At 44.1% G+C, this 72,089-nt stretch overlaps 1 protein-coding gene across 1 annotated transcript; it reads right to left on the reverse strand.

Moving 5' to 3' along the window:
* Positions 1 to 22,721: 22,721 nt before the first annotated feature.
* LOC141140962 (serine/threonine-protein phosphatase PGAM5, mitochondrial-like) lies at positions 22,722 to 51,765 on the reverse strand. The gene is made up of 6 exons (XM_073628533.1): positions 51,623 to 51,765; positions 44,708 to 44,883; positions 33,417 to 33,542; positions 31,210 to 31,298; positions 23,747 to 23,877; positions 22,722 to 23,205 (listed from the first exon to the last, which is right to left on the reverse strand). Exons 1-6 carry the CDS (start codon positions 51,763 to 51,765, stop codon positions 23,058 to 23,060), a joined length of 813 nt encoding a protein of 270 aa, XP_073484634.1. The 3' UTR covers positions 22,722 to 23,057.
* Positions 51,766 to 72,089: the final 20,324 nt, after the last annotated feature.

A 72,089-nucleotide genomic window follows, 5' to 3' on the forward strand; every position in this document is an offset into this window, starting at 1 on the left:
TAAATGTTTTTTTTGGGAAATTATACTCTCCTATGTGTGTTTTCATCCAAAAAGGACAGTTTGTTGGTGATGATTCAGGTACATTTCTAAAGAACAGTGTGAAATTAACAAGAGACAACAACACCAAACAATCTTCTACAGATTAAATAGAACAACATATCAATGGTGTTGTGGTAACACAAAAAACACACACAAAAATTTTCGGGAGTAAAAATAAAATTCCAAAAAAAAATCAGCCTTGAAAAAAATACAAACCAAAAATAACTAATCTGCCTTAAAACCAAAAAAAATAAAAAAAACACAACACCAAAATTATGTTGTCAGATGTGACTAATCAAAATATATTGAGGGAATCCCGATAAATAATAAAGAAATAAGTTTGTGAGAAGTCTGTGTGAATATGAGCAGCAAAACTATTTCATTCTTCTCACATTATAAAGAAGAAGAGTGCGCTGTATTAAACCATTTTTGACATTGCAACGTGACGAAAGTGCTGTATCCATTGCGAACGCTAAGTTTACCAGACCGAGCTGTTCTGTGTCGGAATTTCTTCTGAGCATGCGTGGTACTTTGTGCGTCGGAACAGGCCACACATGGTCGGAATTGACGCGATCGGATTTTGTTGTCGGAAAATTTTATATCCTGCTCTCAAACTTTGTGTGTCGGAAAATCCGATGGAAAATGTCCGATGAAGCCCACACACGGTCGGAATTTCCGACAACACGCTCCGATCGGACATTTTCCATCAGAAAATCCGACCGTGTGTACGGGGCATTAGACTTCACACAGGTGGACATAATTTCACTAATTATGTGACTTCTGAAGGTAATTGGTTGCACCAGAGCTTTTTATGGGCTTCATAACAAAGGGGGTGAATACGTACGCACATGCCAATTATAATTTTTTTTATTTCTGAAGAATAGTTTTATGTAGATATTTTTCTATTTTTACTTCACCAACTTAGACTATTGTGTTCTGATCCATCACATATAATTCAGATTAAAAAAAACATTGAACTAAAGGCTGTAATGTAACAAAATAGGTAAAAAGCCAAGGGGGGGTGAATACTTTTGGAAGACACTGTACATGTCTGCACCACATGTGAATGGGCCCTAAAGAACTCAGGTACATGGAGGCTTATTGAGCTCCCCAGGCATAAGAAAACAACAAGGATTTTACGCATGCAGGAGCTAATAAAACTGGCTAAAGATGGATGGAAATTCAATTGGTCCAGCAAGTTTCACTTCATCTATGGCCATTCTTGCTAAAGGTGAAGTCCATTTTTAAAGCGTTGTTCCAGCTGAAAAAGAAAAAAACACTGTAGCTGCTGACTTTTAATAAGGACACTTACCTGTCGAGGGAGCCCGCGACGTTGGCCCCCAGAGGCCGATCCATCCATCGGATGTCGCCGCCGCCATTCTATCTAAAGGAAACAGGCAGTGGAGCCTTGCGGCTTCACTGCCCGTTTCCTACTGCGCATGCGAGAGTTGCGCGGTGCTTTGTGAATGGGCGGCTGTCTTCTGGGACACACACAGGTCCCAGAAGACAGCGCGCCCAATTTCCCAGAACACCACGTGAGGGATAAAGAGAACGAACAGCTCTGCGGAGAAGGAAGTGGCAGATTACAAAGACTGCCTAGCAACAGGCGTTTCGGGTAAGTAAAAAAAAATTTTTTTTCAAATGTTTTTTAAAAAAATCTAAAGAGCCTGTTTATGTAATTTTTTTTTTTTTAGGGTGGACCTCCGCTTTAACGATCAACTTCTCTCAAACCAGCAGAAAGGTTTCCTTCTATCTACAGCACTGAAATATATGTCTCAGTGGAAAGGATTCCCTCATGCACCTTAGTTGTGTGGATGGGGGGGATCTGCTCAGTTTTTTTTGATCGGACATGGACTGAAAAAAAAAAAAAAAAAAAAAACTGATCCATCTATGGGCAGCCTCCAGCTTACCATACACTATACAATCTGATTGTACAATAGCTTTTGGATCTACCACCAACTATGTAGTACAAAGACCTGCCTAATTGGATACTACGTAAATTGTTCAGGCTTATATTACAAAGTTTTGGTAAATCTAAAGGAGATTGTGCAGTAATTGTAAAATCAGATTTAGTGTATGCTCATCTACAGCATAGCATTCTTGTGCATACAAATAACAATGACAAATGTTTTACCTGTTATCTTTATAACACCTATATATCTTTAACACCCTGACACATTGTCTATGCTGGGTAAACACTTGGGTTGCGCCAATGCCTGTTTTGTACTGGCAATTACAAGTACCGATACTTGTGCTCACTGATACCAGTTATTGAAACCTTTGTAGTTAGATATGAGCTCATACAAATTAACGGGCTCATATCACTCACCTCATGTGATTTGAACAGGAATGTGTCGCATTTTGGCATCCTTGCCCTGGACACTGAAATACCTTGTCCCGCCACTGCTACTGGGGGTAGGGATGGCTGACATATATTCTCAGGGTGCAGGTTTGTGGGTATGGTGGGTGATGAACCAGAAAGAACATTGGGCGCCAGTCACTTTTATCAGAGTGAAGTTTATTTCTATAAACAGGAAAAATGTGGGAGGGGATCGGGCACAGGACGCCCTTAATAACGATCAGCAACAGGCAGATTGGCAGACTCCTTAAACAAAAATAGGTGAGGTAATGTAGACAGCAGTACAAGAATAAGAGCCTTTAACCACTTGACCACTGGGCACTTAAACCCCCTTAATAACCAGACCAATTTTCAGCTTTCGGTGCTCTCACATTTTGAATGACAATTACTCAGTCATGCAAAACTGTACCCAAATGAAATTTTTGTCCTTTTTTTCACACAAATAGAGCTTTCTTTTAGTGGTATTTAATCACTGCTGGGTTCTTTATTTTTTGCGCTATAAAAGAAAAAAGACCGAAAAATCTGTAAAAAAAAGTGCATTTTTCTTTGTTTCTGTTATAAAATTTTTCAAATTAGTAATTTTTTTCTTCATATATTTTGGCCAAAATTTATCCTGCCACATATCTTTGGTAAAAATAACCCAAATCGGTGGATATTATTTGGTCTTTGTGAAAATTATAGAGTCTAGCTATGGTGCCAATCTCTGAAAATTGATCACACCTGAAGTAGTGACGGCCTATCTAAATTCTTGAGACCCTAACATGCCAGAAAAGTACAAATCCCCCCCAAATGACCCCTTTTTGGAAATTCCAAGGTATTTAGAAAGATGCATGATGAAGTTGTCATTTTTTCCCACATTCTTTGCAAAATCAAGATTTTTTTTTTTCTTTTTTTTCTTTTTTTCACAAAATAGTCATATTAGCAGGTTATTTCTCACACACAGCATATGCATACCACAAATTACACCCCAAAACACATTCTATTATTATTTCCGAGTACGGTGATACCACATGTGTCAGTCTTTTACACAGCATGGCCACATACAGAGGCCCAACATGCAGGGAGCACCGTCAGGCATTCTGGGAGCACCCAGGCCAATTCTGACATTTCTCTCGTACATGTAAAAACCATAATTTATTTGCTAGAAAATTACAAAGAACCCCAAAACATTATATATATTTTTTTTAGCAAAGACCCTAGAGAATACAATGGCGTTCGTTGCAACTTTTTATCTCGCATTGTATTTGCGTAACAATTTTTTGAACGCGTTTTAAAAAAAAAAAAAACAAAACAGTAAAGTTAGCCCAATGTTTTTGTATAATGTGATTGATGAAGTTAGGCCGAGTAAATAGATACCTAACACTAACATGTCACCCTTTAAAATTGCACATGCTTGTGGAATGGCGCCAAACTTCGCTACTTAAAAATCCCCATAGGAGACGCTTTAAAAATTTTTACTGGTTACATGTTGTGAGTTACAGAGGAGGTCTAGGGCCAAAATTATTGCTCTTGCTCTAACCGTACGCAGCGATACCTCACATGTGTGGTTTGAACACCATTTTCATACGTGGGCCCAACTTACGTATGTGTTCACTTCTGCATGCGAGCACACGGGGAAATTTTTTTTTTTTTTTTTTTATTGTTCATTTCACTTTATTTATTTTAGTTTGAGGCTTTTTTCCAAAAAATAATTTTTTTGATCACTTTAATTTCTATTACAAGGAATGTAAACATCCCCTGTAATAGGAATATGGCATGACAGGTCCTCTTTACAGTGAGATATGGGGTCAATAAGACCCCACATCTCACCTCTAGGCTGGGAAACCTAAATTAAAAAAAAAAAAAGATCCTGGCTTCGATCGTAGCGGTGAGTCGGTAGAAGCACCTGAGGGCGGCGAGAGGGGGGGGTAACGTCCCCACACAAAGTCAAGGACATCGTATGACGGCCGGCGGGCGGGAAGTGGTTAAAACACATTTTTTTTAACACAAAGTTGTCCATTTATACAATATTTATAACACATAGCATGTACATACCAAAAATGACACCCCAAAATAGATTCTCCTACTCCTCCGGAGTACGGCGATACCACATGTGTGAGACTTCCACAGCCTGGCCACATAGAGGCTGAGTATGGCTGAGTATGGCTGGGTATGGCTGGGCATGGCAAAGTATGGCTGGGTATCACGAGTATTGCAGAGTATTGCGGAGCATTGCAGCATTGCGGAGCATTGCGGGGCATTGCGGGGCATTGCAGAGCATTGCGGGGCATTGCAGAGCATTGCGGGGCATTGCAGAGCATTGCAGAGCATTGCGGGGCATTGCAGAGCATTGCGGGGCATTGCAGAGCATTGCGGGGCATTGCAGAGCATTGCGGGGCATTGCAGAGCATTGCGGGGCATTGCAGAGCATTGCGGGGCATTGCAGAGCATTGCGGGGCATTGCAGAGCATTGCGGGGCATTGCAGAGCATTGCGGGGCATTGCAGAGCATTGCGGGGTATTGCAGAGCATTGCGGGGTATTGCAGAGCATTGCGGGGTATTGCACAGGGAATTGCAGAGCATGGGGGGGATGGCTGAGCATGGAGGGATGGATGGATGTGACTGTACATGTCACTGAGCAGCGCTGTGGGCACTACACATCCAGCCCACAGCGCGGCTCCCATTCGATCTCTCCCCCTCTGTACCGATCGATACAGAGAGGGGAGGGAGGAACCTGCGTCATGACATTACGCCGGTTTGTTTACATGTGATCGCTCCGTCATTTGACGGAGCGATCACATGGTAAACGGCCACGATCAGCAGCCGTTTACCGTGATGCGCCGGGTCCTCTGGTCACGGATGTTCCCGTGTGCAGTTTTCTGGAATCACGTCATATGACGTGATCCCAGAGTAATCCAACCGGCCTGCAGCCATCATTTGCCTATGGGCCGGTTGGCAACTGGTTAAAGTGGTTGTATACCTTTTTTTTTAAACTTTTACCTACAGGTAAGTCTATAATAAGGCTTACCTGTAGGTAAAAAAAAAATATCTCCTAAACCTGTACGGTTTAGGAGATATTCCCCTCGCAATGAGCCGCTAAATGCAGTGGCGCATGCGTACAGGGGATTCTCGGCTGACAGCCCGGCAAACTCCAGAGCTTGCCGGACAGAAGTCTCCCGCGCGCATGCTCCGGCCACTCACAGCACCGGAGCTGCGATACCCGGAAGAAACGCCGAGGGGAAATGTCAGCTCCCTCGGCGTGGACAGGATGAGATGCCGGCGCCTCGTTCTAAGGTAAGTATCTCATAATGAGCTAGTATGCAGTGCATACTAGCTCATTATGCCTTTTCCCTCACAGGTGTAGGAGAAAAAAAATAAAAAACAGCGGGTATACAACCGCTTTAAGCTGAACCAGCACATCTGTACTTTGTAGGACAGGCTGTCTCCTCTAGTAACTTGACCAGTGTGGATCAAATGTTCCCAACCTTCTTATGTCTGCCCGAACATAGTACTCAACCTACCCCTTAATATTATTTCCAATTATTGAGACCACACCTGAAAATGGAGTACAAATGGCCATAGCAGCCTTCTTTATTAACACTTATTAAAATTAACATTAATTTCACATCAACATCTGAAACATAACAATTTTTAGCCTGTTGGTCTTTTGACGGCACCCAAAACTTCAATACTATTCCACTTCTGCACTGCGGGCCCTTTTACCATAATAGGCCTCCAGCCATGAACACCAGCTCAGACCTCAGACAACCGTCACTACCCGCGGTGCAACCATTACCATATTCCAGTTAACCTATTTAACTGGAATACACCAGAGGGGCACATACCACCAATGAGTCCCCCACACTTCCATCTCTAAAGTCTTTTCTACACCGTCAAAAGACCAACCACGCCACCTGATCAGCTGCCATGAATTCCCCCGCACATCCTGCACCTGCAACGAAAGAAAAACAGACAATAAATAATAAATTGGAATAAATTGCCCTGGTTACCTTTTTTCCTGCTTGATGAAAAGGTTTTGAAAAGCTTTTGTGACAGGCCTATGCGTCTTAGCAGGTCCTCCACAGAAAACAGGCCATCAGGTTGAGATATGCTGGGTCCGGGTATGGATCCTTGACTCGGTAAGTCCCTTCTGACTGGTAATCACCAGGGGGCTTCGCTGATAAGTTCAGCAGGGCTAAAAACCAAGGTCTTTTTGCCAAAAGGGTGTGATTAAAATCAGATCCGTGGATTCCACTATGAACTTCGCTAGCATCTGTGGGATCAGTTAGACGGGGGGGGGATACACAAGACAGGGAGAAGTCCCATTTGTGAGCCAAGGCATCTAATCCCATAGCCTAACCCACTCTGTGCACTTGTAACGCAAAGTGGATTTGCCTTTCGTAAATAACCCCCTGTGTGTGCTCTTCAAGTGCACTGCTGACAGCGAAGCTAGATTTTGATTTTGCCCAGGATAGGATCTGATGTGCCAGCTCCATCAGTCGCCTTGCCCTGTTTTGTCAGTAATAAAACTGCTGACATGTCTGACAGAACCTGAACATGCTGATTTTCTAAAGACTGCCAGAAGAACAAAAGATTTAGTTGAATCGCCCTTCGTTCTCTCTCATTGAAAGATTTTCCTTTTTTAATTTAGGGATGTCCCTAAGTTAGGAGTTATATTTAACAACATAGAAAGAACAGAACAGGCGCATTTGCCCACATTTCCTATTTTTTTTCTTGCAGAAGGAAAAATCTGTGTCGAGTCCCTCTCATGACCCGGGAATCTTGCTTGCTGTGCCATCTCAAATTGTTTAGGGGCAGAGTCATCTGCAGATTGTCTGCTAACTGAATTTTTGGACTCTGCAAATAATAGCAGATCGGCCAAATAGGGTACTATGGCGACCCCTCTCTTACGTGTTCTAATGCCGCGTACACACGAGCAGACTTTACGGCAGACTTTGCCCGGCGGACGGGATTTGGTCGGACAATTCGATCGTGTGTGGGCTCCAGCGGACTTTGTTTTCTCAAAAGTTGGACGGACTTAGATTTGAAACATGTTTTAAATTAATCCGTCGAAATCGAGTCCGGTCGAAAAGTCCGCCGTCTGTATGCTAGTTCGATGGACATAAAGCCACGCTAGGGCAGCTATTGGCTACTGGCTATGAACTTCCTTGTTTTAGTCCGGTCGTACGTCATCACGTAGGAATTCGACGGACTTTGGTGGATTGTGTGTAGGCAAGTCCGTTCATTCAGAAAGTCCGTCGTAAAGTCCTCTCGTGGGTACGCGGCATAAGGCTTCCGCCATTCTTTGGTAAAACTCTGGGTGAGGAGAAAAGACCAAGAGATACAGCCCCGTTCTGCCCTATTTTGTTTCCCAGATTGACTGCCAGCCACTGAAACTCTTGAGATGAGCTTGCAATTGGGATATGTAGATATGTGTCTGACAGGTCTATTGACGCCATGAAACAATTGGAATGAGCAGATTCCTTAGAGAAAAGATCTTGTCCACCCGAAACCTTTTGTACTTGATGGATCTGTTTAGGATCTTCAAATTCAGGATCAGCCAAAATTTTCCTGAAGGTTTTTTGGCTAGAAAGATATGGAAATAGAAGCCTTCCGCCTCCTGCTCCCTTGGGACCCATGTTGAATCAGTTCCCTTAAAAGGAACGTCATGGCCAGGGCTTTCTCTTGATCCTTGAGACTGATTATATAAAACCTGTTTGGGGAAGTCCGGAAAAATTCTGGATTGCCTCCTCACCTCCTCTTCTCCCTCATTCTCCTCTTCAGTGTAGGAGGAGGGATACTTTCTTTTTCTTCCTCCGATTCACTCTCACCTTTTTGAGGTGGGTGGCAGAGGGTTGAAGCGGAAGCTCTGTTGCCGATTTGACTCCTGACCTGAATTCCTCTTCAACCGAGAGCGTACAGACCCCACGGTTTCCACATGCTCCTCCTTACTGAGGAGAAGAGTTCTATGCATTGCTGTGCGGATTCCCTCACTAGTCCTGCAAGACCTCACAGAGTGGATTAGGCCAGGAGTCCCTCAGCTCATTCTTACAGGAGGGGCTTTTTTTTCCCCCCCAGAAGGACCACTCTCTGATTTGGCAGTGGTTTCAACCTCCCGGTCCAACCAGGTGCAACAGAGCCTTTAATGAAGGCAAAGAGAGAGCGATGTACCTAGGAAACACCCCTTTCCTGTAACACATAGCTACCCCATTCTGCTGTACTGCTAAAAGAACATTAAACCTCTAGCAGAAGGCACAGGCTTCAGTGGAAGGACAACAAAGCAAACAACCAGTAAGATTAGGAGGCACCTCTGTACCTCTCTTACCTGGTGCACCGGGCACCTGTATCCACCCCAACCACTGTGGAATTGCCTCCAATGCAGGGTATGCAGTGGTTGCTGCTGCCATTCCTGCTCTTTAAAAAGTATCCTTCCAGCGTCCTCTCCTTCCTTACTGCTCAAGGGTCGGAAGGACGCACCAGCCGATGACCTGCCTCTTCCTCCTGCGTTCCAACGGCCGGAATTACTTGCCAAGTGCCCACCTTGGAAGTCCCCCTACCGGAATGACATCACCCACCCTCCGGGACTCGGATCCGACATGCCGAGAGCTCTGGGCTCTCTTAGCATGCACATCTGCAGCCTCCGAGCGCACAGGCGGGTTCCCCCTGGGTGGCCATCACTCCCATGAGCCGAAGAAGGCACTAGAACACCCCTTTCCCATGCACGGGGGTGCTGGGCTGGTCACTGATGATTCCTGGGAGGTACTGCCAACCCCTCTCCCTAAGAATATTTATTGGAGAGAGCACAGCCCCCATCAGTTCTTCTACCATGGCGGAGGAAACACTAATGCCACGTACACACGATCGGAACTCTCGTCTGAAAAAAGCTATGATGGTTTTTCGACGGAATTACGCTCAAGTTTGCATACACACGGTCACACCAAAGTCAGACTGTCCAGAACGCGGTGACGTACGACAGGTCCAGAAAAGGGAAGTTCAATAGCCAGCGCGCCACCCTTTGGGCTCCTTCTGCTAATCTCGTGTTTATCTCGCGTTAGTAGAAGTTTGGTGAGAGACGATTCGCGCTTTTCAGACTCCTGCTTTTTCAGTTCGTTTTACTGCTATTCAGTTTGTGCTTGTGGGTTTGTATCTGGTTTTCAGTGCGTGAAGTCAGTTTGTGTCTGTTTTTCAGTGCGTTCTTGTCCTCTAGTTACTGATTTTAAGCTCGCTCTTCACAGGCCTTGCTGTTTGTTCTTCAGTACGTTCTGTTTAGTTCATTCTGACCAGCCGACCGTTTTAAAGCCATGTTGCGGGTACGTGCTCATCGTAGAGTTCCTGCTGTGTGGGGGCTTGGTGTAATAATCCTAATTATGTTGCCTCAGTTGGGCCTGAGGCCGGACTTTCAGAAACTCCAATGATGGCTCTGGAAGCTGTCTGTCCTGTCTTGCCCCCACAAAGCGTCCGTGAAGTGCGAGAAAAATATGTAGAATATTTTACGGGTAGGGGGGCCATTGCTATGCCAGCACATTTTGAATTAATTCTCTCTTTTATCAGATCAAATCTTGATTTTCATTTACTGCTTGGGTTTCTTGTAGCTGTCTCCTAGTGTCTCCTAGTGGCGGTAAAAAAAACACATTTTTTTTTCAAAGTTTTACCTTGAAATTTCTGAAAAAATATAGAAACAGGCATGTTTACAAACATAACATACACTTAACTTACAATGTTCAACATTGCAAAAAAGAAGGCAATATCAGACATTTTATAGTGTGAAAAAGGTCTTGACATTGCCTTCATCAGATGGGGTGAAGTCACCCCTGTAAAAGCCAAATTTAGAAGATACACACAAATTGTGAGCCAAAATGGGAATTTCCTTTATAATCCCATACCTAAGGTCAACATGTGCTATCTCCCATCATGGGGGCTCAATGGACATGTTTTGGGGGTGCAACCACTTCCTCTCACCTACTAGAGTTGGGAGGGAGGGGTTGCACCCACAAAAGGCGTACACTGTCTGCATCTTCCAAATTTGGCTTTTAAACTGTATTAAAACTTTAGATAGAATTTTTGTAAAAAAAAAAAAATTCTAGGAATCTTTTTAGGATTTAAATTCTCCCTAGTGGAGGGAGATGGGCGGAGCCTAGCGGAGCAGACATGCATTGTTAGAGCTCCGCACCGCTGAGGAGAGAAGAGAAGGACAAAGCGGAGCCTGCAGGCTCAAAAGGTATCCATTTGAACCTTTTTGCCCCAGGGAACAAACTGTGAAAGTTTGGGCAGGAAATATGGTACTGTGAGGAAACCGTGGCAGAAATAAAAATCACCTCACAAAGAGCTCACAGGCACTCACTGCAACTAAAGCAGCTCCAGTCACCTCACAAGATACAGCATCAGGGCGCTCTCACAGACAGAAAATGTCACAGCAAGACTCTCCATTTGAGTCAGATACAGAACAAATCCTCTCACAAACTTCTCCACAAGCCTCCTCAGCATCCCCAGTAATATTATTACAATTTGAAAAGATGCTTCATAAGGCTTTAAAACAAACCTCAGACCAAATAACAAAAAGCCTAACCAAAGAAATAAGAGCTGGGAAACCGCACCGCAGCCCTAGAAATAAAAATGGATGAAATTGAAATTACAACCCAAGTAAATATAACAGAATTGGAACAATTAAAAGAAGAGAATTTAATACTTCAAACTAAGCTCGAAGATTATGAAAATAGAGCCAGACGTTCAAACTTGCGCATAAGGGGAATACCTGAAACTGTGACAGACCTGCAATCTACTATTACTGCTCTATTACAAGAACTAAAGCCAGATATCCCTATTGAACGTTTAGAACTGGACAGAGTACACAGAGCCCTCACAGCCAAAAAGAAAGATGGACCCCCACGTGATATAATCACAAAATTTCATTATTACAGAACGAAAGAACAAATACTAATTGCTGCAAGAGAAAAAAAAGGAACTTAATTTTCAAGGACACAATTATCAAATTTTTGCTGACCTATCCCAACTTACTATTACTAAAAGACGATCCATGAAACCCCAACTAATGGAACTGCAACGCTACAACATTATGTATCAATGGGGCTTCCCCTTTTCAGTCAGATTTAACTACCAAGGTACAATTTACAGAAGCAGATCAGCAGATGAACTACAACAAACCCTTTTAAAATTAAATCTGACAGAACCCACAAGCAGCAACCCTCCCACACGCAGAAGAATGGCATCATCTTCACCTTCAGGCAGCACTCAGAAAATTTCAGAACAAAATGGGAATCATCATTCTCACAAAAGAGGCCGTTATGCCACATCATCCATGGACCAAGAAGATTCAATGGACTGACATCCTAATTCCTGATATCTCTTCATTTATTATACTGAGAGATGGTTCTCTATAAAAAACCTGTATTTATAACTGAATGTAACTGCATTCTGATAGTCACACACTGTGTGGGATCATGTTACATTCCAGTTATATTTCTTATTACTTCGGATTCATATAGCCTTAGAATATATAAGTGAAATAAGGAAATTCTTGTTAAGTTATATATTATCAGGTAATAACAATAGATTTATTACTTTTTAGGACAAATATGTTCAATAATCCAGAAGTAATGTAAGCTTTTTCTTTCTTTTCTTAAAACAAATATATTATTACCTAACTAGTTTCTAGAATTATGTTTTTGTTTATTCTAATCTGAAGCAATACAACCTCAATTTTATGAGTTAACATATCTAAACAGTTACATATGAATAAAATATGTAATTGTTTACTCTAAAAGGGTTAAATTCCCAAAATAATTCAAACTATCTTCATCAATACCAAAGTTATTAACAGTACCTTTCTAACTGAATTATTTAGCCTAGGGCAAGACTAACCATATACAACCACCCTGGAATAAATAATTTCAACAAAAACTATATTCTGCACTCCAATTAATGAAACATCATTTTGATGTCTTTTGACATAGCACTTCTCTCCTGTAAGCGGAAGATCCGTGTACCCCCATTAGCCCTCCTCATTCTCCCAACCATATTATGTGGGAGTGTGACGAAGGCACTTATTCCCCTGAGAGAGATATTTATTCTCTTTCACGGGTAAATTGTGATTACTTGCAAAAAGTAATTTATACAATGTATCATCTAATCTCATATGTTTTTTGTTTACTCTTTACTCCAGAATTCACTGGTTTCTTTTCTATCTATTCATCTCTTCAGTCCACACAGGTTGATCTGCGCAGTCAGCTCTGTATAACAAAAAGTAAGTCAAAACTATTTGATCTGTTGCCATGGCACCACTGAATATACTTTCCCTGAATGTTCAGGGAATAAATGTCCCTCAAAAAAGGACCAAAGCCTTCCGTACTTTCCATAACAAGAAGGCTCACATAGTATGCCTCCAAGAAACACACTTCACCAAAGATTCTACTCCAAAATATATTTCTCCTTTTTATCAACAAATTTACATGGCTTCTGCCTGTACCAAGCAAAGGGGAACTCTAATTGCATTTCACCGATCCACACCATTCACCTTATCATCAGAAATTAAAGACCCAGAAGGTAGATACCTGATACTCATGGGTTATATAATGGATACAGCAATCACGGTGATTTCCTACTACGCTCCTAACAAACAACCTACACCATTCCTCTCACATATATTACAAGTGATTAATACACAAAAAATAGGAACAGTGATAATGTGTGGGGATTCGAACCAGGTCTTCCTCCCATTTCTAGATAAATCACCTTTTACACCATCCAAAATAACCTCTAGATTACCTTTTTCTCAACTTATTTCCAAATACAATCTGGTAGATTCGTGGAGAGAAAATAACCCAATGAAAAAGAAATTCACTTATTTCTCGCACCCTCATCAAACCTTCACCAGAATAGATCATATTTTTCTAACAATAGGAATGATACCAGAAATTATTGCATCAGATATAATTCCGATTCCGTGGTCTGACCATAATGCAGTATACACTACTATAGCCTCAGCCATACCAAAAGCGCATGACCCAACGTGGTACTTACCGGACATAATGCTCAAACACCCACTACATCAGATGGCCATTGAACAAGCTTTAAAGGAATACATATCAATTAATAATACAACAGACATCTCCCCAATAACACTGTGGGAAGCTCATAAGCCTGTCTTGCGTGGTACAATACAAAGACAAATGGCACTATTTAAACGGGAAAGCAAAAATCTAGCAAAAAAACTAGAACTCAATTTTAATGCAGCCTACATATCATTTCAAGATAATCCATCTCAGAGTAGAAAATCTCATCTGGAAAAATCTAGATTGGAATACGATCTATTTCTCACTGAGTCAGTTGATAAATCCCTCAAACGCTCCAAACACAATTTCTACATGAATACAAACAAACCAGGTACATATTTGGCTCGGGCATTAAATTCAACTAACAAATCTTTCAAACCAATACGTTTGAAATTATCAAAAAATGTTTACACTTGTAATCCAGTTAAAATAGTCCATAAATTTCACTCACATCTCGCAACTTTATACAAGACAAACAATGAATTTAATCCTACAGAGGCTGAATCCTTCTTCTCAAAAATAACCTTACCTGAGTTATCTCAGAATCAAAAAAGCAGTTTGGATGACCCTCTAACTATAGATGAAGTTGCTAACGCCATAAAAGACCTAAAACTTAACAAAAGACCAGGCCCAGACGGCTACTCGGCTTTATACTATAAAACATTCTCAGAAATACTCTCTCCCATTCTCACTGAAACTTTTAACAAACTTCTAGATGGACATTCTTTTCGGCAAGAAACACTAATGGCAATTGTTTGTATGATCCCAAAACCCCTTTCTGATGATACTTCCTGTGTGAATTATCGGCCTCTGTTAAACCTCGATATTAAATTATTAGCAAAAATAATAGCAAAACGCCTCGATAGCATTATAGGAAAATTAATACATAGAGATCAAGTAGGCTTCATGCCAAATAGACAGGCAGGCGATAATATACGCAGGGCAGTGTTATTGGCACATATTGCTAAAAAACGGAAAATCCCTTTATGTTTTCTATCTCTCTCGATATTAAGAGGGCATTTGACACAGTATCCTGGCAATATATGCAATATTCATTACAAAAATGGGGTTTTGGACCCCACTTTTTAACATGGATCAAAGCATTATATAATAAACCCAAAGCCTATATAAAATATGCTGGATACAAATCTGAAGCCTTTAATATCAAAAGAGGTACCCAACAGGGTTGCTCATTATCTCCCTTATTATTTGCCCTTATACTCGAACCCATGGCCCAATACATCTGAACAAACCAAACTATAACTGGCATTGAAGTAGGAGGTATTACACACAAATTATGTATATTTGCAGACGATATATTACTTTTTCTATCATCACCACAGGTCTCTGGTCCTAACTTAATACCAGCTCTTGATGGATTTGCAGCCCTATCCGGCCTTATGATTAATCCTAAGAAATGCCTAGTGCTTAATATTTCACTCACAAACATGGAATTGATCCCGGCTAGGGCTGCACTCCCATTCACATGGGCAGAAAAATCAATCCCATATCTTGGAATTCATTTAACAGCATCTCATTCTGACTTATTCTCAACCAATTATCCTCCTGTATTAAGACAGATCACAAATCTAATAAAACAATGGTTGCAACTTCCTTTATCCTGGATAGGGAAGATTAATGCAATCAAAATGACTATTCTACCCAAATTGCTTTATCTATTCAGAGTCCTCCCTATTCCAATTCCTTCCTATTTTTTGAGAATAGTACAAAAAAGAGCAACTTCGTTTATATGGGGCTCTTCTAAACCACGTATACCTATACACACACTACATCTTCCCAAAAATAAAGGAGGCCTGGGATACCCTAATTTTACTAACTACTACAGAGCAGCACATTTGGCCAGTCTGTCCAAATACCATGCAAAACAGGAAATCCCATTATGGGTATTTATAGAGGCTTCAGAAAATGACCCTCTATTAATATCAAATTTATTATGGCTTGATCCTAAAGACCGCTTTAAAATTCATAATCCCATAACTAAACACTTCTTATCTCTCTGGGATAAACTAAAAACCAAATATCAGTTACAATCTCCACACAATCCTCTCCTTTCTTTTATCAGAAATCCGGCCTTTTATCCGGCATGGATCTACCCAAATTCTTTTAAAGCTTGGACAACATCAGGCATTCAGACACTAAATGACTTCATAGCATCTAAATCATTCCTTTCATTCCCATTGCTTAGAGAAAAATATGATCTACCAAACTCTGAGATATTTAGATATCTCCAAATCAAAAATTTCTATACACCATTCCTAAAGGGGGATACACCATTATCCCAATTATCCATTTTTGAATCAATCTGTACAAAAGATCCATTTGCTAAAGGTACAATTTCATCACTTTATAATCAATTATATGGAGTAGCAAATCTTAATAGACCCTCTTACGTTCAGAGGTGGGAGGAGGACCTGGGACGAACTTTAGAAGACACGGACTGGTCTAACATATGGCTCACATCTAAGTCATCTTCACCCAACATCTTAGCACTGGAGACAAATTATAAAGTCCTAACTCGCTGGTACCTTGTACCCGCTAGAGTGGCAAAATATTCACCTAATACCTCAGCTCTTTGTTTTCGAGGATGCCCAGAAATAGGCACATATTTACACATATGGTGGACGTGCCCAGTAATCCAAACCTTCTGGAAGGAAGTCTTCGTGATTGCATCTAAAATATTTAAAAAAATAATACAACCAGATCCATATTTAACTTTACTTAATCTAAAACCGGAATGGTTAACACTCTCTCAATTCAAACTTATGATCCAACTAATAACGGCTGCAAAACAAACAGTGGCCAAGGCATGGAAATCTCCTACATTGGTACTAGCAGAAACAATTCACAGAATGAATAATACAATGTCCCATGCTAAGATGGTAGCCATCGATCAAAATCAAATTCCAAAATTTGAAAAACTTTGGCATCCTTGGATAAAACAACAGTTCCTGTCAAACTTCAATGACTCTGTCCTGTTGCCATGGTAACAGATTAAATGACTTACAGAGACACCCATTCTAAGGCTTCAAAGAGAACTAAAAAGAATAATAAACTGACGAGCGGGACAACCTTGTGGACCATACCTCTACCTTTCAACCCTTTTTCTTCTTCTTTCTCTTTCCTTTTCTCCACCTTACGATTAAAGCTCATTATCAGAATTTATTTGACCTATATACACTCTACTTGTAAACAATATGTATAGTAGGTATAAATCATTTAAATACCTACAAAAGTAACTAAGGAAATTATATATATCTTTAATTTAGGTTTACGTGAACCCAATGTTTAATATTTGAAATTTCATGATATTTACCTATATAAACCCTACTGTAAAACAATGAGCTTACTTTATAGAACCTTGTAAACTTACTTTATGTATCTTTATAACATTGTATACTCAATAAACTTCTTTTGACAAGGTAAATTCTCCCTAGTACATCAATCATGTTCTTCAGTCTTTGTTCAATCCCCTTGGTTTTTTCTTTGATAATGTCCAAAATCTGACTATAAAACATGATTTCCTGAATCATCCGTTGGGCACTGTCACTGGTGAAATGACTGGATTTTGGTACCACAACCTGAACATCACCTAAAATAAAAATACACACCATGTATTATAAATATGCAGGCATACATCTATTACCTGAATCTGTGGTGTCCGACACTGACCTGTTGTGGTGACAGTCTCTACCACCTCTCCTTCCTCCACATCCTCAGTTTGTGACCTTTATTTCCCTTCTTCAGGAATGTGTGTGTGTGTGTGTGGGTTCCTGGTGTCCTCATATTTTCCAAGTCTTTGCTCCCCTATGACAATGAAACAAAAGGTATACTTAGCACACAGATATTTGAGTCCAGAAATAGGAATATGAAACATTGCTTGGAAGTGGGGTAAAATTGCTTGGCAGAGTTCAAAGCTGAAGACATGATTTTTTTTCCCTTTTGAAAGCTGGAATACTTACCTTTTTTGGACAATTTTCACACATGTAGACACCCCAAGTATCCACTGGAGTACCTGTGTGGGACACCCTAAAAAGTTTGTTCTCGTGTCCCACACTAGTGCTCCAGAGTCCAGATGTGTAAACAGCTGCTGAGTGTCCTCTCCTTACATTACACTGAATCAAGTTTGCAATTCCTTCTAGTTTGAAACACATCTAGACAACAATGTAATACAAACTTTTTAGGGTGTCCCACACAGGTACTCCAGTGAATACTTGGGGTGTCTACATGTGTGAAAATTGTCCAAAAAAGGTAAGTATTCCAGCTTTGGTAAGGGAAAAAATCATGTCTTCAGCTCTGAACCCTGCCAAAACAGACAATTGTACCCCACTTCAAAGCAATGTATCTTTGAATACAAATTATCATGACCAAATGTAGTTAACCCTGTATCTGGCAAAAACAGCGTATTTATTTGCAAACGATGTTTACTATGACCGATTACGGTGCCCACGAACATGAAAGTAGCCATTTTAAACTGTCCAACAGTAAAGAAAAGCACATGGCGCAGCATGCAATTAATAATAAGAATAGGAACACACGACAACTACTTACTTTTTAGGAGCACTTTCTTGATCCTTCTGAACTGATCCTGCTACCTTAATTTGAGATCCAACCAGTGTTTCCTCAATTGCTCCTTGGATCGTCGTACCCCAAAATTCCGGCGCATACTCTTCACAACTTTAGTCATGATCTTGGCCTCTCACATTTGGGTTTAGATACGGTCTATACTTCCCATCATAGTCGGCCCTCTTCAATATGTCGACCATCTCCACCATCTCTTCAAAGGACATATTTTAGGCCTTAAATCTCCTCCTCCTGGATCGGGACGTTTCTTGTTCCGGGCTTTCATCCGCCATGTCGTCTCCCACTGTGACGAAAGAGACGGGGTGGGGAATATTCTAGAAAGAACAGGGGCGGGCGGAGTTTCAGGCATGCGCAGTATATATAAAGCATAACATGCGTGCATTGTACATACGATCTGTGAGCGGAGGAAGGTGTAGCGGAAGCGCCGAACGTTATAATGAAGGTACAATTTTAAGTTGGTGCATCAGTGGCCCTATACTGCTTATAGATTGAGGCCTATATTGGGTCAAGATTAGGAGAGTTTAGCCTGACATTAGGGTTTTTCTTGTGTTGTGTCGTGCAGAGAAAATGGATCTATTCAATGACAAGGACTTTATGCCCATATTCATTGATATGTACAGGGAGCTGCTCTGTTTGTGGCAGGTAAACCACCCCTATTATAAACAATCAAACAAAGAGGAAGGCAGCGCTGGGCAGACATCCCCTATTTGAAGGCCCTAATTGGTGGCATGAGGAGCACTTATAATAGGGAGCTCAAAAAGGTCCAGGATTTCCTAAGATCAGGAGCTGCAGCAGATAACATTTATGTCCCCAGGCTGTGGTACTATGAGACTGCATTTTCTGGCAGGCCAGACTGAACCCAGCACTCTCCAATCTTCCTTCCCCCCTAGCTGAGGCTTCTGATGTCCAACCTGGACCTTCCAGGTAGCAACATGTGGAGGAGCCCAGCTTGAGCCAGGTATAGCATTCTTCAAAATATTTCTGGTTGTCAAATATATGCTAATTTTGATCACTAATTTCACAAAGTGGTTTACATATCAATAGACAGTAGTGACCACAAATGATTGGGACAAGAATGAAAAATGCTGGGGTCAGAATGATAGTCTTTTCTATTTATGAACATTAAATTTGCAACAGTCATGAGTTGAAAATTGTGTGTGATTGATGAACCCAAAACTAAGTCCCTTTTTCATACACAGGAAAGCCTCAGCCAGGCCGTGAAAAGTGGCAGCCAGGAGGTGGCCTGGCCCAGTAGCCTGCCAGAATCGCAGGTCCCTCCCCTCCGCCTTCCACCAAAAAGTGGCAGGAAGAGGAGTAACCTGAAGGAGGCAGCAATTGGGCTATTTATGAAGGCTACTGCAGCCCTCAGACCCCCCACAGTGTTAAAGAGGACCTTGCATACATAATGCTGGAAATGGAGGAGGGCCAACACCTCTTATGTGAGGAAGTGATGTTACAAGCCCTAAATAAGGGGTTGAGGGACCAACTCAAAAGTCAAAGCCACATTTGTGAGTTGAACCATGGTCCTCCTCCACCACAGCCTGGAAGGAAGCATCTAAGGAAGACCAGAGAGTGATGGCCTAGGTTCAGTCTGGTCTGGCAAAAGATGCAGGCTGTAGTATGACCACAGCCTGGGGAAAGATATGTCATCTGCTGCTGTTCCTGATCCCTTGTAGTCATGGACCGGATTGTGCTCACTATTATAAGGACTCCTCAGGCCACCAATTTTGGCTGTAAGATTATTGATGTCTGCTCTGGGATACAAACGCTTTGCAAATTTCACCAGTTTCTCCAGTGATGCCTTCCTCTTTAATTTGTTATGACCCAGAATAAATGGGATTTTTTTTTCCCCCAGAAATACTTACCTATGTGTTGTACTTCAAAAAGGACAGTTTTTATTTGGAGTGGGCAGGTACATTTAAAAAATACAATGTCAAATTAACAAGGGCCACCAACCAACCTCATTGAGATTTACAAAGACAAGATAATAATGGTGTTGTGGAAATGTTACAAAAAAAAAAAAAAAAATCTTAATTCCCAAAAAATAACTATAAAAAATTATAAACATTAGGGAGATCTGGCTTTAAAAACCAAAAAGATTCAGGAAATCACAAGAAATAAGTTTGTGAGAAGTCTGAATATGAGCAGCAAAACAACTTCATTCTTCTAGCATTATAAAGAAGAAAAATGCACTGCGTTGAAAGATTTAAAAATTTGCAGTGTGACAAATGTGCCATCTCCATTACGAATGATTGTTTTACCAGACTGAGCGGCTCCATCTCGTACTTGATTCTGAGCATGCGTGTTTTTTTTTTGCACATCGGATTTGCATACACACAAACGGAATTTCCGATAGAAACTTTTTCCGTCTGGAAAATTGAGAACATGTTCTCAATCTTTTGCTGGCGGAAATTCGGCCAGCAAAAGTCCAATGGAGCATACACATGGTCGCATTTTCCGCCCAAAAGCTCTCATCGATCTTTTGCTGGCCAAATTTCTGATTGTGTGTACGCAGCATAAGACTGATGGCATGGTGGAAGCAGCTGCATTTAAAGGGCATTGTCACGGCAGCCTGTGAAGGGTGGAGCTACTCTCTCTCCAAAAGGTGCTGTCCTGAAAGGCATGGGGGAAAAAAAAAAAAAAAGTTAAATTCAAAATAAATTCCACATTATCCAAGTGGTATATGGCTATGGGCAGCACAGTGGTGTAGTGGGTAGCACTCTCACCTAGCAGCAATAGGGTCGCTGGTTCAAATCCCAACCATGACACCATCTGCCTGGAGTTTGCATGTTCTCCCTGTGCCTGTGTGGGTTTCCTCTGGGTACTCCGGTTTCCTCCCAGTCCACAAACATGCTGGTAGGTTAATTAGATCCTGTCCCTAAATTGGCCCTAGTATGTGTTTGTAAGCATGTCAGAACCCTACGGGGTAAAGGACCATGCTATATCTAGATGCAACGCAACGAATAACTAAAGTGTCTATAGTGTAAAATGATACTACAGTGCATAAAAAAATTTACATTGTCCCTGGTTTTTTTGAGGCTGGCAACCCTGATGGGGGCCCCTTAGTGGCATGGGGCCCTTGGGCAGTGCCCGAATGGTCAGTCCACCCCTGCCTACCAGGCATGAACATCCCCTTCCTGCCCAGGCCATTTTTCAGCACTGTTGCACTTTGAATGACAATTGCAGTCATACTAAACTGTACCCAAACAAATTTTTTTTATAATTTTCTTCACAGATCGAGCTTTTTGCTGGTATGTAATCACTGCTGGGTTTATTAAAAAAACTTGGGGGGGGGGGGGGGGGGGAATTTCCTATTTTCTGTCAGTAAATTTTGTAACCAAGTAATTTTCGCCTTCACTGATGTGCGCTGATGAGGCGGCACTGATAGGTTGAACTGGTGGGCACTGATGAAGTGGCACTAATCTGCCACACTTATGGGCACTAATGGGCGACAATGATGGGCAATGGGCAGCACTAATTGCCAGCGCTGACTGGCATGGCTAATGGGCACTTGTGGGCAGTGATTGCTGCCACTGGTGGGCTCTGATCACTGGCATTGGTGGGCATGGTATTTTTACACTTTATATATTGTAATCAGGGCAATGTGATCAGTGCCCTGATTACTTCCCTAGCTGTCCCCCTGTGAGGAGATGCTGCTGATCGGCTCTCGCCTCACACTGTCAGTGTGAGGCAAGGAGAGCCGATAACTGGCATCTCCGTGTTTACATGTGACCGGCTGTGATTGGACACAGATTGGTGTTGCACCGTGTCCTAGCATCACGGTGCAGCCACGATTGCCACGCTGCAGTTCTGTGCCACAGTCATATGACGGCAGCCCAGAACAAGAGCTGCAGTGCCCCGCCGTCATTTGACAGTGGGCGGGCGGCAACTGGTTAAGGGATAAATGCACCCACCCATAAGGGAATCATGTCCCATTTGGGAGTATACTATGAGGGGGTGCCACCTTTTATATCACATGATACCCAATCATGTGTCAACATGGAAATTAAAATGTTGAATATCACACTGACTAATAGTGTTGTGTGGTATTTTCTGTGCAGTATCTCGGGGCAAATTGAACAGAAGGCAAGTGGTTAACCTGAGAATATAGATAAAATGTATATTAGAAGTATTTTATGGGTTTTAATAGGTTAGACTTCCTATTAACCAGTCTGTGTGGCAGCATGGTAGTGGGCTTCAATGCCGAGCTGCCACATGCTTACCGGTGTTCTATTGTTTGTGGCGCGAGTGTGCACCAGCACAGCAACTAGGGCACTACAGTTCGTCTGTTTACAGTCAAACCTGGTGGGTAGGATTCCTTTTCTGACAGTATCGCATTATTGGGTAACCTATGCAAGGTCTGGCATTAATTTTAAACAGTTAGTTCTTATTTGTAAAAGGGACAGTCTCCAAGAAACCATTAGCATCTAGAGTCCTGGGACATGCTTCCATATAAACCTACTGGGGACCCTGTCACTAGGAAGACTTTTAACCTGATAGTTAGAACTGCTTAATTTTGAAAATTCATTAAAATGCCAGAGATAGTGAGCTTAAGCTAAGGAGCCAGTGCCACAGAAGCATACATTGCTTTCAATTAAGAAGATCAGCCTTTAAATGTCAGTATGGTTGTACAAACAAACTTCATGATGAATTCTTGAACAAAGCTAGTTTTGAACTGCATTTATTTAAATTTGCCATGTACAAATCTCACCAAGCATAGAACACAAGATCAATACACAAGTATACATGAGACAAGTACAAAATTCCTGAAGTGTACAGAAAATATTTAGTCAATAGTGCAGCTTTACCATGTGTTAGGAATTGTGTTCCCTATAATTAGCAGTAACCAGACATGCTTTATTGCAGTTATACATAGTGCCAGCTAAAGCCAAAAAAAGTTTAATCCACCACTATATATGTCAAGACAGTATCTTGCATCAAGTATCTTGTTTGGAGGCAGTAGTAGTGATCCTGAACTGACTTTGCATAAATTGTCAGCATCATCCAGTTTAGTAGCTGAGCTTTGGAACAGGCATATGCCCAGCATCACCGAGCATTGTTAGAGTTACATGACCATTGGGGTGAATCACAAGTTCAGTAATGCTCCCATGATTTAGTTCCATGCGTAGCCAAGCTTCAGGAGGCAGCTGAAGAGCCCTAGGGAGGAAGACACCAGTTTAGATGTTTTTTTAAAGACAGACCAAATTGGAATCTCAACACATCTTGTATTTGTTCAAATGAAAGGGCTGCTGTGCCCAAGCAAGTGTGGCCTACGCACATATAGGTGTGAAGAGAGTTTAGAGTGTAGGTACAGTGGCATACCCCGCCCTGGAACCAGCACCTCCAGTGTGAGAAACAAAGGCAAACTTCGGCTGCACAGAAGTTACCTGCCAGTATTGTTACCCAAATTATTACACAATGCTGTCCCCCAGCAGTTCGTGGCTTACAGGCTGTATAAGCAATAGCTTAGTCATGCCACACAAAAAAAGGTTACAACCTTATTGCACAATCCTCTTTAAATCTAACTAGGTAGTGCAAGGGCATTGACTGCATACAAACAATGCATGTCTTAGGATATTCTATTACATTATTTTGGTAAATCTAAGGATGTATAACACCAGATTTAGTCTGGTGTGAACAGCACTCCAAGTTTACCATCTATTTTACAATCTTGCATAAACTCAGCAGATTTTCTTACCTGCATACAATATAGCGGATAACATTGTCATGGCAAACTATGATCTCATAGCTTTCATCTTTCTGTTCATAGTCAGCACGGTGAATGAAGCATCTAAAAGCAGATTCTATGCGTGGTCCAGCAGCAAAATACTAGAGACGAGAGATTTCCAGAACAGAAAGCATTTAACAAAATTAGGAAACAAGTCAAAACATAGCACAAGATTAGTAAAAACAGCATCACTTCTCTAGCTTGAAACCAGATTTCAATTAGGTCACAAATTACAAGGTCATCTTCAGGTCTCAGGGTCCACCATAGACCTTTTCCAACTGAAGCAGATTGCAAACAATGTATGCTGAACAAATGTGACAAAGCTAGTCACATTTTTGACCAATGGGCCATGTTGAACAGTAAAATTTTAAAACTATAGATGGAAAAAATTGACAGTTACTTAACTGTTTTTCTAGGATATCTTCCAGGACGGCACACCTGAGAGATGAGAGGCTCCTCCCTACAGGAAACACAATCAATAGCTGTTTTAAGTCCCCACCCTTCCCCTTGATCCTCAGTTTGTAGAGAAGTAACTCCTGAACCTGGTTCACAAGGGAAATCACTCCTTATAGGTACTCACCTTCTAGTGTTCTACCATTTTCCCTCCTCCAACAGGCGGGAAGTAGGCCTGCCGTCCTGGAAGATATCCTAGAAAAACAGTTACCGGTAAGTAACTGTCAATTTTCTTAGTCATCTTCCAGGACGGCACACCTGAGAGGATAATCAAGTACCTCAGGCCTACCTTAGGGTGGGACCACTGCAAGACCCTCTTGGTGGACCTTGGTTCTGCAGTGAGTTTTACCTCCACTCCATATGCTTGATGAAGGTATTATAGCTAGATCATGCAGCTGGTCTGCAGGTCTACTCCAATGTCCCTGCCTTCTCCACTTTGGATGCAGGACCTAGGTGGAGTGGGCTCTTAAAGATGGAATCAGAAAACATGTTAAACTTGTAGGTTAGCAATGTTGCCTGTCACACATCTAACAACCATGGCCTATTGTGCCTGTAGGTGCTACTTAGAACCCCTAAAGATTAATCAGAGACCTGTTTTGTAAGACAAGGACACTCATTGATCACTAAGAGGGCCTGTCTTAACACTACCCTGTTCAGGGAATAAAAACCTGCAAAAAAAGGTGGGCCCCTAACAGACAACCTTTTTTGTTCATTTTTAGCTTTACATCAGCAAAGACTAAAGGGAAGCCTACTTAAGGGTAATAGATTAACCAAGGCTTGATCCCTGGGCTTAAGGCATGCCCACTCTGTGGCTTTACTTACGCCTGAGTGCCTACTTCAGGAGAATAAAGTTCATAGAAGTATAACACTTATACTGCTACATCTAGTTCTGCTAGAAGGGTGAGATGAAGGCCATGCACCGAGCCGTAACCTATTTGGTCGGGTATACATCTTTATACTTCATCTTCAGTTCATAATACTCCTCTGAACAGAACTTCAAGTTCTTACTAAGCAGGGTGATTCTTTATCGCCTTCCTCCAGTGTCCTATAACCCTACTGGGCTTCAACCCTTACAAATGGTTCCAGCATTCCTGAATGTAAGGGGCTGAGGCTCTGACATGTGACGTCTGCAGCCAGAACTCCAGGCCCCTCCACGGAAAAGAGGGCTGAAATACAAAAGGTGATACATGCATTATTAATAATCACAAATTAAAAAAAAGATCATAGATTGTGGACCCAGCACAATAGATTTAGACAGAAAGGACACAAGTATAGACAAAAATGTGTATCTGAGTGTGGCTAGCTAAACCAACATATCAAATATGGGAGAGACCCAAATCTGAACTTCAATGTAGACAAACAGTCCTCACAGTCTGGTTTTCTGATGTGTAGCCAATATGAAAAGACATTAAGACACGCAAACCCTCAGCCTTGGTTCACACTGGGACGACTTGTCAGGCAACCTAGTCACCTGACAAGTAGCGTCCTGTGCAATGGAACCATTCTAATCGGCGCGATGCAAGTCGCTCCAACTTAGAAAAAAGGTTCCTGTATGACTTTGGGGGCGACTTGCATTGACTTCTATACAGAAGTTGTTTCGCAAGTCGCCGCTGAGTCGTGTCCTGGGTCGCCTGAGGCAGTCGCACTGTAGGTCGTGCTGCCTCAGTGTGAACCGACCCTAAATGCTGCATGTTTCTGAAGGGCAGAGAGGCAGAGAGGCATATAAAGGACGGGAGTCCTGTTTACGGTGGAGTTTTACTGATGTACAGCAAAACAGGGCCATAAATATAAGGCAGAAAGACCCAAACTTCTATGTTGCGTATTTCTGAGGAACCACCAAATACAGTTATAAGATCAATATGGCACACAAGACAATATCTTTTCTGTTATGCAGTTCTGTAGTGCAGTCACATAGAACCAACACAGAAAGGACCCAAGCAACCTGCAGCATTGTGTTTTTCTGAAGTGCAGTAAGGTAAGGGAATCTGAAACAGAAAGCACCAACAAGCTTCAATGTTGAGTATTTCTGCTGTGCAGCCACATAAAAACAGACAGCCTTTCTAGCTGCGATCTTTCTGGTGTATTGCAAAGTAAAGCAATAACTCCATGATGTCTATTCTTGTTGTGTAGCAAAACCTCAACCAGAAGGGACAGATAAAACTTAGGGCTCCCACACCTGTGCGACCCAACCTTCAACCGCAAAAAACGCAAAAGAAAAGTCACACTATGGCTTCCAATGGGAACCATGCGTGTCTGTGCAACTCCAGGTTGCAGCGCCACCAAGCAGACCCTGCTTTCTGGATCCACAGACCTCAAAATTACACAGATCGCAGGTAACTTGCAATTTTCAGGTTGAACAAGCGAGGGGTCCCCAATGCTGTATCTCCCTGGAGGCGTGCAGCCAACAACCCCCTGCTGTGTATCCTTAAGAAGCAGCAAGGTAGAACAATGAGAAACAGAAAAGACACCCCTCACTGCTGTTACTTTCTGATATGCAGCCGATAAAGGCAGTAAATATAGAACATACAGGACACAAACAATCTTCAATCTTTGTGTATGTCTGATGTGTAGTACTATACCAATACTGAGCAGAGACGCCACCACCCTCAATGTGTCTCCCTGCTGAGGCAGCAAAAACAAATCCGAAAAGGACAAGCAACCTCACTGCTGTGTCCCTTCTGATATGCAGCCAATAAGGCAGTAAATGTAAGACATAAAAGGCCAGACAACCTTCAATCTTGTATATATCTGATGTGCAACAATATAACAATCTGAATAGAGATAGCACATCCATATTGAAGGGATTTGGCATGCGACGCAACATGTCAAATCGCATGCCTAAAATCGGCAGCCTTTGCCGTTAATAGCACGGTCAGCCCGACACCACTTTGCGGGGCTGCACCGATTACCAAAGGCAGTACCAAACTACCCCTGGCACAGGTTCAATTTGTATTTCCCAACAATTCAGGACCATCAATCTTCACTACTGCCTTTCTAATAAGCAACCAATAAGGCAGTAATACAGGACACAAAAAACCCCAGACAGACCTCAATCTTGTGTATGTCTGATGTGCAGCAATATAACAAATATGAGCAGAGGTGTCACAAGACTCAATGATGTGCATTTCCGCCATGCGTCACAAGACCAGAAAGTACAGACCACCTTCCCTGTTGTATTTTTCTGATCTGTAGCCAAATAAGGCAGTACCTTTAGGATATAAACAGACAACAACCAAGCTTCAGTGCAGTGCATTTCTGATGTACAGCAATATACCCCTTATGAGCAGAAAGGTCACATATCTCAATGTGTATTTCTGCTGTGCCACAAAACATCCCAGCAAGGACAAACCTTCACTACTGAGGTCTACTGGTGTGCAACCAAGGAGGATTCATGGTGTATCCCTTTATGAAATAACCAAACAAGCAATTTGATCCCTAGGCATAGCCTGGGCTGTAGATACTAACACTTCACCCCCAGTGAAGGAACAAATCCTAAAATGGTTGGACACCTTACTATAGTAGCTGTTGTCCTACCTTACCTCCGTAGACTGAGCAAACGCTGGCTAGCTCACACACACAGGTGGGGCTGATCAGAAACTAAAGTCTCAGTGAGCCCAGCCCTAGAGACCAATTTAGGACAGCCTCTAGAAAAGGTGGTCACCAATTTAGCCTGGAGGAAAATAGCCACCTGCAGGCCTCAAACAAGCAATCATGTATCTATCTAGCTCTTGCATATGTTTGCACAGAAAATCCTTAAAGGATATAGGAAGCGATTTATGGTGAATCGCCTTTAGATCTGTCACTGAGCTGACTGTAGCCCAAACCAACAAAAAAGGTTTTTCTTACCTCCTGCACTATAATATAACCACAATGTAAAGGTGGAGTGGGAGGTTGGAGCTTATGACTTCAGATTCCTAGCAGCTAGGCTAATAGGACCATATAAGTGCACCTGCTGACCAGGAGAGCTTACTCCTGAATCCTTCAACCATTGCACAATCCATAAATTGTGGAGTGGTATACCTGGCCTGTAAGGAACTCTTTGTATCTACCAGGCCCCCCCTCCTTCGCTCTATTCATCCCTACTAATGTCCCACAACCGGACATGTAGGGAGAGGCTGGCAACCTACTGTTGTGATAACCACAGTGTCTCTGCTGTAAGAGGGAGCTGTGGCTGGTGGTTTTAGCAGTAGCTTCTGGGCTATTTTGTTATGCAGACCCCAGGTACTGCACCACTCAGTATATACAGGGGAAAGGGGAAGAAATACCTTACCTACCTCTTTCCCATCTGAGGTGGTTTAGGCACACTCGTTCCTCTGCACCACTTGTCCACCATACAGCATCTCTGCTGTAAGAGGGAGCTGTAGCTGGTGTTTTTAGCAGAAGCTTCTGGGCTATTTGAATCCAGACCCCAGGGGAGATTATCTCAAATGCCCAGAAACCATCTGGCTGGGAATGGGGATTTTGCAGCTAAATTCTCAAGGTAAAGGAAAGTACTCACTGTTGTCGTCTTCCCCTTTTTCCACAGCCACCGGGCTTGCTTTTCCATCCTTTGGTCCACACGCAAGGAGGATAGCTGCCAAAGTGCCCCCCCCAACTGCTGTCCACGTAGGGAGCTGCACGGTTGGGCTGTGTCCTGCCAGTCAGTATATACACCTGGGGGGGGGCAATGCCGTACATTCCTCATTCCATTCTGAGGTGGTTTAGGCAGACATCCACTGTCGTGAACTGGTGCCTCCTCGAAAGGAGGATGTGGGCGCCTGCTCCTGCTGACTCTCAGCCTTCCCTCCTGGGTAAGAAAGCGGGTCGTTCAGGTGGCGCCCTCCCCAGCAGCCCACGCGAGCTACCTGGGGCCCAGGAGTCGGGGGCCCTGGAAAGAACTGACAGCCAGCACCCCTGTCTGAATGGACGCCCGGACAGTTAAGGGGGGGGGGGGGACAGGAAAAAGGCCCCTGAAGTTCTGGGGACACCACTGTACCCAGGGGCCTTTAGCTCTCAGGGGGGGCTCTTCCAGTTTCTGCTGCCCCCCCTGAGGAAAGGATAGGGGAACCCCCCCAGGAAGGATAAATATATCCGGCCAGACCCAGAGGCCCATCAGGTACTAACCAGGCCCGACCCTGCTTAGCCTCCGAGATCATACGAGATCGAGCAGGCGGCGCCCTCTTTCACTTTCAGGGTGATGTGCCGTAGGCCTTCCCAGGCATTTGGTCCGGCTCCCGGGGGGGTGGGGGATGGGGGCGGGGGGGACGACCACCAGCCCCAGGCTTCGGGTCATTTGGAAAAAAAAAAAAAAAAAAAAAAAAAAAAAAAAAAAAAAAAGTTTTCGCTGTGTAGGGAGAAACACAATCAAAAACTGAGGATCAAGGGGAAGGGTGGGGACAAAACAGCTGTCGATTGATTGTGTTTCCTGTAGGGAGGAGCCTCTTATCTCTCAGGTGTGCCGTCCTGTAAGATGACTAAGAGAAAATACCCTTTCCACCAAGTTATCTTTTATGTTTGACAAACCTTGGACACAGCAAGCATTCAAGGACATTGACCATTGCTAGTGTATGAATGACAAATTAACCTTGTGTACACAGCTGGCTACTGTTCCTAAAGCTGATTTGTGAGAACGTCAGTATGAAAGAGGGGACCCTCTATATTACAATGATATGAAAGACAAGTTAAATTTGAACACATTGAGGAAGTTAGTTAACGGTTGTTGTACTATGTGGACAATTTAATATATATCAATATTCTGTTTAAACACAATTGCAACCTTTATAGTAAGATGTGCATTTCATCATTTGATAAGCTGAAAATATATGACACTGTTGAGGCTCAAAAAAAAAAAAAAGTTTCCATATGTATAATAAAATATGAAGAGACAGGATTAGGACACAATATATTCTAAATTAGTCTGGTCATAATGTGGTATTTGTAATCACAAAAAAAAAAAAAAAAAAAAAAAAAAGTGGTATGTGTTATAAGGCAACCATAGTCAAATCAGTTTAAAATTCTGCTACTCCCAAGCCCTCAATGACATTTTAGGTTTCTAGGTAGAATCAGTTAAATCTTATCTTAAAAGAGTCATCCTATAAGATTAGTTTCTAGAAAATTCCCCCCCCCCGATAAACTGAAAGACATTTTTTGGTCCCAGAGCTCCAAGGGAGCCAATTCTTGAACACAATTGCCCAATCTTACATATTTGACGCTTATTCTTTCTGCAAGGAGAAAGAGTCCACAAAACAGATTGTCTGCTAGGTAGTCATCAAGGGTTAGGTCATCTATGAGGTGAAGGGATTGAATTTGAGCCAATATATACACCCTGCTGTCTTATATTTGCAATGAAGCTGTCAAATTATCTGTATGCATATCCCAATCTGACCAAAGGTGACTTGTGTCAAATTTTTTTTTAGAGTCTATTCCTGATCTTATTCAAAATTCCTGCATGGCAATACAACTTGGGAATAATAAGTCTTAAAAAAAAAAAAAAAAAAAAAAAACAAACACCACTCTAACACTTTGATTAACCACAGTGGCTTTATACAAATGATCAATAAAGCTGAAAAAAGTACTGCAAATGACGCAAGAAGTCTCATTTCTTCCTATGATGCCTAGCTGGTTGTAGTGCCATTGAAGCCTTAATGCATTGCACTTACCTAGGAGTGGGAAGTCTCACATGTGAGTAATAGATAACTGCAGGTCAAATCAGACACACTGCATGAGATCAGTGGAAAAGTTTACTGCTCTGCTCCTGGGCAAGGTAGGATGTGTGCTGTAACACGTTTATTGCCTTCTAGATCTGCACTGAGCCATTAGCCTCTAGGTTTTCTCACATGCTGAAACTACACACAGTTAATCTTTAGAGCTGTTAGCTTTTTCTTCCATGAGTTTCCTTAAACAAAAATGTGGATTCATCCACTCAATGATAAAATTATTCCTACAAGTCTGACTAGTTGACCAGTCACCGAACTTCAGTGCAGAGGCTTTGTAAAGCTCACCTTAACATCTGACTTCGATTCATGGCTTGGTGGATCTGGTCTAATGGGGTGCCCTTCTATTAGCAAGTCAGAACCAGCACATTTCATACCTGTGATAAAAATAATAATTTTAGTGTCCATCTTAGTTAGCAAGTTCACATCCATATTTCTGTACAGACAGCCTACCAGCATATCCCAAATCTGGTGTATGCCCATCATCACTTGAAATATGTAGGTCAGCTGTTCCATATGTTACCTCTTGCCTTGTAGTGTTCAGCTGTTTACATGCTACAGTTTAACATTAGAACAGCAACACAGCTACTCACTTTAGTAACAGCCACTAACCCTGGCATAGGCTTGGTGGTTCAAACTGATTGCACAAGGCAAGCAAAACATGGCAGCCATCTTGACGCTACTGATAAGCCACTTGTACCCAAAGTTGATTCAGTCTTTGCTACACCTTCATGCATCAGGCCCAAATTTTTTCCTGAGCACCTTCAATATATTTAAGCCAACCTCAATAGAGCCCCTGGACATACATACTTTGTCTTACTGACAATTCCACCTGCCATTTGTTCTGAAGGCGAGTGATGCCTTGTGCACCATATTTATATTACACCACTGCCATTCTGTTCAATGATGGTCTTTGGTGTGAACAGGCATCCACAATACATGGACAAAAATCTGACAGTTCCCCACCAACAAGACTGAGTCTAGAGTTAGATCTCCATATTAAAAAAACAGCATGAAGAGATCCTCCCGACCAGGACAGGAAACATTGTAAAGCCATGAAAGGGGGGGGGGGGGGGGTCCTGATGTCCAATGGCTAATTCAGGACACAAGTGAAACAGCTTTACCACAGAAGAGCCTTGCACATGTGCTCTGGAATGGCAACAGCCTTTTCTATCCACAAGGAAGCCAAAGCTCTCCAATGTTAACCCTCCCCCCCTCAAACCAGGCTCACCCCCTATAGCCTTGAGAGACTCAGATGGCAAACTTGATCCAGCGAGCGCTATAGACGTTTAGAAGCTTTTACCAGCAGAGAATTTTTTCCTAAAGCAACTGCTTGCTTCAGTGTAGCAAACAAAGTCTGATATCTTACAAGTTTAAGTACTTATTAGGGAGGATTAACACAAATGTAGACAGTGTAGCATAACCTGTGGAAGCAGTGTTGCCAACTATCAGTAATTTTACTGGCAGCCAGTAAAAAACAAAAAAAAACCCCCACACAGGCAATTTACTCCTGCCATTAAAAAAATATGGCTGTGATGTTCGGCCCAGTTCAGAGCCGGCCAAGACCATCCAAGTGCCTGCTACAGTGTGTTTGGGCAGCTCTGGTGGAGGCGGTGCCTGAGCATGTCATGTGATGTCAAGGTGCAAGGGAGCCATGCAGAGCAGCCAGAGCCTCGTGTGGCTATGCAGGAAAGGAGCAGGACAGGTCAGGAGTGCTGTGGGACTGTCAGTGCTGTTTAGACTGAAGGGACCACCTGAGTTACTTACTATATTGAAAAGAAATTGTTTTTTGCCCCAATATCTACCTTAAATCACATTGCTAATTGTACTTTTTTGTAGCCCAAATACTGAAATTTGCACTTAAAACTGTAATTTAGTAATTTTTGGAAATGCCAGTAAAAAAACTTGGCTTTGACAGGAAATTTTGGGTGTCGTGTCAGTAAAATTCAATCTGGTAGGATGGCAACACTGTGTGGAAGCTTGGTGCCACTGGACAAAGCCAGCTGACTGACAAATGGGTATCTGGTGCTCCCCTGCCTGTTGCATTGTCTGACAAGACTAGATGCCTTGTTGCTGAAAAGACCTGAGCTTCTGGATCCAGTGTCCTCATGCCATTAATGGAAAGCCTGCCCCCCCCCCCCCCCGGTGTATGTGAAAAGATTCTCCAAGTACTACATTTTAGTTGGTGATCACTGGACTCAAGTCCCTGATCAAAAAAGAAAATAAAAACCCACACCATACACCCTCCTACATAAAGGATAAAGACAAGACATTAAAACCTTCAGTGTAGAGCTGGTGGTGCCTCAGATAGTTTTCTGGACAGGAAGCATCTTAGGGTACAGCACTGTTGCCAGCAAAATTACTTTGTTGGAGGAGCCTCTGTCTTATGCAGTCTTGAAGACAGCTGGGAAAACCCCATGGTGTGATTTTACTGAACATTGATGCAAAAACCTACAATGCTGATTTTTTAACCAACCCAGTAATTTCATACTTACCCTGCAGATGCTGTCCAATTATTTCAGATGTCTCTTTGGCCCTTTGCAGTGTAGAGTAAGTCATCACATTGTAGGTGTGACCGAAACTAGCCAGGCGCTGACCAGTTAAGTTAGCCTGCTCCCGACCTACAGCATAACAAAATGTTAAGTAGGGGGGAAAAAAAAAAAAAAAAAAAAAATTTATAATGAAATAACACAACCAACTTGATCAGGTTGCACCCATCAGGCAAGTACACTGCAAGTTAATGTAATAGTGTAGATACAGAGTCAAACTACCAAATCTTGGACATTTCTGATAAACTGGTTGTAAAGGCAGAAGTATCTTAATGCATTCTATCTATTAAAAAAGCCTTGTGCACAGCAACAACAACAACAACAACAAAAAAAAAAAACACAAACAAACACCCATGTCAATCCAGCGATGTTGCAATAGAGACTTGTTTGTCCAGCACCGCCCATCCTCATTGGCTGACACAGCCAAGTGCCATTGGCTTTCGCTTCTGGCAAAGTCAGTGAGGAGAGTGGGTGGGGCCACAGTGATAGACCAACTGCAACCATCTAATTAGGGTTGCCACCTGTACAGGAATGACCTGGACAGTCTGGGTTTTGACACTTGTGCCCAGGTTTTTGTCCTCCCGATACCTGGACAGTTAGTCCCAATCCATCAGGCAGAGTTTGTACAAACAGAGATGCTGAAGAGTCACCTGCCTGCCCCAGGTGCAGTGTTGAGGGGGGGGGGGGGCACAGTGTCTGCTTCAGTTCCTCCTGCATCTTAGTGACCTGATCAAAACGGTCAGCAGCTGTCCCCACCCACCACTAGCAAGGCTTTAGAATGCTTAGATCTGCTCAGGTTGAGTCCTGCATCTTCTGTCTGCTTTCGTCCCTGCCCACCATTTGCATTGCTTTGGAAATCTTAGCCCTGTCTAGTTTGAGACCTGGCATTTTTGGCATCTTCTGTCTCTGCCCACCTCCTATCAGACCTGTAGAACATAATCTATGGAAGTGCTACAGGTGGTGGGCGGGCCAGCGGGTGGGGATAGAAGCAGAAAATGTTGGGACTGCATCTGACAGAGCTAAGAATTCTAAAGCAATGTATGTGGTGGGCAGTCTGACAGACTGGGACAGAAGCAGACAGAAAATGCAGAAACTAAACCCAAGAACACAGAAGAATTACAGGTACAATGCAACAGTGTTCTGCTGTTTTCAGCTGAGCACTTTGGATAAGTTTGCCAGTTAGGAGAGTACTCAGTGGAAATGGTTTAAAGTGACGTTGTGCCATTAGGTGGCTGTTTAGAGGCACTGTGCTATATGCATTTCCTTTAAGCTGATCATTATGTCAGGGTCCCACCACTGCCCTTGCTGTGACTTGCATTTGTGTGGATACAGCAAACAGGTCCCTGCACCTTCATAAATACATTTGTGGGGAAATTGCATGGTGCTGCATCTTCAGCTGCATGGGGGTGCCAATAATGGCAGCCTTGCACATGTAAAAAACATCCGGGAACTTTGCCTACAGGTGGTTGTGGGAATAGGTGCCATTTACATGCTGTCCCATTCATACAGCCACCTGCAACAGAGTGAACCTAGCCTTGGGTCATTTACACTTGCAGAGCCTCTTTTTTCTGCTCCGCATCACTCCCCCCATTCAAGCTGAAGAGGCAGCAACTGGGAGGTGTACAGATGGCACTGCTGCAATATTTGGATTTGCAGTTGTGGCAGGAATTGTACCTCCACCACTTTGTGAATGGGGCCACACTGCAACTGCAAGCAATGCACAGTTGTAGTGCAGCTTGGGCGGGGGTTAAAACAGGTGGTAACATTGCCTACATAAAGCTACTGTGGGCAGAAGAGGATGCCTCTGAAAACACCTCAGTCTCAGCGCAGTGCCACTGGGGAGTGAGGGAAGACTGCCTTCTTGTCGTCATGTGACATGACTGGAGGGGGAAGACAGAAGCTGCCTTCATTCCCAGTTTGTCAGCTTTGCCCAGGGAGCTGGATGACCTTGGGGATGGAGCCAGTGCAGGAACTCAGTGGGGAGTATCCTTGAAGTAAGTAATTATTCCTGTTGGCTATGGCTTCCTCTGCCTTCTCCCACACTGGGTGTCTGCTGCCCACCCACCAGCCTGTGAATGCTTTGCAGCCATTGTGCAACTGTCCGCTTGTCACTTCAAATCTTTGTTCAGCACTGAATGACAGGTTTATTGCCTTACTCTTGTTTCTCTGGGGAATGTTTTAACCAGACACTTCCTGCTTCCTCTAGTTTTGCAAGGGGCTTTCATTTAATTCAGCATCCAGGCAAGCCAGCAGTACCTTGTGGGAAGGATACAGTTTATGGAAGTTTTCTAAAGTTTAAAATTTGCACCCCTTGCCAAGCAGAGCAAGGTATGCAGTAAAGGTGCATGGTCAGTATGTTTAGGCACAAATTGAGTCCATGCTGTTAGTTAAAAGATATGCTGTAGACAAGCCACATGTTTGAACATATAGTCATGCTTCCTTAGATGTGTATAGATAATGGAACACCACATTTCTAATTCTGTTGTAACTTTTTGGTGATCTCTGTAGACCAACGTATAGTATGTCGTTTTACAGTTTTCAGTGCAAATGGTGCTTATAGTGTTTAAGGAGTCAAAAGATTAACCTCTGGTTTTCAGCCTTAATGCACACCTTTGAGACAAAAGAATAAAAGTACTGCAAATGTCAGAAGCTCTCCTCGTTATTTACAAAGCCAATGAGGCCGCTACACTTTGGTTGCTAGGACTGCAGGTGTCTAATCACTGACTGCTGGTCAAATAGAAAAAAAATAAATAAATGCTGTGTGCCGCTAAAGTGTTCAGGTTTGGCTTGAAGAAAAGGTGGCAACCCTACATGTAATCTTAACTGTTCACAAAATGGCTCCTCCCAAACTATATACAACACAGACAGGGTTAGCCAGGAGCTGGATACTTACACTTCCTGCAATCAGAAGATGCTGTTCCCAAGGAGCTGTTTTCCCCTAGTGTTCCAGCTTAGATATTCTGTGACTGATTAGAGGAAGCAAGGCATCTTGGGACATGTAGTCCATCTGGAAGAGATTCACTCTTTGGCTGCATGATGTGAAACTACAACTACCAGCAGGCTGATTGAGAAGCGCAGATCGCTGGGAGGGATTATAAGCAGCAAGGCTGGGGTCTGGCATGCTCTTAAGATCGGCATGGATGTGTAGCAGGGAGTCTGCTACTGTGAGGAGCTGCAGCCTACTTTAACAAAATTACCCAGCACATATCTTGCAGGACATCTGGACAGTCTGTACTGTTTGGCAGCAGCCTGGAGATCATTCCTGTCCAATCCACCCTGCAGAGTAATCAGATCAGTGTGAGCCGTGGAGCGGCATGGAGGCCGCCCCTTGAGCCATACAGTTAAGGGGTCATCATCCTTGTCTTCTGTTCCAGTGTGGCGAGTGGATGATTGCCCAATTTAAGACACTGTCTAGACATCTTTATTTCCTACACTCATCTTTGATGCCAAAATTTGCTCCAGTACATCATGGACACTATAGAGACATCCATGCCATTTATTAAGGTTTGTGGAACTACAAGCAACAGCAGATCTCCAAGTGAGTGATCACTGAATTCACATTACAATTCTGGTTGCACAGGAATGTTGTTTACTTGCGACATAATCTATTGTAACAGCTACTCTACCTTAGCAGGAAGTATTCTGTGTGTGCAAATAAGTACTCAAAGCTAGCTGAAGATTGACTGGATTTTCACACAACACTGGAATACCATTGCTTTCCTCCCCACTTAGACCCCCTTTAACACCGAGGCACTTTACAGGTGCTATTTTAGGGCAAAAATGCTTGTAAAGTGCCTCTCAAGCCATCCTAGTGCAATAGCCCAAGTGCTTTCACACTGCAAGCAGCATCTTTGCAGTGGTGTGGGAGCAGTGTATACAGCACTCCTCCACCACCCCTGCCTATTGGAATGAATGGGCAGTGCTGCTGAAGTGCCTGCAAAGCGCTTTGGCAGCACCACAAGGGTGCTTTTAACCATTTAACTGCTAGCAGGATGCTTTTAACAGCAGTAAAGCGCCACTAAAGCTAGCAGCGCTTTACCACTACCACCTTAGCGTGAAAGGGCTCTTAAGGAATAGTTTCTAAAATCAAAGCTCCTTTTTCCACCAACTTTACAGAGCAGGTTGAATTGTGCTATAGTTAGTGCCTTGCAAAAGTATTTACCCCTTTGGCTTTGTTACATTACAGCCTTTAGTTCAATTTTTTTTAATCTAAATTATATGTGATGGATCAGAACACAATAGTCTAAGGTGGTGAAGTAAAATTAGAAAGAAAAAAAAAAAAAAAAAAAAAATCTGATAGGCATGTATGTATTCACCCTTTGTTATGAAGCCCATAAAAAGCTCTGGTGCAACCAATTACCTTCATAAGTCACATAATTAATTAGTGAAATGTCCACAATCTAAGTGTCACATGATCTGTGATTACATACACACCTTTTTGAAATGCCCCAGAGGCAGCAACACCTAAGGAGGCACCACTAACCAAACACTGCCATGAAGACCAAGGAACTCTCCAAACAAGGTGAAAGGATAGGATTACTGTACAGCAGACCACCCTTTGTTCCTTGGTAGCCCACCAGGACCCTTCAGATTTCTGGAAGGCCAATGACACAAGGCAGCTTTCATGTGTAAATTGAGTCTGAAATGCTTTATTAAGATAAACATTTATATGAGGGGTAAGCTTGCTCCCAAGTTAACCAGGCTTCTACAGAGAGTCTCATGTTTAGGCAGCTGAAAGGGAGTTTACAAAGACAACTTATTTACAAGGACATAGGATGCCTTTCCTAGGATCCAGCTACAATGACTCAGAGTGGGGGGGTTTGAATTAAACCTTAGCTCAAGCAAAAAAAGTAACACATTTTAAGACAGTGTAAGATAAGGCACGTACATTCCTTAAAAAGTAAGAACTATAAAATTGAGGGGAAATTACAAAATGGAGTTGCAGTTGATCAAATGCTCTATAACATAAGGGAAAAACGTTGTTGAGAAGTATAGACACACACACACTTGATGATCCCTAGGAGCACTATCAAATCATAACCAAAAATGGAAACATGGCACAACAGCAAACCTGCCAAGAGACCAGTTTTTGGCACACCAAAACTCATGGACCAGGCAAGGAGGGCATTAGAGGCAGTACAGAGACCCCAGATAACCCTGGAGGAGCTGCAGAGTTCCACAGCAGAGACTGGAGTATCTGTACATAGGACGACAAAAAGCAGCCATAGAGTTGGGCTTTATGGCAGAGTGGCCAGAAGAAAGCCACGTTTTGAGTTTGCGTAAAGGCATGTGGGAGACGCCCAAAATGTGTGGAGGAAAGTGCTCTGGTCTGATGAGACTAAAGTTGAACTTTTTGGCCAAAGAAAACACTATGTCTGGCGCAAACCCGACACATAACCCAAAGAACACCATCCCCGCAGTGAAACATGGTGGTGGCAGCATCATGCTGTGGGGATGTTTTTCCAGCAGTTGGGACTAGGAAACTGGTCAGAATTGAGGGAAAAGATGGATGTGCTAAATACAGGGATATTCTTGAGCAAAACCTGTACCACTGTATGCAATTTGAGGCTAGGATGGAGGTTCACCTTCCAGCAGGACAATGACCCAAACACACTGCTAAAAGTAACTTGAGTGGTGTAAGGGGAAACATGTAAACATAGTTACATAGTTAGTCAGGTTGAAAAAAAGACACAAGTCCATCCAGTCCAACCATAAAAAAACAAAAACAAAAAAACAATATACCCAATACTATACCCACAGTTGATCCAGAGGAAGGCAAAAAACCCTAGCAGAGCATGCTCCAATTTGCTACAGCAGGGGAAAAAAAAAATTCCTTCCTGATCCCAGAGAGGCAATCGGATTATCCCTGGATCAACTTTACCTATAAATGTCAGTACCCAGTTATATTATGTACATTTAGGAAAGTATCCAGGCCTTTCTTAAAGCAATCTACTGAGCTGGCCAGAACCACCTCTGGAGGGAGTCTATTCCACATTTTCACAGCTCTTACTGTGAAGAAACCTTTCCGTATTTGGAGATGAAATCTCTTTTCCTCCAGTCGTAAAGAGTGCCCCCTTGTCCTCTGTGTTGACCGTAAAGCGAATAACTCAACACCAAGTTCACTATATGGACCCCTTATATTATTTAAACATGTTGATCATATCCCCCCTTATTCTCCTCTTCTCAAGAGTGAACAAATTCAGTTCCTCTAATCTTTCCTCATAGCTGAGCTCCCCCATGCCTCTTATCAGTTTGGTTGCCCTTCTCTGCACTTTCTCCAGTTCCGATATCCTTTTTGAGAACTGGTGCCCAAAACTGAACGGCATATTCCAGATGAGGTCTTACTAATGATTTGAACAGGGGCAAAATGATCTCTCTCTCTCTGGAGTCCATACCTCTCTTAATACAAGAAAGAACTTTGCTCGCTTTGGAAACCGCAGCTTGGCATTGCATGCCATTGAGCTTATGATCTACCAAAACCCCCAGATCCTTCTCCACTACGGATTCCCCCAGTTGTACTCCCCCTAGAATGTATGATGCATGCATATTCTTAGCCCCCAAGTGCATAACTTTACATTTCTCAACATTAAACCTCATCTGCCACATAGTCGCCCAATTAGACAGTGCATTGAGGTCGGCTTGTAAATTGGAGACATCCTGTAAGGACGTTATTCCACTGCATAGCTTGGTGTCATCTGCAAAGACAGAAATGTTACTTTTGATCCCAGACCCAATATCATTTATAATGATATTAAAGAGTAAGGGTCCCAGCACTGAACCTTGGGGTACACCACTGATAACCTTAGACCATTCAGAGTAAGAATCATTAACCACTACTCTCTGAATTCTGTCTTTTAGCCAGTTTTCTATCCATTTACAAACTGATATTTCCAACCCTGTAGACTTTAGCTTACACATGAGCCGTGTGTGCGGAACTGTATCGAACGCTTTTGCAAAATCCAAGTAAACCACGTCCACAGCCACCCCTCTGTCCAAGGTTTTACTTACCTCTTCATAAAAAGAAATCAGGTTTGTCTGACAACTTCTGTCTTTCATGAATCCATGCTGTCTGTTGCTTAAAAATGTTTTTTCCAGCAAGAACTCGTCTATGTGGTCTCTTATTAAACGCTCCAGTATCTTCCCGACTATAGAAGTTAAACTAACAGGTCTATAGTTACTTGGTAAAGACTTTGATCCTTTTTAAATATAGGCACCACGTTCGCCCTGCGCCAATCCAGTGGTACCATTCCTGTCATTAATGAGTCCCTAAAAATTAGATACAATGGCTTTGAAATTACAGAGCTCAAATTCTTTTAGGATCCGTGGGTGGATGCCATCAGGTCCAGGTGCTTTATCCACTTTTATTCTGTCTAAATATTTCTGGACCATATCCCTTTTGAGCCATTGTGGATCATTGGGGGCTGTGTCAATACCACCCCCATTATGGACATGAGCTTCCCCATGCTCTTTTGTATACACAGAGCTGAAGAAAGTATTTAATAAATTAGCCTTCTCCTTGTCCCCAGTCACCCACTCTAGATTATTTTGTAAAGGGCCTACATGCTCAGACATGACCTTTTTACTATTAATATATTTGAAGAATTTTTTGGGGTTTGTCCTACTATTTTTTGCGATCTGTCGTTCATTTTGAATTTTTGCACCCTTGATTTCCTTTTTACATATTCTGTTAAATTCTTTGTAGCATTTAAACAACTCTAGTGTTCCTTCATTTTTATATTTTTTAAAAGCTCTTTTCTTATTGTTTATAGCTTTTCTAACTTTGACCGTGAGCCACATAGGTTCTCTTTTTAGCCTTTTAAACTTATTGCCCATGGGAATATACTTTGCAGTGAGGTCCCAAACAGTCTTTGAAGAATTCCCATTTCTGTTCTGTGTTTATCGCTGCCAATATTCCCTCCCAGTCTAAGTCCTCGAGAGCAGCCCTCATCCTTGGAAAATTTGCTCTCTTGAAGTTAAGTGTTTTTATCTTTCCCTTATGTATTTCTTGTTTACAGTTAACATCAAATGAAATCATGTTATGGTCACTGCTACCCAGGTGTTACTTTATCTGCACATTAGTAATAAGCTCTGCATGGTTTGAGATTACCAACATGATGGAATGGCCTAGTCAAAGCCCAGACCTCAATCCAATGGAAAATCTGTGGTCAGACTTAAAGATAAACAAAAATCAACCAGCGCGGACCAAAGCCTAACTAAAAAGCAGCTGTGATACTGAGGGTAAATTTATCAAATCCCATAAAATAGCATATAGAAAAAGCAGTACAGCGCATAAAATAAAGATATGAATGTAAAACTAAAGTCCAACATGAACAAATTGCAGGCAATATTCCAGTGACTCAGGTGACATAAGAGAAACGAAAGGCGACTGTAGTGACACACATGGACCTCCACCTTCGGTGACACCAGCTGCTCACCTCAATAGATGGACCCCTGAGTAAATCAGTCAGGTCAAAATCAGCGGTTCCCTCACAGGGACAATACCATAGGAGGACAGCAACAGCAGCGGCTTAGAAATATCAGCTCTCAGTGATCAGCATACAGGCAGATATTCACATGTAAAAAAATTAAGAAAGGATCTAGTGCTCTCTGTATAGTGCTAAAACGATTTATTAAAAGATATGCAAAGGCACTCACATTACAATGCACTGTACCCCAGTGCGGAGGATGAAAGTATGGATGGAGTGGATGTCCCAGTACAGGATGGACGAGCGGAGAGCACGGGTGACGTCACGATCGGAGCACGTACACAGATGCCGTACGCGTTACGTCCCTCAAAGTGGGCGGGACTTCCTCAGCGGCGACAGCTGAACGTGAGAACACCATTTATATGCAAGTCCGCTCCTCCCCATCAACCAATGGGCTCAGATGTGTAACCTTCTCTATGGTAACCCAGTCTAACTACTCAGAAACAGGAAGTGACTTCATAAGCTCCTCCCAAGCAACCAATAGGCTTGAATGTGCCCATCACTATAGTAACCAGGGTCAAAACATTCAAACCAGGAAGTCACTATCTGCATGAAATAGCCATGGATCTATGAATAAAAAGCTGATATTAAAAAGCCTGTAGTAATATGCCACAAGGACACAGCCATACAGCTACTAGAATAAAATAAAACATAATACAAATTGTAAAAATATGCAAAAAAAAAAATCGGCTTGAACGTCGAGCTCGATGTTAACTGCTTCATCTCTGATCGCTAGTAATTGCTCTCTGTAAAGTTTTTCATTAATTTAAAATGTTAATTTCATATGTATTTTGCATTAATGGATTGGATGACCCAGGATGTCGAGCGGAAGCATGGGGTTTATGCCGATTGTTTTAATAATTATAATTTTGTTGCATATTTTTACAATTTGTATTTATGTTTTATTTTATTCTAGTAGCTGTATGGCTGTGTCCTTGTGGCATATTACTACAGGCTTTTTAATATCATGTGTGTCACTACAGTCACCTTTCGTTTCTCTTATGTCACCTGAGTCACTGGAGGAATCACTGGAATATTGCCTGCAATTTGTTCATGTTGGACTTTAGTTTTACATTCATATCTTTATTTTATGCGCTGTACTGCTTTTTCTACAGACTTAAAGATAGCTGTTCATAAGCACAAACCATCCAACTTGGAGCTGGAGCAGTTTTGCAAGGAGGAATGGGCAAAAATCTTAGTGGTAAGCTCATAGACTTATCCAAAAGCAACCTGGAGCTGTACTACAAAGTATTGACAGTTATGCACATTGACTTCTCTTGTTTTGACCTTTTTGTGAAGGGGAAAAAAAAAAAAAAAAAAAAAAAAAAAGTTTGAAGCCAAGGTGTCAGGACTCTCAGGGTCGCCAGAGGTGTATTGATCATCTTGCAATCCTCAAGAGGGCAGCACTACACAGGTCTAGGGTATGGTCTGCCCACTCAGTAACCCCCCCCCCCCCCCCCCATATACAATGTCTGCTACATACTCTAGATCAGCGTTTCTCAACTCCAGTCCTCAAGGCAGTGAAACTGATCAAATCACCAGTGCAAAAAACCCCACAAAAATTATCCAAAAAGCCCATTGGCTTAGAACGATCCCAATACTGAGTCTAGACCAATTAGCAGAACCAGAGCTGGGAAAGCACAAAGACCAGACCCAATTTATATTCCAAAGTAATTCAACCCAGTACCTCAGCATTAGCGTCCCTCTGTCCAAGCTGAAAGGCTGACTGGCCCCTTGCATTCTCAGACCACAGATCAGATTCCTCACTTCGGCCAATTATGAAACCATAGTTGCCAACTGTCCTGAATTTCCCTGGACATTTAGACCTTTGTCCCGCTTTCAGCATTTCCCGGGAAATCTGAGTTCCCATTTTTTGCCGCCAGAGGTCTGCAGCTGACAGTGAAATGTCTCCGCCGGTCACCATTTTACAGAAGATCAGCTCTCATATAGCCAGGTCACTCACCGATGGGAACAGACAAGAGACGGAGCCAGGCAGGTGGCTGCCAATAGAAAATGAGCTGCCAATACCTTACCCTTTCTCACCTGTTGTAGGAAAGGCTGTGGGGCAGCCCAGTTTCTATTGGCAGTCACCATGGCCAGTTCTGCCTTTTGTCCCACTGCTGGGACACCTGATGTAAGGGGGGCTACTCTGGTGAACACCTGATGTAAGGGGGAGGCGACGGTGGCAAGTGACTCAGGGCTCCCACCAAGTCTGCATTATGGCAAGTTGAACTATTTTATATCACAACGTAATAAAAAAAAAAAATAAGCGCTTCAATCATTCTGACAATACAATGGTGCCAAGGTGATTGAAGCGCCCACACCAGGTGTTTGGAGTATCTGCTGATTGTTAAACTTTATGGAATACACATTTTTGTGCTATAGGATCTGGGCCTGTAGTCCCTCCCTTATCTCAGACTAACCACATATCATTTAGTTTAAACCACACCCATTTTTTGCCTACAAAAAATAAAAAAATTATTATATATTAAAGGGTCCCTATAAATTTTTTGGGCACCATGTGAAATAGCAAAAGGGGTACTGAAACTGCCCAAAGACACTCATCTGTCTTTACACATGCACTGAAGCAAAACCCTCCTCAGTCAGGCCCAAGCAGAAGTGTGAAAGAGTGGTTTAAAAGCAGACCGGTTGTAACCCAAAATTAGAAATGTCAAGACCATACACCCTTTTTCACATGGAGACCATAGGCATAATAGCTAGGCCTCTAAATGTAGATTCAAACAAACCTACCAAGCAGGGTTAGAACTTTTTCAGAGTCGGTTTCACCTTTCACGTACTGTCCATGGCGAACAAGATAGATATGACGTTTGGCCTTTGCTTCATATTTTTTTAGCTGGCTTTTCAGGACGTCGCCCTCACTATTGCCCTTCAGGTCATTCAGATTGATCAGAGACATTGGTTCACGTCTAAAAAAGTAAAAAAAAAAAAAAAGTAAGTGTTAGGAAGGCAGTTTATCCAAAAATTGTTTCAGCTGTAGACTGATGCTGTAATGTCCAATTTCAAATCCTAGGACACAGGTGAAACCTTTAAAACTTGTGAGATGTATGCAAGCACCCGCCATTTTTAGGGGGTCTACAGCTAGAAGTCACCCAAGATACACATTTCTCCCCCCCCCCCCCCCCCCCCCAATTTGGAAAGGTGAATTTTGGGTGAAAGATTGAAAATCTCTTGTGAAACACTTCACACTAGAGGGCATGGTAAAATGCAGCATTCTACTGTGCAGGCACCTATCAGTTTTAACTCCAGCCAGGAGCATTGCGATGCATGTTACTTGGAAAAATGTATAACACTGCAAAGTGAGCAAGCCCTAAGGGTTAGTTTTTTTCCCCCCCAAGAGACCCTATGCAGGCACTTGACACAATAGCATTACCTCAAGTTAATGTATAACTAAAGAGAGGCCCGGAGTACAACCCCAAAGCCATAACAGAGGGCTGGCATGACAGGGGAAGTGGCATAGGAGGAGGAAAGGGGGCAGTTGCAGTCTGCAGGGAAAGAGTGGAATAGCTTGTTCCTGTCTGTCCGATTTGCTTCTCATTCTTTTGCATTGAGGACCTTAATGGAGGCGGCGCGACGGAGGGAAAGCGTGGGGGTTTTTGTGGCACATTGGCAGGTGGGGAATCTCAGCGATACCACCTGCACGCGCATCCTCACTTGCTGTAAGTTAGGGTGTTTGGGCCTGAATGTTGTCCTGTTTGTCCCCTCTGCTAGTGGAGGGGCGGGGAATGGATGGTTTTGCATTCTTTATTTATTCTCTGTGTGTGGTGTTTGTTTTTCTTTACAGGGAATGGCTTCTGCATCATGGGCCATTCTTATGTCCATTGGGGTGTGAGGAGAGCTGATGTTTGGCCTGCCAGATGTCAATTGGGCATTCCTAGGGAGGAGGCAGGGTTTGTTGGGTCGGTATGCCTGGTCTATTGTAGAGCAGAATAGATCCCAAGTCAAGCGTTATGTTTGGCTGGATAGAGCCCCTTATGCTTTGGTGGTACATGCTGGGGGGAAATTTAGGGCTAACCGGTCATAGGCGTGCGCAGGGGGTGTGCCAGGTGTGCCCTGGGCACACCCTAATCACTATGTACGGTGCCAACTCCCCTACTGCCCAGGCTTCCCACACCTCGTTGCCCCCCCACCCCACCGTGATGCTGGCTTCCCTCCTCGCCTCTCCCCCCGGCTGCTGTGGGGTGAATTTCAGGATAGGGCTAAGGGGCTAGTAAATATGTATTTTACCAACCTATTTTCTAAATGAACATAGTGAACACACTCACTGTGTCCATTCATAACCAAAGCATAATAAACTGTTTACTATGCTTCCATTTGTGAATGAACAGGAAGCCGTTTAGCACAGAGTACTTCCCATTCATTCACTGTCTTGTGCAGCTGAGGCTGCAAAGAAAGGCATGTGTGTTTGAGCTTTGAGGTGCACATTCTAATGCAATAGGCTGCGCACACCTATGGCTACGGTCCAAGAGAGAGCTAATAAGGAACATCAAATTTGACTTTCTTCAGGTCGATCAGAATACACAGACTTAGAGTATGGTCTGATATGGTGGCCCAGGTCAGTGGAGGGCATCAACAAGGCCAGAGTAAAAGGTGAAGCACTTTCTGATGTGCAATGGGGGCTTGGAAGTACGCCATCATGGTTGGAAGTTAAACCATGGTGATATTTACAAGGGGGTGCAAGGTCCTTTTAGGTCATATGGGCACTTAAAAAAAAGTTATGGTGTAGGGACCCATCAGGTACAGCTCCCAGTTAGTTTGGGTACCTTCTAGTTGTCTCCAAGTCAGGAGTTCACGACTGGAGCCCTTACAAGTGACTAGCAGGTACAGTTCTGGTTTATGCCTATTGGGACCTTGGCTCCATTATAGTTAATAAACTATGTTATGTTTAAAAAAAGGTTATTGATAATGGTAATTATTGGTTAGGTAAATTTGCTGTAGCAGCAGTTTTATTAAATTGTGTGGTCATTAGGAGGAAAGGGGGGTGGTTTTATTGGCATAGCAGGTAACAAGCCATGGTTAATACCATAGTCAAGGCAAGATTTTAGTTTCAGAGGGATTAGAACCTGTCAGTTTTTATTGTTGTCTGTTCCCCAGTTAGGGAGATTCACTCCATTTGTCCTGTTTACCATTATCATTGAAAGTGAAGGAAAGTCCCAAGGGGTTATAATCCTCCCTTGCTCCATCCAAAAATGGAAGCTTTTTACCTATAGTTGTACATTAAACAGTTAAAGTGTTTGTTACCCCAACACTTCATATTCTGATATGTGCCTGTTTTGTATTGCTTCCTTTGTGTGAAATGCCTGGTGTTCCCGTTTTTTCCCCTCTGCCTTCCCCGTTCATAAAACTGTAGCAGAATCTAACCTCTTCCAGTCTAATGAGAACCTTTAAGGCCACAGACCACTGACATACTTCAATATGAAGCAGGAGAGGCATGGTAGGTACAAAGATGGTGAAAGTCATTGGGCTCCAGATACTTCTTGGATGCAAAAGTTTGTTTAGCAGTCCTTTACATTTTGCAAGGGAAAGAGGGTTAGGGCCAGGACACCCTTAAGTGGTTGCAATTTCAATAGGGCAGACTCCAAGACTTCAATAGAAAGACAGCTGTACAGGGAAAGGCCCCAGCAAGGCGTCACATCTACACGTGCAGGTTTGCCATCTATGGCAACAGTATTTAACAGTGAGAGTGTTAAGAGTGTCAAGCTCCTAACACAAAGTTCAACAATTCTCTCAGCTTCACTACAACGTTCACTTGTAGCTCTTCAGCCCCTTGAGCTCCTAGTCTCACTGGACTCATCGAATCACAGACTCTGAATCCTGTGAGATCCTCAAGGCTTTTGTGGTGGTATCTCCCTCAAGTGTCACCCACGCTTCCCCGCTGGGTCCCTAGCCTGGCACTCCAGATACCTTTCAAGCTTCACCCCTACTGACCAGCTCAGTCTCCGGCTTGACACAAGGCTGCTCTGCAAGTGTCACCTCTGATGGTTGGGTTCCTGACTCGATCACCACCTGAAGTTTCCCGATTCTCCACCTTTCCCGTTTGGTGAGAATGTTGCTCCTGTACTTGCTTCAGTTACTCACTGTGGCCCCTTGTGAAGGTGGTTAGTCCCTTAGTGGCGAAGGCTTCCCTTCTACCACTGACAGTTTTTCCGGCTGGCAGAACCATCACTTTTGGTTGGACTGCAAGCCGCAGTCCCAACCCTGTGCTTCCCCCTTACTTCTGAATATGCCCTCACACACCCTGGCAGCCATAGTCAGTTCCCTAGCTATGCTGGGAACTCAGTCTGCTCTCCAATGATCAGACTTGTCCTGACACCTCCCCCTGTACAGCTTTAATGGGAAAAACAGTGTACTATTGTTTTGCCTCTTTTTTACACAAATGTTTTTGTAACAAAGGTCAGAAATACTGCAGGTCTCATTTTTATTTTGTTTTATAAAATAGAAAATCTAATCCAGATGCAATGTGTAACAGTCAACTTGTCTGCATGTAGCACCCTCAAGTGTGCTAGAAGTCTGTATAGGAAGATTTAGCTTTGCTGAGGGCCAGGGTTTAGTGACTCAGGGACTGGATGACTCATCTGGCATCTAATACTTTCTCTTGGTCTGGAAGTTGATAGAAACTTCCAGAGCTGGAGGGTATAAGGAGGGGTTGCCATGCATATTTATAAGGACCTCAACAAATCCCAAGCAAAAAAGGTTTGGAAGGGGCAGACCACTTCAAATAGACATGGGCCATGCCAGCAGGGGTCATATGGAGAGCCGAGGAGGCTGTTGGTGGCCCTCGAGGGTGCTAGGATTCCCACTAAAAACAGGAAACCCTTCCTGGGGGTGTGCTACATGCATAATTTGATTTGTGAGTTCCTGTGTCCCCACATGAGGTAGGACATGTGGCTTCCTCAGTAAGAAGCACAAACTATTGTACCCTGCTTGACAATAGAGGCAGACTCAGCACCAGAAGGTGTGTGGCTAAATTCAAAATACTGTAGATAATGAATGGTGGAGCCAACACTCACTAGGCACAGAGGAGGAAGAAAGCCCTGCATGCTGGGGCCTCGCTCTCAGCAGTGGTTCAGATGTGACTGATGTCAATGGTTGCTATACGCCAGGCGGTACAGGTGCTAGCAACCAGTGCAGCGGGACAGGCAGAGGCCAGAGGCACGGCTCCACATGAAGACAACAGAGTCTCTCGGGGAGAGAAAGGGGAGAGAAAGGGGAGAGAAAGGGGAGAGAAAGAGAGAGAATTTTTGGGGGGGGGCATGGGATTCCCCCCCCCCCCCCCCCCCAATAGACCCTTAGTGTCAACTTTCATTCTGCATAAAATCCAGTGGTACAGTCGCTAATGAAATATTAAGCTTGTGTAGCACAAGAGGGGTGGCAGCAGCCCAAAAGAGCCAAGATGCCACAGTAGTCTACACACAAAAGTTCAGGGAAAGTTGGTTGCCTCCAACATCATGTGACACCAGACTAGGCGACAGCCACTCAGTCAGCTCTCTGTAGCTTCAGCATCCAGGCCCTCATGAACAGCAAGCACATGGCAGTGCTGTCCAGGAGGGCAGAAAGGCCTCCAGGCTGGACTTCCCCTCTGCAGTTAAAGACCCAGCAGCTCTGTCAAGAGCAAGGTTTTGCAGCCCTGATACAAGCCAACAACACCTGTTTGGATCTATGTAAAGCTGCCCATAGACCTTTAGCACCCACGCATTTAGGCAGGGTTGCTCCTCACAAATTTGCCAGTAGTTATCTTGGTTGATATTAGAGATCCATTGATTTCTCCCTAAGTTTGGCCTTGTTGCACTTTTCTACTACCAGGTGGCTGGGTACTTGGTGGTACTAGATATGAGAAGGGCAACCCAAGGTCAGGTTATGGGTATGTGGGGCATCTCAGCCAACAAGCAGGGGTTTTCTTGAATCCCTTGGCCTGCTGGGAGAGCTTATATATTCAGGTGATCCATGTTCTGTGCCACCTGGACAGCTGTCTGGGTGGACTTGTGTTATATTGCCCGGGTTGCTAGTCTGGAGATGGAGCCCATCCCAGGCAAATTTGGCTGCAAGGCTGTCTGGGAGCCTATCCAGAAGCAAGAGAGCAGTACAGGGTTGGGACTGGCTTGCAGTCCAACCAAAACAGGGGCGTAACTAGAAATAGCAGGACCCCATAGCAAAATGTTGTATGGGGCCCCCCCCCTTGCAAACAGCCCCCCCCACAGCTGCCCTAGTGTCAATGCAGCATGAGCTGTGCCACATACAGCGGGACCTGTGCCCCATGCAGCCTGGTCTGCCTGTGCCCCATGCAGCCTCACCTATGCAGAGGAAAAGGCAAGCCACCCAGATCAGCAGAGAGCGGGATTGCCTGCTGTAATAGCTTTCATTTGAATTTCCCGTCTTCCCGGAGCTCATCGTCACATAGCCCCACCTCTTGGCCCGACGCCTTTGATGACATCACATGTCCCGCATTGGATCAGCGTTCTGTCTATCAAAAGGCGCCGGGCCAAGAGGTGGAGCTATGTGACGTGAGCCCTGGGAACACTGGAAGTTCTAATGAAAGCTCTTACATCGGGCAATTCAGCTCTCTGCTGATACAGACAGCTCGCTTCTTTCTCTCCTCTCTCTTCCCCTGGCTGGGAGACTGTGCCAGCGGTGCTCTCATCCTCACTGGGCCCCACAGCGCCCGCATGGGTCGCTATGGTGGTAGTTACGCCCCTGAACCAAAAGTACAGTTCTGTCGGCTGGAGAACTTGTCATGGTCGGAGATAGAGGGGAAGCTGTCGCCAGTAAGCCACTGGTGGTGTCCTCACCACCTTATTACCAAGGACCACAGTGAGTAACTGAAGCACCAGAGCAGTATTCTCACCAACTTGGGATAGTGAAGAATCCGGAAACTTCAGCGGGAATCAAGGCACGGACCCAGCGAGGTGACACTTGTAGAGCAGCCTTGTGTGTCAAGTCAGGGACCATGGGTGAAGCTTGAGAGGCATCTAGAGTGTCAAGCTAGGGACCCAGCAGAGAAGCAGGGGTGACACTTGAGGAAGATACCACTGAAGATTGAAGGATCTCAAGGGATTCAGTGGCAGTGAATCAGTGGGCTAAAGAACTACAAGGAGAGATAGTGAAAGAACTGTTGAGCTTTGTGTTTGGAATGGTTAAAGACTGTTGCCATAGGAGATAGCATTCCTACACATGCAGATGTAGTCTTGCTGGATGCCCTTCCCTGCATGGCCAGTTTCCTATTGAAGTCTGAGTCTACCAATTAAGCTTGTAACTACCCAAGGGTGTCCTGGCCCTAACCCTCCCTCAAAAAGGTTTGTTAAGAAACTTTTTGCATCCAAGAAGTGTCTGGCGCCCAATAACTAGCTATACACCCACCATGCCTCACAACACACTATAGGAGGTCTAAGACCTTCCTACAGACTATAATCTCAAAATGGTAAAAGCTATGCAAATAAGAGGGGGGGGGGAGCTTCAGTCTACTTTGCTCACTATAGGAAGGTTTCACAATAAGTAACTTGTAAATGGGTCACACATCCCCTCTGTATATGAGCAGTAGTAGCTGGTACACTACAATAGGCCAGGCTGGTGATGGAGTTGCTCATCCCACATGAGAATATTCAAACATTTCTAGCATTAAAATAAGTCACATCTACTATGCAAAGAACTCACCGGTCCCAGTTGGGGTCCCAGCACCTGGTGAAGGGTGGTGGCCATGACACAGCAGGTTCACTTGAGTCTTCCCCATTGTGCTTCAAAATCACTGCAGCAAAAAGTGCTGCTCCACCAGCCAGGACAGCTCTGCGCAAGAACATGATAACTGCTCAACAAACCCACCAACACTGAGAGATGTCTGTCTGCAGGCTTTATATTGTAAGGTACTGCGGGAGGAGTCTGCATGCAGGTGTTAGATGGTGAGGGGATGAGGCTTTGGGGAGGGGCAATTATCAATACCTAAAACTGCCTTAAAGGGCACAGTTGTGGTAAGATTTGAAGAGACAATTAATGGCCTTCTGCTGGAGAAGCTAGTTCTGCTATCTCTGACTTTCAAGACTTTCAAGGCAAAAATGTCATAAAAGCACCCACATTAATAAAAAATGTAATGTGCATATCCCCTTAAGGGTTAATAAGCGTGTCCTGCTGAAAGATATAGGTCAAAAATAAGGATGAGCTCTGGCGTGTTCGCATGCTGAACGTGCCGAGCCCGCCAGGAAGTTGGCACGGCGCAGCGCTAATCACAATCAGTGAGACATTTTTCTCGATGTGCGGCTGCAGAGATCGGGAAATGTCTCCCTACCTGTGATTAGCGCTGCACCGTGCCGACTTCCTGGCGGGCTCGGCACGTTCAGCATGCGAACACGCCGGAGCTCATCCTTAGTCAAATAGAGAAGGTGAAAGCCCACTTAGTGTTTGAGTACAAGTGGTGGTGGAGATTGAATAAAGGAACCCTTACAGTGGTTTTTGTCTGCACAGTGGGGATGGACTAACAAAGACCACAGAGAGACTGTCAAACGTGCAGCAAAAAAGTGGGGTGATTATTAAAGACATACACATAGACATTTTTTCACGTTTTAAAATGTAAATGCACAGTATAAATGCACCGTATAAAATTGATTAACAAAGACACACAGGAATAGTTTTTTCATTTTTTTTTTTTAAATTTTTATGATATATGTTTTCTATTATCATATTGGAATATTGTACTGTCTGGTTAAAAAAAGACAAAAGACAAAAAAGACAAATTTCAGCCAATAAAAGGGTGCTTATACACATAAAAGTATATGTGTAAGCACCATTGGAAATGGAAAGGAGTGACACAGCACTGTTTTTCACATATACTCTTGCAGCGTGCAGCTTTCCTGGGAGCAACTGTCACCCACACCCTCCCGAAAGCATCAGAAGCCAAGATCATTTGTTTTAACAGGGTTTTTTTTAAGCAAAATGTTTATGGGGAGTGAGGGGCTGTGAGCAAAGTGGACTATCCACTTTCATGAAAGATCCCCTTCAACAGTTCTGAATTCACAGCCCCACAAGCAAGTGGCAGGTGATGTGAGGGTTAAATGCAAACGCTTGATGTGCATACTTTCTAGTGATCAGTGACTCAGAATGTATTGATGCCAAGTGGATCAGCATGAAAGCCAGGCATCTAGCATTTTCAGGAAAGTTCAGCAATGGCATACTAAATATTTCTCCTATTATGGGTTCCTTTTAAATCTGTATTAGTCGCTCCTTTACACACGCGTTTACATCAAGCAAGAAGAATTCCTGTAACAAGAATCTGCAGATTCAGCTCAGCAGTTCAGCTTAAGGCTCGATTCACACCTATGCATGTTGCTTTTGAGCGTTTTTGGAGGTTTTTTTTTCATGCTTGCCACGTTTTTGAGCAGCGTTTTTGCGACGTTTTTGCCGCGTTTTTGCCGCGATTTGCGTTTTGCGTTTTTTTTTTTTTTTTTTTTTTACAGTTTTTTTTTTACAGTCTAAAAAAAAAATTAAAAAAAAAAAAAAAAAAAAAAAACGGCAAAAACGCATCAAAAACGCTGCAAAAACGCTGCAAAAACGGTGCACTTGCGTTTTTGATGCTTGTCCATTGAATTCTATTACATGCAAAACGCTGCATTTTGCATGAAAAAAAGTACCTGACCCTTTCCAAAAATGCAGAGAAACAAAAAGGCATTGATGTGAACATGTTCCATAGGAACCCATGTTAAAAAATTCCCGTGCATTTCTGCAAAATGCAAAATGCATCAAAAAACGCGCTAGTGTGAATGGAGCCTTAGGCCCCATTCACACTAGCGCGTTTTTTGATGCATTTTGCATTTTGCAGAAATGCACGGGAATTTTTTAACATGGGTTCCTATGGAACATGTTCACATCAATGCTTTTTTGTATCTCTGCGTTTTTGGAAAGGGTCGGGGACTTTTTTTCATGCAAAAAGCAGCGTTTTGCATGTAATGGTTTTCAATGGACAAGCATCAAAAACGCAAGTGCTGCGTTTTTGCAGTGTTTTTGATGCGTTTTTGGTGCGTTTTTGGTGCGTTTTTGCCGTTTTTTTTTTTTTTTTTTTTTTTTTTTTTTTGTAATTTTTTTGTAAGACTGTAAAAAAAAAAACAAAAAAAAAAAAAAACGCAAAACGCAAATCGCGGCAAAAACGCGGCAAAAACGCCGCTAAAACGCGGCAAAAACGCGGCTCAAAAACGCGGCAAGCATGAAAAAAAAACCTCCAAAAATGCTCAAAAGCAACATGCATAGGTGTGAATCGAGCCTTAAAGAGGAGTTCCAGTCAAAAAAAAAAAAAAATAAAAGTCAGCAGCTACAAATACTGCAGCTGCTGACTTTTAATTGGACACTTACCTGTCCCTGGGTCCATCGATGCGGGGGATCGAAGCCCCGCTCGTCTCCCCCTCCATTCGGTCGGCGCCGGCATTGCAACTGTGGGCGCCGGGCTGTGGCTTCACAGCCTGGCACCCACTGCGCATGCGCGAGCGGCGCCGAGCGCCGTGATTGGCCGCTCAGTCACCTGGGACCTGTAATGGGTCCCAGATGATTGACAGGAGGGAGGGAGCAGAGCTGAGCCCTTCCTGTGCCGAGGGGGAAGTAATGTCACCAGCCCAGGCACTGGAAGAGGCAGACTACGAGGGACCCCCTAGCAACAGGCATTTAGATGTGAGTAAAAAAAAAATATCCAAATTTTTTTGTATTTTTTTTTAGGATTTTTCATGTAGTTTTTTTTTTTTGGGTGGAACCCCACTTTAAGGCTCCATTCACACTAGCGCGTTTTTTGATGCATTTTGCATTTTGCAGAAATGCATGGGAATTTTTTAACATGGGTTCCTATGGAACATGCTCACATCAATGCCTTTTTGTATCTCTGCATTTTTGGAAAGGGTCAGGGACTTTTTTTCATGCAAAATGTAGCATTTTGCATGTAATAGAATTTAATGGACCAGCATCAAAAATGCAAGTGCAGCGTTTTTACAGCGTTTTTGGTGCGTTTTTGATGCGTTTTTGGCTTTTTTTTTTTAATTTTTTTTTTTAGACTGTATACAGCCTAAAAAAAACTGTAAAAAAAACCCCGTAAAACGCAGCAAAAACGCTGTAAAAACGCTACAAAAACGCTGCTCAAAAACGTGGCAAGCATCACAAAAAAAACTCCAAAAACGCTCAAAAGCAACATGCATAGATGTGAATCGAGCCTAAGGCTCCATTCACACTAGCGCGTTTTTTGATGCATTTTGCATTTTGCAGAAATGCATGGGAATTTTTTAACATGGGTTCCTATGGAACATGTTCACATCAATGCTTTTTTGTTTCTCTGCGTTTTTGGAAAGGGTCGGGGACTTTTTTTCATGCAAAAAGCAGCGTTTTGCATGTAATGGATTTCAATGGACAAGCATCAAAAACGCAAGTGCACCGTTTTTGCAGCGTTTTTGGTGCGTTTTTGGTGCGTTTTTGCCGTTTTTTTTTTTTTTTTTTTTTTTGTAATTTTTTTTAAGACTGTAAAAAAAAATGAAAAAAAAAAAAAAAAAAAAAAAAAACGCAAGACGCAAATCGCGGCAAAAACGCGGCAAAAACGCCGCAAAAACGCTGCTCAAAAACGTGCCAAGCATGAAAAAAAAACCTCCAAAAACGCTCAAAAGGCTCCATTCACACTAGCGCGTTTTTTGATGCATTTTGCATTTTGCAGAAATGCATGGGAATTTTTTAACATGGGCTCCTATGGAACATGTTCACATCAATGCTTTTTTGTATCTCTGCGTTTTTGGAAAGGGTCGGGGACTTTTTTCATGCAAAAAGCAGCGTTTTGCATGTAATGGATTTCAATGGACAAGCATCAAAAACGCAAGTGCACCGTTTTTGCAGCGTTTTTGGTGCGTTTTTGGTGCGTTTTTGCCGTGTTGGAAAGGGTCGGGGACTTTTTTTCATGCAAAAAGCAGCGTTTTGCATGTAATGGATTTCAATGGACAAGCATCAAAAACGCAAGTGCACCGTTTTTGCAGCGTTTTTGCAGCGTTTTTGGTGCGTTTTTGGTGCGTTTTTGCCGTTTTTTTTTTTTTTTTTTTTTTTGGGGCCTTAGGCTCCATTCACACTAGCGCGTTTTTTGATGCATTTTGCATTTTGCAGAAATGCATGGGAATTTTTTAACATGGGTTCCTATGGAACATGTTCACATCAATGCTTTTTTGTATCTCTGCGTTTTTGGAAAGGGTCGGGGACTTTTTTTCATGCAAAAAGCAGCGTTTTGCATGTAATGGATTTCAATGGACAAGCATCAAAAACGCAAGTGCACCGTTTTTGCAGCGTTTTTGGTGCGTTTTTGGTGCGTTTCGGCAAAAACGCACCAAAAAATGCTGCAAAAACGGTGCACTTGCGTTTTTGATGCTTGTCCATTGAAATCCATTACATGCAAAACGCTGCTTTTTGCATGAAAAAAAGTCCCCGACCCTTTCCAAAAACGCAGAGATACAAAAAAGCATTGATGTGAACATGTTCCATAGGAACCCATGTTAAAAAATTCCCATGCATTTCTGCAAAATGCAAAATGCATCAAAAAACGAGCTAGTGTGAATGGAGCCTTAAGCCTGATTCACACCTATGCATTTTTAGTACTTTATGCATTTTGCTGATTTGCACTACAGTCCATTTAACATGGTTTCCCATGGAACACATTCTGTAGAGCAAATCTGCAAAATGCAAAAAGCACAAAAAATGCATAGGTGTGAACCAAGCCTAAGGCCCGGTTCACACCTATGCAGGTTGCAGTTTGCATATTCCAGGTGTGTTTAGCATTTTTCAATACATGTTTTTGATCCATTGACGTCTATGGAATCAAAAACCAAAAAAAAGTCACCGTCCCTTTCCAAAAAATGCACAGATGTGAACTACATCCATAGGAAACCATGTTAAATCGACTGTAGTGTATTTCTGCAAAACTGAAAACGCACTAAAAAATGCATAGTTGTGAACCAGTCCTAATTCCACATGGGGCGATTTGTTGTGGTTAGGGACAGATGCAAGAGGACCCAGGTGGTACGAATGTGCATGTTAATGCAACCAGTGATAAAATATATTTTTTGCAGTATTGGGGCTCATTCAGATGCAAGGCTACAGACATCTGTCTGTGTCCGGGGCCAGTTAGAGGCCCTAATTGCATATAGCCACTTGGATGAGCCGTTACATATGAATAGCAGTGCTGGAGATTGATTTACGCAAGTTACAAATCAGGCCATACTGCTGGTGATTGCAGCTCTTTGGGTAAAGATTGTGCATAGGTGATTATGTCCAGCCAGCAGATTCCTGTAGTTGCAATCACCTGTTTAAAAGTGAACAAGATATATGATCACCCCTGCTGCTAAACACTCCATGTGAGATTACATTAGAACAGCTGCGGCAGCTGTCAGCCTGTCATTGCTTTGTAAAAGCTGAACAGCCACAACTGTTTACATAAACAGGAGATTGCAACTGCAGGAATCCGTTGGCTGGATGTAATCACCTGTGTGACGGAGGCCTAATTGTAGGGTGGAAAGATAGCAAGGACCCATTCACAGGGGTGGCCACTGGTGAGAATCTGCTTTTCCTGCGGACAGAGAAACCTCTATGCATAATCTGTACCCAAACAGCTGCAACCTCCATCAGTATGGCCAGATTTGTAACTTGCATAAATAAATGGCCAGTGCCGCTATTCATATGTAATGGCTCATCCAAGTGGTTATATGCAATCAGGGCCTCTGACTGGCCCTGGACACAGACAGATGTCTGTAGCCTTCCGTCTTCATGAGCCCCAATACTGCAACAAAATGATTTTGTTTTACCACCACTGACTGCATTAATATGCACATTGGTACCACCTGGGTCCTCTTGCAGCATCTGCAGGTTTTTCTGGGTTCAATGGAGAGCACTGTTCATTAGTCACACACTAAACCCTTCAGCTGTGATTCTTTAAGCACTATTCACACTTTTGACCGTTAGCGATTAAATGCAGGAGACCCAGCAATAAAATGTATATGTGTAGCACCCTCTAGTGCTCAGTTTGGAGTAGTTATGACTGATGGTAGTTGTGTTAGTCTAATAATTGGTTGGAGGTTACTGTAGGTCTGGCTGGAGCACTCTACCAGTCAGGCCTCTGGTACCTCCCCCTGGTACTAGACGCTTGGAGAAGTTTCTAGAAGCTAGTGCGTGGAGGCCAGGAGGACCTGATCTGCATATTTATGGGAATCTGGCCAATCCCCAGGCAGGAAACTTGGCAGGGTGGCTGAATCAGCTCATAAATATTGTGGACCCTGGCCAGCAGGGTTGTTGTTGGAGTTGGGTGGAAGATGGAGTGAGAAAACTGTGATGTGTAGCCTAGGAGGGGACCCTAGGGCTGAGGGGGCTCTGCCTCCAGGCTAGGAGCTGAGGAAGAAGGACAGAGGGATCTCCACTACCCTACAGTCTCTTCTAGAGGACATCCTGGCTTGCAAGGAAGCACCTGGACAGCAGGAGGCCTGAACTGTAGTCTTTTCTGAAGCAGCAAGATTTATGAGGACAATGTGAGTACCTCTACGCCCCCAGGGCCTAGAAGGGAGTGAGCTGCCCAATGCAATATCTAGCAAGCTTTCAGTGTCTACAAGCTAAATCTAATCCCTTGTCCTGGGACATTTCACCAAGCAGATAGGTGGACTGGTATTTTCAAAAGAGGGGACACAGAGCTCCTGCAAGTTTAGACATTGCTAAAATTCCATACAGGGGGACACAGAGCTTTTCTTTCCTAAACCTGGAAAGATTGTTGCTGTTCAAAGAATGCAGTCAAGGATTTGTTTGTTTTTTGTGGTGTGCATAAAGAAGGAAGTTGTTTTCATCATTGTTCTTCAAGTCAAGGTGGGTATCCCATAATTCCTAAGCCCTATCTAAGTTGTTTTCCACAATAAAACAACAACAACAAGGCCATGGACTGATTACTTGTCTCTGAATTAGAGTTGAAAATGCATGTTGCTTGGCTGTGCAGGAATAGGGGGATCCAAAATCCAGTGGCCCTCTAGGGGGTAGCGCTGCATATGTAATAGGTAAATCCTATGTTCAGCCATAGTTGATTTATGAAAATGCAACAGCAATAGATGTGCAGTTGTTGCAGTTCTTCACTGTTTGTTATAAAGTGTTATAATCCTTATAAAAACTGAAATACCATTTAGCAGGGAGCATCATCTTTAACCCCTTACCGCCCACGCTATAGCCGAATGACGGCTACAGCGCGGACCTACATTGCGGGAGTTTGTTAATAAACGTCCTCCCCTTTGCACGCTCCCCGCGAGCACCTTGCAGGGCACGCAACGTGCTCTGTGATCACCAAGTCAATGATCCCGGCCCCTTACCACGTGGTCAGCCAATGTAAACAGAAGAAAAAAAAGCAGATCTCCGGCTTCTGTGTAAGGGTCATTGGTCCCAAAGAGGAAGAGGACTTCATCTGTGCTCACCAGTGCCACCTGCCAGTGCTCAGTGTATATCAGTGCCACCAATCAGTGCCCACCAGTGCATATCAGTGCCACCTATCAATGCCCACCAGTGGTGCCAATCAGTGTCATCTACCAGTGCCCATCACTACCACCCATCAGTGCCACTTCAGTGCCCTTATTAGTGCCCTTCAGTGCCACCTATCAATGCCCTTCAGTGACGCCCATCAGTGCCACCTCATCAGTGCCCACCAGTGCCACCTTATCAGTGCCCATCAGTGCAGCCTCATCAGCGTACATCAATGAAGGAGAAAAATTATCTGTTTGCAAAATTTTATAACAAAATATAAAAATGTTTTTTGTATTTTTTTCCAAAACTTTCGGTCTTTTTAAATTTTTTTAACAAAAGATAAAAAAAACACAGGTGATCAAATACCACCAAAACAAAGCTCTATTTGTGGGAAAAAAATGATAAAAATTTCACTTTGGGTACAGTGTTGCATGACCGCGCAATTGTCTTTCAAAGAGTGACAGCGCTGAAAGCTGAAAATCGGTCTGGGCAGGAGGGGGGTTTAGGTGCCCAGTAAGCAAGTGGTTAATATGCTAAAAAGAAGAACATTAAAACATTAAAAATCCTTTAAATATCATGCCTGAGGGGTGCATCTGTATGATGTGTAGGAGGTAGTGCAGCAAAAGTGACATTCAGAATGAAAAAAGTCTCTCAAATCGCAGTAACTGAAATTTCTATGCTAATTTCTTTTTTCTTTTCTTTTTTTTAAATGACATTAGGGTCTTAGGAGGGGTCCCATGCCAAATAGAGAAAAGTCAGCAGGGAAATGTCATATACTGCAATTTAAATTACTTTTTTTCCCCTGAATGTTACTTTTGCTGCAATACATCCTAAAGCAAAACTGAAAAAAAGCAAAGAAAAAACACCATCCCCCCTCCCAAATCCATAACCAGAGAAGTATGGTGAAAGCTTTTTTGGTCATACTTCTTCTTTGGGTGTGCATTTACTTTTGCATTCCTGTGACCCAGAGTTGTCTGACAGCAGGCTATTGCCTTATATCAACAGACATTGCTGAGCCACTTCAAGCTCTGGAAGAATCTTAAAATATTGATGAAATTCAATCACCTGCCTGATCGACGGCTGGCTCTGCCTCTCAGCACAAGGCTGAGAACTAAAGCCAGCTGTGCCAACCCCTTTCCCAGATTGGCACTCCAGTCACTGCTCTTCCCTCTGGGCAGATGAAGAACCAAGTGATCACTCAGTTCTCAAGCTTAGAGCTGACGTGGGAAAGCTGCAGCATCACACCAATGCTGCAGCATACAGGTGAGTATGTGTCCTGCAGTAAAATAACTGTTAACAGGCAGGCTTTGACATGCTCCTCTGTAATAAAATGCCCCTATCGGCCTACTCTCTGTCTCCACCCACAACTCTGCTCACAGTGCCAGGCCGGTCTTCGAGTCATTCCCCACTGACAAATGAAGAGGTCCGAAGACCGTCATTCAGAAGAAGACACCGGGTCCAATGTAGGACCATTGGACAGGTAAGTATGGAGACTTTAAATCCGAGCACACAGCCTGGCAGACCAAGAAAGGTGGAACAGCCACACACCCTCTCTCCTGAAACATACAGGTCACATGCCCTCAGAATTCAAAGGGTGTCGTGGCAGAGCTTCTTCCTGTATTATAATAATAATAAGGTTGATAAGGGCACGTGCCCTGGCCCGGTGGTTGTGGGGGGTGACATCATTTCTGAAGGCCAGCTTAAAATACCTATAGTCATTCACCCACAAAAAATTTAAAAGTGAACATACACCTTAGAAAAAGTCCTTATTGAAAAAAGCACACACTCTGGGGGGACATTTGTCAATCCTGTGGCAAGTCAAAGGAATATTAAACATGAGCAGTGAGGAGACGCATTGTGGGACAGATTTATTACAAGGTTACAGCCTGAGCCATAGATTGGTCATTTGGCTGCTCTAAAGTTGGCGCCTGCATTAAACCTGACCTTGACTACTTAATTCTGTATCTGTTTAGAGTGAAAATCTGTCTTAAAGTGGTTCTAAAGGCATTTATCTTAATACAATTTTTTTTTACCTTCTGTGTGCAGCTGCCCCCCTAATACTTACCTGAGCCCCATATCAATCCAGCGATGTTGCACGAAAGCCTCGGCCATCCGGGACTCTCCCGCTGAGACACAGCAGCAGATGCCATTGGCTCCCGCTGCTGTTAATCAAAGTCAGGAAGCCAATGAGGAGAGAGAGGGGCGGGGCCAACCAGCAGCTCATTGTCTGAATGGACACACAGAGCCGTGGCTCGGCTCGGGTGCCCCCATAGCAAGCTGCTTGCTATGGGGCATTTGGCAGGAGGGAGGGGCAAGGAGCACCGACAAAGGACCCAAGAAGTTGAGGGTCGAGTCTGCTCTGCGCAAAAACACTGCACAGAGCAGGAAAGGAGTAACATGTTTGTTATTTAACCGGTACCCGACCGGCGCACGACGATGTATGTCGGCAGAATGGCACGGCTGGGCAAATGGGCGTACCTGTACGTCCATTTGAATTCCCCGCCATGCCATTGCGTGTGCGCTGCCCGAGAGCTCCGTGAGTCGGGTCGCGGGTCCCGCGGACTCGATCGACGCGGGGACACCCGTGACCGCCTCATGGAGAGGACGAACTGGAAGATGCTGATGTAAACAGCATCTCCCCGTTCTGCCTAGTGACAAGTGTCACTGATCACAGCTCCGTCATCGGGAGCAGTGATCAGTCTAGTGACACATACAGCCCCTCCCCCCTACAGTTAGAAAACACTCCCCTAGTACTGATTAACCCCTCCCTGCCCCCTAGTGGTTAACCCCTTCACTGCCAGTGTCATTTACACAGTAATCAGTGCATTTTTAATTGCACTGATCGCTGTATAAATGACAATGGTCCCAAAAATGTGTCAAAAATGTCCGACATGTCTGCCATAACGTCGCAGTCACAATAAAAATCGCTGATCGCCGCCATTTATAGTAAAAAAAAAAAATTGTTAATAAAAATGCCATAAAACTATCCCCTATTTAGTAAACGCTATAACTTTTGCGCAAACCAATCAATAAACGCTTATTGTGATTTATTCTTTACCAAAAATATGTAGAAGAATACGTATCGGCCTAAACTGAGGGAAAAAAAATTTTTTTTATATATTTTTGGGGGATATTTATTATAGCAAAATGTAAAAAATAATGCGTTTTTTCAAAATTGTCGCTCTTATTTTGTTTATAGCGCAAAAAATAAAAATCGCAGAGGTGATTAAATACCACCAAAAGAAAGCTCTATTTGTGGGAAAAAAAAGGACGTCAATTTTGTTTGGAAGCCACATCGCACGACCGCGCAATTGTCAGTTAAAGCGACACAGTGTCGAGTCGCAAAAAACGCTCTGGTCAGGAAGGGGGTAAATTCTTCCAGGGCTGAAGCGGTTATAAAAAAAAATTTAAAAAAATGATTTTAATATCACTTTAACTAAACCCACTGACATGCTGAAAGAAAAAAAAACTGTCACACACTAATAACAGCACCCCAAGCATAGGTGTGCGCAGCCTCTTGCATTAGGGTGTGCACCCCAAAGCTTAAATACATATGCATGTGTATATGTACTGATGGTGTCAGTAGGGCAGTGGACAGTGTAATTTAGTTAATTTTCTTTTCCCCAAATTTTTGGGCTTGTGTAACATTTTTTGGGGGGGGGGTGAAATATAAGTGGTCAAAACAGGGGGGAATATGCAGCACACAAGGCAATTAGGGTGTGCCCAGGCACACCTGGCACACCCTGTGCGCACGCCTATGACCCCAAGCTAGAGTTGCCACCTCATCCCTTTAAAACCAAACACATATTAATTACACAGGTTCTGAGGCTAATTTAATGCAGATAAGGCACTGAGTTTAGTAACCACCCTAATCAGCCACAGAACCTGTGTAATTACAATGTGTTTGATTTTAAAGGAATGAGGCGACAACCCTACCCCAAGCTGTTTTCTGAAATGTAAACAAAGGAAAGGCTGAGCCACTCTCCCTGCCCCTTTGTTTACCGTACCAGGGATTCCAGGCCACCAAATGAATGGGGCTGGGTGATGTCACTGGTTGCCAAGGACACAGCACTTGCCAGCACCCACTGCATTCTTAACAACCATTGACTGAGGAAGAAGGAAGCTGTCATATATAAAGTAACAGTACAAAACCCACCACTACATATGACGTTCAGCTCCCGATGAATGGGCTCCAACCCAAATAAGCAAAGTTCAATGCAAACCAGGAGCTCATCCCTAGTTGTGACTGAGAGACAGAGGTGTGGACAGAGAGGCTTCAGTAAATGATGCAGCTGAAAATAATTTTTAATCAACCACTTGCCTACCGGGCACTTACACCCCATTTTTCAGCTTTCAGCGCTGTCACACTATGAATGACAATTGCGCGGTCGTGCTACACTGTACCCAAACAAATTTTTTATCATTTTCTTCACACAAATAGAGCTTTCTTTTGGTGGTATTTAATCACTGCTTGTTTTTTTATTTTTTACAAAAAAAAGACTAAATATTTTGAAAAAAAAAAAGTTTTTTACTTTTTTTCTGTCAGTAAATTTTGTAATTTTTCACCTTCACTGATGTGCACTGATGAGGTGGCACTGATAGGCTGAGCTGGTGGGCATTGATGAGGTGGCACTTAATGGGCACTGATGAGGCAGCACTTATGGGCACTGATTAGGTGGCACTGATGAGGAGGCACTAATATGCCGCACTTATGGGCACTGATAGGTGGCACTGATATGTGGCACTGATGGGCACTGATAGGCGGCACGGATATGGTGGTACTGATGGGAATTGATGGGTGCCACTGATGGGCGGCACTGATGGGCAGGGCCGATCCTAGGCGGGTGCACATGGTGCAGTTCACCCAGGCGCCACAGAGGTGGGGGCGCTCAAGTGCCAGAGTGCTCCCCTCCCTCCTTCTCCTCTGCTTGTTGGTGTCCACAGGCCGCTCTCTCCGCCGCCACTGTGTTTCCTGCCCAAGTCTGTCCCCGCCTGATCCATCCTCTTGTCAGAGGAGATCGGAGCGGCTGTCTCTGTTCGGAGAGAGACTCGCGCAGTGACGTCGTTGGGGGGCGGGGCGGTCCTCTCGGTCACGATCTTCTCCACCCGGGTGGCACGGCTGCACGCCCGGGTGGGGTTTGTCCTGAGGGTGGGTCTGTGGGGGGGACTCGGGGAGTCTGTACTAATAGAGGAGGGGGGTTTGTGGGGCGGGTCTGTACTAATAGAGGAGGGGGGGTTTGTGGGAGGAAGTCTGTACTAATAGAGGAGGGGGGGTTTGTGGGGGGGAGTCTGTACTAATAGAGAAGGGGGGGTTTGTGGGGGGGAGTCTGTACTAATAGAGGAGGGGGGTTTGTGGGGGGGAGTCTGTACTAATAGAGGAGAGGGGGTTTGTGGGGGGGAGTCTGTACTAATAGAGAAGGGGGGTTTGTGGGGGGGAGTCTGTACTAATAGAGGAGGGGGGTTTGTGGGGGGGAGTCTGTACTAATAGAGGAGGGGGGGTTTGTGGGGGGAGTCTGTACTAATGGAGGGGGGTAGTTTGTCCTGAAGGGGGTCTGTACTAATGGGGGGGTTAGTTTATCGGGGGTCTGTACTAATGGAGGGGGGTTTGTACTTATGCAGGGGGGGTCTGTACTAATGGAGGGGGGGTTTGTGGGGGGGTCTGTACTAATGGAGGGAGGATCTGTACTAATGGAGGGGGGTGGTTTGTGGGGGGGTCTACTCTGTACTAATGGAGGGGGGGTGGTTGGTGGGGGGTCTGTACTAATGGAGGGGGGGTGGTTTGTCCTGAGGGGGGTCTATACTAATGGGGGGGTGGTTTATGGGGGGTCTGTACTAATGGAGGGGGGTGGTTCGTGTGGGGGGGGTCTGTACTAATGGAAGGGGGGTAGTTTGTCCTGAGGGGGGTCTGTACTAATGGGGGTGGTTTGTCAGGAGGTCTGTACTAATGGAGGGGGGAGGTTTGTCCTGAGGGGGGTCTGTACTAATGGAGGGGGTGTGGTTTGTGTGGGGAGTCTGTACTAATGGAGGGGTGTGGTTTGTAGGGGGGTTTGTACTAGTGGAGGGGGGTGGTTTGTGTGGGGGGTCTGTACTAATGGAGGGGGGGTGGTTTGTGGGGGGGTCTGTACTAATGGAGGGGGGTAGTTTGTCCTGGGGGGGTCTTTACTAATGGGAGGTGGTCTGTACTAAGGGAGGGGGGTGGTTTATTGGGGGAGTCTGTACTAATGGAGGGGTGTGGTTTGTGTGGGGGGTCTGTACTAATGGGGGGTGGTTTGTGGGGGGGTCTGTACTAATGGAGGGGGGTCTGTACTAATGGACGGGGTGCAGTTCACCCAGGTGCCACAGAGGTGGGGGCGCTCAAGCGCCAGAGTGCTCCCCTCCCTCCTTCTCCTCTGCTTGTTGCTGTCCACAGGCCGCTCTCTCCGCCTCCGCTGTGTTTCCTGCCCAAGTTCGTCCCCGCCCGCTCCATCCTCCTGTCAGAGGAGATCGGAGCGGCTGTCTCTGTTCGGAGAGAGACCCGCGCAGTACGTCGTTGGGGGGCGGTCCGTGCCACGCGGCGTACAGTGCCTTTCATTTCTTTTTCTCCTCTCGGTCACGATCTTCTTCACCCGGGTGGCGCGGCTGCACGCCCGGGTGGGGTTTGTCCTGAGGGGGGTCTGTGGGGGGACTCGGGGAGTCTGTACTAATAGAGGAGGGGGGTTTGTGGGGGGGGTCTGTACTAATAGAGGAGGGGGGGTTTGTGGGGGGGAGTCTGTACTAATAGAGGAGGGGGGTTTGTGGGGGGAGTCTGTATTAGTAGAGGAGGAGGGGTTTGTGGGGGGGAGTCTGTACTAATAGAGGAGGGGGGTTTGTGGGGGGGAGTCTGTACTAATAGAGGAGGGCGGGTTTGTGGGGGGAGTCTGTACTAATAGAGGAGGGGGGTTTGTGGGGGGGAGTCTGTACTAATAGAGGAGGGGGGGTTTGTGGGGGGGAGTCTGTACTAATGGAGGGGGGGTAGTTTGTCCTGAAGGGGGTCTGTACTAATGGGGGGGTTAGTTCATCGGGGGGGTCTGTACTAATGGAGGGGGGTTTGTACTTATGCAGGGGGGGTCTGTACTAATGGAGGGGGGGTTTGTGGGGGGGGAGTCTGTACTAATGGAGGGGGGATCTGTACTAATAGAGGGGGGTGGTTTGTGGGGGGGTCTACTCTGTACTAGTGGAGGGGGGGTGGTTGGTGGGGGGTCTGTACTAATGGAGGGGGGTTGGTTTGTCCTGAGTGGGGTCTGTACTAATGGGGGGGTGGTTTATGGGGGGTCTGTACTAATGGAGGGGGGTGGTTTGTGTGGGGGGTCTGTACTAATGGAGGGGGGTAGTTTGTCCTGAGGGGGGTCTGTACTAATGGGGGGTGGTTTGTCGGGAGGTCTGTACTAATGGAGGGGGGAGGTTTGTCCTGAGGGGGGGTCTGTACTAATGGAGGGGGGGTGGTTTGTGTGGGGAGTCTGTACTAATGGAGGGGTGTGGTTTGTAGGGGGGTTTGTACTAATGGAGGGGGGTGGTTTGTGTGGGGGGTCTGTACTAATGGAGGGGGGTAGTTTGTCCTGGGGGGGTCTTTACTAATGGGAGGTGGTCTGTACTAAGGGAGGGGGGGTGGTTTATTGGGGGAGTCTGTACTAATGGAGGGGTGTGGTTTGTGTGGGGGGTCTGTACTAATGGAGGGGGGTCTGTACTAATGGAGGGGGGGTAGTTTGCCCTGAGGGGGGTCCGTACCAATGGGGGGTGGTTTATGGGGGGGTCTGTACTAATGGAGGGGGGTGGTTTGTCGGGGGGTCTGTACTAATGAAGGGGAGTCTGTACTGAGGGAGGGGTTTATACTTAGTGGGGCGTCTGCACTGATGGAGGGGGTCTATACTTAATGGAGGGAGTCTGTACTGAGGGGCGACTATAGTTGGTGGAGAGGGGGGTGACACCATGTTTTACCACACTGGGTGACACCAACCATAGTGACATCACTGCAGCCGTGGGCTCTTCTTTCCCCCCTCCCTCTCCCTCCCCTCCCTCTCCCTCTCCTCGCGATGCTGTACTAGTGAGCAGCGTTTGCCAGCACAGCTGCCCCACTATGTTTCTTCCCCCGCCTTCATATCGGCCAGGGAAGAAATAGAATAAAAATATAATCAGAGAAGAGGATTGTGGGACATGTAGTCCCGAGGACTGGCAGCCCCACTGTAACACGGAAACTGCAGCCCACACAGCATGCCCAGCTGAATGGGCTAGAGAGAGAGCCAGGAGCCCGGGAAAGCTTTCAGGGAAGTACACCCTGGACTCCAGAGGGAGAGGACAGTGCTGAGGGAACACCATCAGAGAGAGAACCCCGCTGCCCTGCGGAGAAAGGAATGGAGTCATTGCCAGAATGCAGATCTGGGCTCTACCCAGCGGAGTCGCCACGGAGCAATTCAGAGTGAGCTGACTCCTGATCAGAGGAATCGTTGTTGCTGGGTCAGGTGAGAGGGCCGATCGGCCATTATCTCCTGTAGTTTGTCTGCAGTCTTTTGACCATCTCCTGTATTGTAACTGCACTCTCTGACCGCCTCCTGTGCTATGTCTGCAGTCTCTGATCATCTCCTGTACTATGTCTGCAGTCTCTGACCATCTCCTGCAATATGTCTGCAGTCTCTGACCATCTCCTGTATTATGTCTGCAGTCTCTGACCATCTCCTGTACTATGTCTGCAGTCTCTGATCATCTCCTGTACTATGTCTGCAGTTTCTGATCATCTCCTGTAGTATGTCTGCAGTCTCTGACCATCTCCTGCAATATGTCTGCAGTCTCTGACCATCTCCTGCAATATGTCTGCAGTCTCTGACCATCTCCTGCAATATGTCTGCAGTCTCTGACCATCTCCTGTATTATGTCTGCAGTCTCTGACCATCTCCTGTATTATGTCTGCAGTCTCTGACCATCTCCTGTACTATGTCTGCAGTCTCTGCTCATCTCCTGTATTATGTCTGCAGTCTCTGATCATCTCCTGTATTATGTCTGCAGTCTCTGACCATCTCCTGCAATATGTCTGCAGTCTCTGACCATCTCCTGCAATATGTCTGCAGTCTCTGACCATCTCCTGTATTATGTCTGCAGTCTCTGACCATCTCCTGTATTATGTCTGCAGTCTCTGACCATCTCCTGTACTATGTCTGCAGTCTCTGCTCATCTCCTGTATTATGTCTGCAGTCTCTGCTCATCTCCTGTATTATGTCTGCAGTCTCTGACCATCTCCTGTACTATGTCTGCAGTCTCTGACCATCTCCTGTACTATGTCTGCAGTCTCTGATCATCTCAGGTAATATGTCTGCAGTCTCTGACCATCTCAGGTAATATGTCTGCAGTCTCTGACCATCTCCTGTAATATGTCTGCACTCTCTGACCGTCTCTTGTATCATGTCTGCAGTCTCTGACCGTCTCCTGTACTATGTCTGGGGGCTGTTTCTAACAGAAGCCCTCTCTGTGTGCATCAGAGAGACTCATTAGTGTAAGCTCGTCCTGTATTTTTTTTTATTGTTAGAAGATCATGGGAGGATCCTAGAAAACTTCTTAGGGGAGCATCTCTGTGTTTGAGTCATTGCCATAGAAACATGTGTAAAGGGGAGGAGTTTGTAACATGACCACGCCTATGTGGGGGCGCCAGAAATATTTCTGCACCCAGGCGTCTGTGACCCTAGGATCGGCCCTGCTGATGGGCATTACTGGTGGGCATTAACAGCAGTGATGGGCAGCACTGATAGGCGGCACTGATTGCCAGCACTGACTGGCATCGCTAATGTGGCCTGATTGGTCGCACTTGTGGGCAGTGGTGGGCACTCATTGCTGCCACTGGTGGGCACTGATAGCTGGCATTGGTGGGCAATGGTGGGCACTGATTTGTGACACTATTTTGCGATATTGTAAACAGGGCACTGATGATCAGTGCCCTGATTACATTCCTAGATGTCCCCCTGCGTGGAGATGCCGCTGATCGGCTCACACTGACAGAGTGTGTGGCGAGGAGCGCCGATTACCGGCACTTCCTTGTTTACATGTGACCAGCTGTGATTGGACACAGCCGATCACATGGTTAAAGAGCCACGGATACGGCTCTTTCCAGAGATTGGGGTCGCGCCGTGTCCTAGCAACACGACGCGGCTGCAATTTTGAGAAGCCGTCATATGACGTCATCCCAGAACGAGAGCTGCACCACCCCGCCGTCATTTGATGGTGGGCGGGCGGCAAGCAGTTAAATAGGTATGCTTGAAGCTTATAAGGAGTAGCACTGAGCTCATGTAAAGAAAAGTATTTCTTCTATGCATTTGGCATTCTTCTGCCAGCCGAGTCTGCAGTAAAATCACAGTTTAAAAGAGTAATGCCACAGTTGCTGCTACTGTCTAGCCTGGTTTCTTAGGACATGTCAACAGACTCTGACAGCAATATTTAAAGAGAAGCTTCCTTCTTATAAAAATTACAACAAAGGCACCTTTAAAAATGTTTAGTAATGGCAATCTACAAACAGATACATATAAATAATTGCAAAACCTTTTTTTTCCCATTGCCATTATTCTTATGTTGACCATTTTTACTAAGGGCAGATGAATTCATCTTTTACTTCCTGAAACTCTGCCTAGAATCGACCCATTTCTGTGAGTGGAGTAACATAAATGAGTGTTAAATGATGGGGAATAGAGTTTGGACAAAAAGGTATCATTGTCAGTAAAAGTGATTGATAGTGTAAAGATGAGCTGATTCTATGTAAAGGGTGGAAAAACCCACAATGATATAAAATATCAATAATGTTGCCCAATGTGAACACAATGGGTAAATTGGAAACAAGTGTGTGGTCTGGAATGACCTGTAACGCATGTGGATAAGCAAAATTTCTTAAAACTGTATGTGCATATTCAAAAAAATATAAACAATGCAATTCATATACAACGTGTATATAATCTAAAAAGGTAAAAAAAAAAAAAAACAATTTATTTTAAAAGGTACTTATAAAATCAGAGGAAGACTAATAGTGGATTACCTTTTGATAAAAAAAATCAATTTATTTAAATGTTACAGCAAAAAATTGTGGCACGCATTGTGGCAGTGCAGACTGTGCTCTCCGACGTTACATCTGGCTCCTTTCAGCGCGTTTCCCCTAAGGTGGCGTCAACTGGGATTGGAGAGGCCTTCTCTGGGGAAATGCGTTGGAAGGAGCCAGTTGTACCGTCGGAGAGCATGCCACAATTTGTTGCTGTAACATTTTTAAGTGCCTTTTAAAATAATTAGATTTTTTTATCAAAAGGTAATGCACTATTAGTCTTCCTTCAATTTTTTATCATTCATCATGAGCTGTTAACCGGGGATCCACTTGAGCCCTTCGAGGAAGGTATAGAGGAATCCATTTGTAGCATTTACCCCTGAAGGAGCTGCTGGTTTTAAATTGGGATTACCGTTACCTCATTGTTACACCGTATCCGTCACAGGGGTCCCATTAGAAGAATGTTCAATGATGTCTACACCAAACACTCAGTTCCATTTTCTCCAATTCTTTTATTTAACAAAGACAGATAGAGGGATGGAGGGTTAAGGGGTATTCAGGTACCTGGTATTGCGGATCAGGGTATTCTTCAATCCAGAGGACAAACGGTTTCCTTCAACTAGATATAGCAATCGCCGGATAGGCCTCTCTCACTGACCTAGCAGCCGGTGCAATGCTCAGACATAGTCTCTGCTGCAGACTTGATAAAATCACGTTAGGGTCATTACACAATCCTCTGCCACAGGATGTTGTAACCAAACTTTTGCAAGATATTAAAGCATAACTGTACAGTACCAGTTTCTTTCAGCCGATCCAGCGATACTGTGAGGTAGGTGACCCAGGTTGCATCCTTCAATTGAGTTTCCAGGCTTCTCCTGAGATACCAGCATACTTTGCTCGGTCACCTCCAGGAAATCCTCTCCTGGTTTCCTTCAATCGATCGGCTTCTCCCCGCAGGCAAGACAGCACAGGACCACCCTCTGGATCAGCAGGCCCCAGAACTCCTGGGCCTACTTCTGTAGTAACAAAGCCTCGGGCCAGCTGGCCCCGAGACAGCAGAGCTGCCATGACACACCCTGGGCCAGGAGGGCCTTCAGGTCGGGAACAACGAACCCTGACCAATTGGCGCCTGTACGTTAAGTACCCTTACCCAGAATGCACGGCAAGTGAACCACTCCCAATGGGCTGTTTCTGAGTAAAAGGGGTAACCAATGCATCTAGCCTGTTGCATTTCCAACACTTACCTGTGGCTACAGTGACACCCACGGCCAAGTGGAAATTGACACAACCCAGCTGAACTGGTACAGAAACCAGCAAATTTACTATAATCAGTCTGAGCTAAACTACAGCTTCAGACACCCTAAATTTACATAGATAGCACCTGCCCATCAGGAGCAGGGTGCTACACATTTTATCAGCTGCAGATGAGTGTCCATGCTTACTCATCCATTTGGGTCTGCTGGGAGCTGTTGTCCATCATGAATCTCTGAGATTGGTAGAAAGAGGAATGCATCCCTAAGCTGTGGATCAGCACACATGCTTGTGACCTATGTGGGCCTGGTAAGCAGACAGTTTTATTACTTTTGAGCATGGTGGTGTCTTCATACTAAAGAGTCCACACAC

Source organism: Aquarana catesbeiana, linkage group LG01 (assembly GCF_042186555.1).
Source record: "Aquarana catesbeiana isolate 2022-GZ linkage group LG01, ASM4218655v1, whole genome shotgun sequence".
Lineage (NCBI taxonomy): Eukaryota > Metazoa > Chordata > Amphibia > Anura > Ranidae > Aquarana > Aquarana catesbeiana.

Bases quoted from the DNA above. Each gene is read 5' to 3' on its own strand.
- LOC141140962 (XM_073628533.1), bottom strand. From the start codon at position 51,765: ATGTTCTTGCGCAGAGCTGTCCTGGCTGGTGGAGCAGCACTTTTTGCT. The intron at 44,884-51,622 runs GTGAGTTCTTTG...TTACTTTTTTAG, and splicing joins TGGGACCCCAACTGGGACCG to ACGTGAACCAATGTCTCTGA. The intron at 23,206-23,746 runs GTAAGAAAATCT...CTTCCTCCCTAG, and splicing joins ATCCGCTATATTGTATGCAG to GGCTCTTCAGCTGCCTCCTG.